Here is a 62114-nt window from a genome sequence, read left to right on the forward strand (position 1 = left end):
GTTCAAATGAGCTATTGGGCTAATCCCATACTTTTCTTATATAGGCTAATCCCATATTTTTCTTATATATATATATATATATATATATATATAAAATTTGTAACTATATCAAATTTTAGAGTGAGAAAGTGCATAAACATTTAGGAAAAGAAACTATTGCAAAAAAATTATAGAGAAATTTTCTCAAATTTCAGCTTTTAGAAAGAGAAAATATCTTAAAATTTGAGAGAACAACTATATCATATTTTAGAGAGTGAAACTACTTAAAAATGTTTAGATAGAGAAACGTTCTCAAATTTATTGAACAAGGGAACTATCTCAAGTTTTAAGTTTTAGAGATAGAGTATTTTAAAATTTTGGAAAGAGAAATTATATTAAATTTGATAGAGAGTAAAGCACCTAAAAATTTAGAAAGAGAAATTATCTCAAAAGTTTTAGATAGACACTTTCAAATTTTAAATTTTGAATAGAAAGCATATTAAATTTTAGAGAGAGAAACCATATCAAATTTTAGAGCTAAAAAGTATCTCAAAATTTTGAGTTTTAGAGATAGAAAGCATATAAAAATTTTACAAAGAGAAATTGTATCAAGTTTTGTTACCAAACAATGAACATGGAAGTGATTGCAAGGAATCCATGAATTTTGTATAGTTTATCCAAACAAGAGATTTGAGGAATCCATAACAAAATCCTTGATATTGAAAATCCATAGATTTCCTTAGGATTTCAAATATCTAAGATTCTTAATTTCCTCCTATCGAAACGAGCCCTTAGGTTTGGTGTTGGAGTCCTTGATCTTCCTCATAAAATTTCTTGGAATGGGTTGAGGTTGTATCGTAACACTACTTGAGTCTCAGTTTACCGGTCTAGGTTTTCATTCTCACTTACAATTCGAAAGCCTACTAAATATTTTTAAAACGAGCATGGGCATGTATTCCTCAATGAATAAAAACCTATATTTCTATTTCTAAGTAGAAGCCTAGATTTAATTAGAAAAAAAAAAAACCAAAACTATTCTTTCTATGCAACTTACCCCAATCCAATTTTTTCTCTCACTTTTTTCTCCAAAATATACTTTCTACGCAAAAATTCATCAACCAAATTTAAAAAAATACCTAAACTACCCTCCTTTACTTTTACCTTACCCACGCCTCTCTCTCCTCTATCCCGCTGAAATAGAGGGCTACGACACCATGTACGTGCAAGGTCCGGCAATAGTGCTATGGCACTATGTAAAGTTCGGTCTGGCTATAAGGCTCTCACACTTTGTAAAATGCGGTCTGGCAGTAATGCTCCGACAGTGTGTAAAGAGTGGTCTAGCAATTGAAAAGGATTGTCCGGCAATTGCAAATGGTAGTCCGGCCGTTGCAAAGGGTGGCCTGACAGTTGTAAAGGGCGGTCCGGCACTTGCGAGCTCCGGTAATGTGATGGTGCGCTCTTGCAATATGCTACTGGGTCCAAAAGCCATCGTCAAATCTATCCAAAATGATTTTTGTGTACGAGAAGGGCATTTCCGTTTAAAAAAGATGAACTTTTTCCTTTAAGGGGTATTTGCATAAAAAGTTTGTTTTTAAGAAAAAAGTAAAAGAAAAAGTTAGATTAGGCTAAGTTCCATAAAAAGTGTAGTCTTGAGGGTTTTTCTGTAATTTTCCCATTTAATTACTCGAATAGATCCAAGAACATTAACATTGAGAAGAAAAAGAATGTTAAAACTTTTTTATGTGGAAGAACAACCACAAACATGCGAGGAAAAGATAGTCCGAATATTGAGTAGCTTCCATGCTGAGTTCGATTGGTAAAGGTCCGTTTAAGAGTAAGAGAGAGTTCATGGGCATGGGAGAGAGAGTCAGTTTTCATATGCATGCTCACAAGTGCTGATAAATGAAACAGCAAAGCAAAAACGATTGCCTCACAATTTCCTAAAATTTATAATAGAAATTACTTGAAGATAAAAAAATAGCTATAATTTCACAGACATGAATTTGAACCAAGTAAAAAATCTTGTATAAAGATACAATCGTTGAAGGAGTTCAAGCATTCGCCGACCCTGAATAGTTAGAAAAAAGCTATAATGAGTAAGAAATCTTATATAAAGACACAATCGTCTAAAGAGCTCAAGCAAAAGAATCAGTCGCCGACCCTGAATAGTAAGAAAAAAGCTCTAATAACATGGGTGTACTCAATGTGTGGAATTCCCTCATCTTTAATAATATTTGGATACTTCGGGAGGAGTCCAATTATTAATAGCTAGGAGTAATTGTAATCTCTTGTAATCAGGGTTTTAAAAATCTTCGAGTCGACATAGAAATCAGTCACCACGTGTCGATTCTTTTGTAAAATCGGGTGACTCGCCCTAGTCGACACCGAAATCGGTCACCACGGTCGATTCTTTTGTAAAATCGGGAATCGGCCGATCCAACATTAATGCTATTGTACAATATTTATAGGGCTTAAACTTTCTTCGATTCTTCGATGTGAGATTTGCGTTGAGTGATATAATGTTGAATAGTTATTCAATATAAATAATTATTGTAGAAAAATATTGAATATTGTGTGATGGGTTGTGGTGGTTATCAACTAGGTTTCTTCTGGGGATGTCCTAAGCTCGAATCTGAGCTTTGGGGATGCTATTGTGCAATTTTAATAATATCATGAAAAAAAGGTAAATAAAAAGAAGATATGTTTTTACTTTTGTCTTCAAAAAAAAATAAAAAAATATCATAAAAAAAAGAAGATAAATAAAACATAGGTTTTTACTTTTGTCTTCAAATAAAAAATAAAAAGAAGAAAATAATATCATAAAAAAAAAGTAATACAACAAGCATTTCTTGCTAAAAAAACAAAAAAGACAATACATCTTCTTTCTTTCTTGTAAAAAAAAAAGTACTAAAACAAGTATTTCTTGTCAAAAGAACAAAATAAAAGGTTTAAAAAATAGGAAAAATTACAAAAAAAAACCCAAAATATACTATTCACTCAACTTACCCTCACCCAAACTTTTCCTCACACTTTTTTCTCCTCAACAAGCTTTCCTCGCAAAAACCCCTCCAAAGTAAAAAGTTGTAATTTTTTTTACAGAAATACCCTTAATGTAAAATAAAAATTCAATTGGCGGTTCGAAGTTGCCTATTGCCAGAGCGAAGGACAACAATGCCGAACCGCTTTGAAATGGCTGTCGGATCACAATGGCCACTGCTGGAGCAAGATCAAACAATGCCGGAGCACGCTGCCACACCACTGGAGCGATGTGCTCCAAAAGAGTATTACCAGAGGGCATGTAGATATCATCGGAGCGACGTACTAAACCGTCGGATCAAAGTGGCTTACTGCCGGAGGAGCTGATCTTGGAGCCAGAGCGCTCTGGCTCCAAAAACTTGTCTACCGGAGCATGTTTCTAGAGTGCCGCAGCGCGTGGGAAAAGCTTCAGGTGCGTAGAGAAGGGGTATGAAGGCAAAAGGTATTTTGGATACTTTTTCTTTTTTTTTTGGTTGGAGGGGTTTTTGCGAAGATAATTTGTTGAAGGGAAAAAGATGAGAAAGAAAAGTCATAAAGGGGTACGTTGAGTGAATAGTATACTCTTGGAGGGGTAAGTCATAATGGCAGCATAAGGGGGTAAGTCATAATGGCAGAAGGGCGTAAGTCATAATGGCAGCATAAGGGGGTAAGTCATAATGGCAGCATCATTTTTTTTTTTTTTTGTAAAAGAATGAAAAAAGTAATACAACAAGCAAAAAAAAGAAGTAATATAACATCTTCTTTTTTTCTTGTAAAAAAAAAAAAAAAAAGACAATACAACAAGTATTATATTACAAAAAGATAATACAACAAGTATTTCTTGTCAATAAAAGATATTTCTTAATACAACAGATATTTTTTAATACAAACTAAAAATAACCGATTTAATTATAATTTTTATTTTTATAATATGGAAATCTTTAACATAAATTTAAGAATATTAATTTTAAGATAGGATTCATACAATGTTGAAATATCTCTCCGTCTCTAACAATCTCTTCCACTATTTATTTATTTATTTGCATTATAAATCTTGTAATGTACTATTTTTTTTACAGTTGTCAATAATACATCTTAAATTAAATGATATTATAAGATATTTTGAATTTGTTATTATTTATATAATAAAATGTAAACCAACAAATTTCATTTTAATATATAATACTGTAGTTAGTTAGTTTGTAATAATTTTGGATTATAGTTACTTAGGTTGTAATAATTTAGTTTTTTTTTTAGCGAATTAGGGTTTTCAGCCAATTCGAGATTTTAGTGGCTATTTTTTCATCAATTTAATCTATTATTTAATGTAATCTATATATGATTATATACTTTATCCATGATAAGTCTATGTTTTTTGTCTTATGTTATGCAAATTTAATAGTTAATATAAGTTCATACAGGGAAAGAACATCTCAATATTCGCAAATTGATAAAAAAAATGAAAGTTAATTATGTAATCCTCATATTTTTTATTGGATTATTAAAAAACAACATTTAAAATGAATTTTAATAATTCTTTAAGATATTTTTTAAAGTTTAATTTGACTGATTTGATCGATTCCCGATCCAGACCGCTAATTCACCAATCCGGATGGATTTTGGGGTGCCCGATCTGAGGCACCGATCCGTTTTTGAAACCATTGCTTGTAACAAAGATAATTGGTCTCATGCGTAAAATCCCAAGAAAGGGAAAAAAAAGAAGAAGCAAACCCTCAATCACTGGTGAAGCCAATATCTCCTCTATATTCTCTCTTAAAATCGAAGGTCCCCACCACATGAAACCATTTTCCTAATTTTATTTGTCTCTTATTTTTCAATTCTGAAAAAAGAGCAACAGTCGGAGGTTGATCTCTATATAATTTTTGTAAAAAATGCATATAATAATAAATGCATTGAAACCCAGTCCATATTTAACATCAGTTGAAATTTATGAAATTTAAAGCTCTAAAGAAGGTGCAAATCGAGTATATTTACCAACAATTGAAATTTTTCAAAATAAGTAACCCATATAATGTGTCACCAGATACATTATTTTTTGAACTCAAAATCCTTATTTTTTTCATCTCCATCTTTCACGAGATTGAGATGATTTTGAAATGTTGAGACAACATTTTTTTGATGGATTTTCAAGGAACACTTTACTTCTTTAATATTAGGTTCACACCTTATTGTAAAATTTTCACACTATCTATATAACCCATTTAATTTACTAATATTCAAGGTTTGATGTGTCGGGGTATAAAACCAAGTGGAGAATATTATTGACATTTATGATAATGGTTATTTTAAAATTAAGCATATGTACTATGCTATTTTGGGAACATGATTTACTTTTTCAGTTTACTTGAAAGGATTTTTTTTAATCTGGAACTTTGGGAACCATCTAAGAATCACTAGATGATTATTTTCAAAAGATAAAAATTTAGAATTTGATTTTTGTAATCGATAAATTGGATGGTCTCTACTCAATCTTGAGACTTCTTTTTTTTTTTAGTGCATAAAAGGCACAAATAGGATTTTTATTTATTTATTTAGGTTAATATATGTGTTGAAGAGGTCACATCCCAAGATTAGAGATCCTAAAATTAATTTTAAGTGGGGTTCTACCTTATGGAGTAAATGGATATTATACTCAAACAAAAGGATAATATCTTTGGCTTAAATGATTGGACGTATAAGACTTTTAACATAAATAATTATGCAAATTTTATTGGCAAACTATAAAAAATATATGTTAATAGACTATTGAAAATAAACCCCAAACTTTTTGAAACGTAATCCATACCTATTTTTTTCGCTTTTTGTTTTTTTTAAAACTAAAATGGCCTCAACGGTAGTATTAGGACCACGAAAACATCACGGTAGACTCAGTACTGAAATGGCCTGGGGCAGTTTAATGATTTGAGGCATCACGACACCTAAAAAGTCGAGATGGTCGTTAACTGCCATCATGACACCATTTTTCCGAAATCGAAAACAAACTTATTTCGCGAAATATCGATCCAATACGTGGTTTTCGTCACCCCGAAAAGCTGAGAAACATTGGCCTCCAATAAATTTCTTGAAATATCGATCCTGCTGAAATTCATCGAACCCAGAGATTGCGGCACCGAACCTTAAAGCCCGTTATGTGAGAGATCGAGGGTAGGGGCCTTGCCGCGGAACTGACCGAAAGTAGACGGAATCTCGCCGGAAAATCGGTTGAAAGAGAGATCGAGAAATGCCAAGCGGTTCAGCTCGCTTAGCCATGGGGGTATTTGGCCTGAAAACCTGTTCCAGTCAAGGCGGAAATAGGTCAGGTTTCTGAGGAGACGAATTTTGGGCGAAATTTCGCCGTACAGGTCGAGTTTTCTCAGGGTGAGCGAAGTTAAAGCGGTGAGTTCTCGGATGGAATCGGGGATTTCTCCGGTCACAGTTGTGGAGGTGATATCGAGTTTGGAGACACGGCCCGACTCGGTGTCGCATGTGATACAATACCAGCCACAACAGTCCGTGTTTGAACCCCACGAGGCGAGGGCGTAGGGGTTGTTTAGGGATTTCTTGAACTCGAGTAGGACAGTTTTGTCTTTCTGGCAGCACGTAACGGCGTGAGTGACGGAGAGGAGGGCGAATAATGGAAGAGTAGCGGAGGTGAATGAGAGAGAAGCCATTTTTTAAGAGAGAGGGATCGAGTGTAAGAGAGAGAGAGGAAGGGGAATCTTGTATGGGTGGGAGAGGAGACGAACAAATAGTTAAGACGTAGTTTGCCCTAGAGAAACATAGTAATGCCTGTTGGGTACCTGGTAGCCGCATTTTTGTGGACTCCACACTGTTGGTCAAAGCGCGTGAAGCGATAAGCAATGGCAAAAATAAAAAAAGGTCACAATTACAACCATCCCAGGTGAAGAAAACAAAACCATGCTTCTAAAAACTATACTCTTTGAGGATGAGGGTTAAAAACATGAAATGTATAACCTTTTTTGCACTATTGGGCGAATTTAAAACTGTCTTCTTTTATATGATAATTGGTGTTGCAATCGTAGATTGTCCTCATTCAAATCTATATTATCGTCCTAATTCAAATCTATGAAAATGAGGTTGAGGTTGTGGTAGCACCACTTGGACCATAGCAACCGGTATAGATTTTTGTCCCCATTGACAGAAAACTATTGACTATTTCTAAAACTGTTAGAGGCTTGTATTCATCACTTATCTATCTAAAAAAACTATTTTTTTTTATGAGATTATTTACAAAGATACCATTTATCTTTTGTATATGAATGTTACAATCATTATTATCCTTTAAATTACAAAATGAGTGGTTATAAGAGTTGCATTGAATAGACACAAAGTTTCAAGACTTCATAACTCACTCTCAACCATCCACTTTGATATCTAATGAGTGGGAATGATTATGACTTCTATGTACACAAGAAAATGGTCTTTTTGTGGACAATCCCGTAATTTATTTGAGAAAAAATTACACACAAACAAGATATCAACACGTTTGTTATGGTATGGGTCACACTTGTTTAAAAAATTATGCGGAGACCAAACCCGGCCCGCTGCCCTTTCTTTGTAGAATTGCCCTTCTGTCTAGTATTTCGAGCACCTAATAAGTGGAAAATCTCACAAGCTTTCGGCCATCTCTATTTCTAAGAGCATGTTTGGTTCTAGCAAAACCAAACAAACACACTATTTGATGTTTCTCACACCCGATGATTCAATTTATTAAGTTGTCGATCATTAGAAAAACCACACCTATTATAAGTAATTATTATTATATAGGAAAGATTTCGTATAAATGCCTAATTCATCATATTATTTCATGATAGACTCTCTTTCTTTCTTTTTTTCATGCTACATAAGGAAGTCTTTTAGGATTTCACCCTACCCCTCATATCTTATCTTTCTCTTTTATTGATTTTTTACCATAAAAATTAATCCCAACAAATCTTTTTATACCATTTCATCATAAATACTTTTTTAACCCTTTTTTTTTCTTTCCACCTATTAAAAAGGTTTTTGGGTTAAAATGGTATAAAAATATTTGTTAGCGTTAAATTTTATGATCGAAAGTCAATAAATGAAAGAGATAAGAGATGAGAGGTATGGTGAAATCTTTAGGACTTTTTTTATGCCGCTCGAAAGAAAAACCGAATGAAAGTCTATCATAAAATAATAAAAGGAATTAGGGTTATATATGAAAATTTTCCTATTATCTAATTAGTATAAAAATACTTATATAATGTAATTAAATTTTTTTGTTCCTTATTTTTCAACAAAAAAAAAAAAAAGCAAGGACAGGTGGTCTTTAGATAATTTTCGTAAAAATGTGACCCACATTGTAATAAACGCGTGGAAATCCTACCCGTACGTAATTTTTTCCCTTAATTAAATCGACTAGTTCAGTTTTCAAAACACTGCTCTACCTCGGGCAAAGTGAGACATCGCTCCCACTAATGCCATCAAAGTCATTGGATGGGACCCATGAGCGAGATCTAATCGGTTCAAATTGATATTTGGATTGATTTGACTCAATTATCGATGGAGGTCGATTACCCAAATTATAGTAGAAACGGGCCCGGCCAGACACCCTGTAAGACCGGAATACGTTCAGCCCGGCCCGGAAAGTGACCATAAAAGGCCCGGAGTTAAGACTGTATTGGTTTGCGCTCAAGCCGGCCCATTAAGAAACCTCTTTTTTTTTATTTTTATTTTAATCTCACTCTTCAAAACTTTTCATGGTAATAATAATAAAAAAATGTATGCCAAAGTATTTTTTAGAGAGAGAAAGAGAGATTGAGTTTCTAGATGGAGAATTTGTTATTTAAAAGAGAAAAATAGATTGGGTTTTTAGAGAGAGAAAATACGTTTTAGAGATAGTCAGAGAGATTGGATTTTTAGAAAGACAGGTAGAGTTTTTATATAGAGAGATTGAGTTTTAGAGAGAGAGTTTTAGAGAGAATAATATTTAGAAAGAGATTGGTTTTTAGAGAGAGAATAGGCTTTTAGAGAGAGAGAGAGATTGGGTTTCTAGAGAGAGAATGGATTTTTAGAGATAGAAAGAGAGATTGAGTTTCTAGATAGAAAGAGATATTGGGTTTCTAAAAAGTGATTGAATTTTTAAAGAGAGAAGATACTGGTCTAGAGAGAGAATGAGTTTTAGAAAAAAAGAGAGATTGAGTTTCTAGAGAAAATCAATTTTTAGATATAGAAAAAAAGATTGTATATTAGAGAGAAAGAGATATTGGGTTTTTAGATGGAGAAAGAGATATTAGGTTTTGAGAGAGAGAGAGAATGAGTTTTAGAGAGAGAGAGAGAGATTGGGTTTTCAGAGAGGGAGAATGGGTTTTTAAAGAGATAAAGAGATATTGGGTTCTAGGGATAATGAGTTTTTTAGAGAGAAAATTATAGAGTGGGTTTCTAAACCAAGAGAAATGAGTTACAAATTTTCTAAAAAATAATTTAGCATGTATTTTTAATATAAAGGGATTGTATACAATGAGACCATTTACTTTTGATACAAGTTGGTCACAATCAATTACAACCATCTCGTAAAATTTGATAGTTTGGGTGCATCACAAATTTCAAGTTTTTTTGTTTTTTTGAAGTTTGAACTTGGTCAATAGAATAAATGCAACTACCCAATTTAACTTGGATTAATTGTGACTAGCTTGTATGAAAGGTAAATCGTCTCATTCTATACTTTCCCAACATAAATAACTATGCAATTTTTGTTTAGAGATGTATTAAGAAAGGGTGTGGTTTGTACAAGGTCGAGGCTCTAAACAATCCAAGTAAAGTGCCTCTTCAAATAATGTTGAAAAATGCTATTTCAATACTAGAAATCTTTGTGATGGTTTGAAAATTTATTTTCATATTTAATTATAAAATGTAAATATTCAAAAGTAGTATAGATTTAGCAGATATATGGAAGCTTGAAAATCTTGAAAATTGACAATCCGAAAATGTAACCAGATGCACTATTTTTAAGACTTTAAATCCATTTTTTCTTATGTCCATACATCTTGAGGTCGAGATGATAAATAGTAGAATTTTTTAACTTAAAAAATAACCTCTTTTAATGAATTTTTGAGGCGTGCCCTAGATTGATTGTTTAGAGCCTCGCCCTTATATAAACTTTTACCATTAAGTGATGCCCAATTTTTCATAAAAATGGATATATCAACATTTGCATCATCCACCTTTTTAAATCTTCAATAGAATGACATGTCAATGTGACCGCAACATGCAAAGACGAATATAGAACTTGAAATTTACGGATAGTTCAAGTTTTCAACCTTATAGGTTTCAATATTTTTCACCATGCTTTATTTTAGAAATTCTTTGAACTATGGTGAAATTAATGTTACTACTCAGGTTAATGAAAAGACTATTTATAAGTGATAAATGTATTGGTCTTCATCACTGTTTTATCGGATCTGTGGGTCGAACCTGTCACTCACTAGATCCAAGCTAGATCAGCCTACTCTTCAAACTGGCTCGGTCAACTCATTGAACCTGCTCGATCTATTTGCCATTTTTTGTTACCATTGTAAAATTTTAAATATTGGTTGTTTTAAAATTTCAAACAAGTTTTAGGATTGTCAAATCAATCTAAGAACAAAATTGTTGTAATATTTTACTCATGAAAACATGATTTTTATGGTGAATCAGTCTGGTCCCAATCCTATAGAGGATTCGAAGAGGTCCTCCAATAATTTTGAGCTTGCTAAATGATTCTTAAACATGATCTTGATTAACGAGAGAGAAAAAGAGATGAATTGGTACCACTCTTGATTATTGACCAGTCCGAGAGAATTTGAGAGAGAGACAGTACTCCAAAAGCATTTGAGAGAGAAAGAAAGGGAAAGAGGGAGAAGACCATTCATTATTGATTTTTTATGGGTGTGGCTTGTATAAGGCTGAGGGCCTAAACAATCAAAATAAGGTGCACCTTTAAATATTGTTAAAATACGTTTCAGTAGTGCAATTCTTGGTGATCTCCTCAAAATTCATTTTTATCTCTATTCATAAAATTTTAAACTTCAAAATTAGTGTAGATTGAGTAAATCTACTAACATTTGAAAATCTTAAAATTTTGACAATTCGGAAAATACATTATAGGATGCACTATTTTCAAGATTTAAAATCTATTTTTTCTCATGTCCATGCATTCTTGAGTTCGGGATGACCGATTTGAGGATTGTTTAGCATTTAAACAACCTTTTCTAGTGAATTTTTAAAGTATGCTTTAATTTGATTGTTTAGATCCTCACCCTTGCATAAACTTTTTCGTTCTTGTCTAGAGTGGGGGCCACCAAATCCCATATCCTACGGCACTAATTTGTTGGTGGACAACGCCAAATTGCTTTAGTATTCGGTTGCAAAACGAGATTGAAACCTGTTTCTCTCTCCATCCAATACTTCAATTCCCTTACTCTAGTCATTTATTTATTACATGGACCCGGCTTCTATGCGGCCAAGCGTAGAAATGCAGGCATCTCAATAAATCTATTTTTAAGATGGATTTTAAGATTTAATTATTAAAGACATATAATATCCAACATGTAGATCATGAATATGAAAAAGCAAATAAATTTTAAAATTAGAAATGATAATTTTAGTAAGAAAACATTTGGATTGTTAGTTTCCATTATTTTTAGATGGAACACCTACTTGCATCCATCTTTAAGATGAATGCTTTACATTTTTTGGACTGCATATGTAGAAATGCGGTCTAGCCCGGCATGAAACAATTTTCCTTATTACATTAGCAATATCCATAGGGTGCGGTTTGTACAGAGCCGAAGCTCTAAACAATCAAAGTAAAATGCACCTTCAAATAATGTCGAGAAATATGGTTTCAATACTAAAAATCTTTGGGATAGCTTTAAAATATATTTTCATATTTAATTGTGAAATTTAAAGCTTAAAAAATGGTATGGATGGAGCACATCTATAAAAACTTGAAAGTCTTGAAATTGATAATAAAAAAAATTGCGTTACAAGATGCAGTTTTTTCAAAACTTGAAATCCATTATTTTTCTCATGTTCATGCATCTTGATGTCGAGATGATCAATTTGAAGATATTTCGGCATCAAAACAACCTCTTCTAATAAATTTTTGAGGTGGGTTGTAATTTGATTGTGTAGAGCCTCGGCTCTATATGAACTTTTTCCATATCTATAGCACATATTACATCGAACTAATCTCTTTCAATAAAATATATGTATCTCTCTCTATTATCATCATCACCATCATACACATATTGCATAGAACCAATATATGTGTATCTCTCTCTACCATCATCATCACCATCATACACATTATATAGAACCAACATATTTTAATAAAACATATGTATCTCTCTCATCGGAGTCTTTTTCCAACTAATTGAAGTGGACTACATGAATCGTAATCACCTCCATCAAGAGAAGTAAACACTTCAAATAAAACAAAAGATGGGTATCTCTCTCTATAAACACCGCATTATACTCTAAAAAACTTCATTTCTCCTTTGATGCCATGAACTTATCAATTCCTATAACAAAACACCAACAGGCTCAAACCGCTCAACCTTTTACGAGCCCTCCTCCCCCACCTTTTTCTAAAATCAAACCCAGAACCAAAAACAAAAAGAAAAAGAAAAAGCTAAACCACAAAAAGTAAAAAAAGAAAAAAGAAACATAAAATCTTTCCCTAAAATCAAGAAAAAACTAGAAAAACAAAGAGAAGAAAAAGAATTCCCTCAAGTACAAGCAGGCAGAGGAGATCCACAAAGGCACTTGTTATGAATATAAGAAGAAGCATCAAACCTCTTCATTTCCCCACCTTGTGGAATAGCACCACATAGCCTGTTATAACTCGCATTGAACGACTGAAACATTCCCAAACCCACTATGGACTTTGGTATCTCCCCATATATCGCATTATGGTTCATGTCCAAAACCCCTAGTCCCGTGGGCACCTCCACTTTCCCGAAATCGAAAACAAACTTGTTTCGCGAAATATCGATCGAAAACGTGCTTTTTGTGGCTCCGAAAAGGTGAGAAACGTCGCCCTCCAATAAATTTCGTGAAATATCGATCACGTCGAAATCAATCGAACCAAGAGATTTTGGCACCAGACCCGAAAGCCTGTTATGCGAGAGATAGAGGGAAGGGGTCTTTCCGCGGAACCCACCGAAACTCGCCGGAATCTCGCCTGAGAGTTGATTCCTGTCGAGGTGAAGTGCCACAAGGTTAGGAAGTTGCGATAAAGTGGCAGGAATATTTCCTGAAAATTGATTAAAAGCGAGATCGAGAAATGTCAAGCGGTTTAGCTCGCTCAGCCATTCCGGTACTTGGCCTGAAAATCGGTTCCAGTCGAGGCGGAGAGAGGTCAGGTTTCTAAGGAGCCCGATTTTCGGCGAAATTTCGCCATAGAGGTCGAGTTTTCTCAGGGTGAGCTCGGTTAAAGCGGTGAGTTCTCCGATCGAATCGGGGATTGTTCCGGTCACATTTCCGGCGAAGATAGCGAGCTCGGAGACACGGCCCGTGTCGACGTCGCATGTGACACAATACCAGTCACAACAGTCCGTGTTCGGATCCCACGAGGCGAGGTGGTAGGGGTTGTTTAGGGATTTCTTGAACTCGAGTAGGGCAGTTTTGTCTTTTTGGTAGCACGTAACGGCGTGCGCGACGGAGAGGAGGCAGGAGAGGAGGACAAGTAATGGAGGAGTAACGGAGGTGAATGAGAGAGAAGCCATTTTAAAGAGAGAGTGGGATCGAGTGCGTAACAATGAGAGAGATGAAGGGGGATTTTTTAGGGGCAGGAGAAGAACAAACAGTTAGTTAAGACGTAATTTGCCCTAGAGAAATATTGTAATGACTGTTGGGTACGTGGTCCCACGTAAGAGCGGCATATTGTTGACTGCTCACTGTTCCCAAGCGGCTGTCAAACGCGTGAAGGGATACGCATTTAAAAAAATAAAATAAAATAATAAATAAATAAAACTTCAAATCCCTCGCTCTAAAAAACAGACACCTCTTTAGCAGTTTTGGACAAACTAAAAGCTGCTTTCTTGTACAGGATAAGGGTTTGGTGCTGGAAACCTCGATCGTCCTCGTCCAAATTTATATTTTTGGGAATGGGGTGACGAGGTGGTAGCAGTATTTGAGCCATAGCTCTTGGTCTACATTTTCATTTTCACTAACACATTCGAAAACCACTAATTATTTAAAAAACGGGCAGCTGTTTTTATTCTTTACTTATCTACATCAAAAACTATATTTTCACATAAATCATATTTTCACATAAATCATTTATCTTTTGAACGTGAAAGTTACAATCATTATTGTCACTTATATTTTAAAATTGGTTGTTGTAAGAATGTCATTAGATATACACAAAGTTCCAACAATAAAGAATTATTGGATTTCGTGATTCATCCCAGCCATCCAATTTAACATCTAATAGTAGGGAATGATTGTGACCTCTATTTACAAATGATAAATGATTACTTTCGTAATTTTCTAATGATTGGAAATGATTGTGACATCTATTTACAAATGATAAATGATTACTTTCGTAATTTTCTAATGATTGGAAATGATTGTGACATCTATTTACAAATGATAAATGGTCACTTTCGTAATTTATTCGAGCAAAAATTACATACAGACATGGTTATCGACACGTTTATTATGGTGTGGGTCACAATTTTTTCAAAAATCATGCGGAGACCGACTCCAACCCGCTACCCTCTTTCTAGAATTGCCCTCTTGTCTAGCAATTCCAACGTCAGATAGGTGAAAAATCCCACATGTTTTTTGCGATCTCTATTTTATAAAGGCATGTTTGCTTTCAGCAAAACTAAACAAATACACTTCGATGTTTCTCATACCCGATTGATGTTTCTCATACCAGATGGCTCAACTTCTTAAGCTTTTTCACTTCTAAAAAAAGTTAGCAGGTGGGAGCGGTCTTAGGTAATTTTTGTAAAAATATGACCCACGCTGTAATAAATGCGTGGAAATCCTACCCGTATGTAATTGGTTCCTTTATTCAATGGACAAGTTCAGTTTCAAAGCACCGTAGAAGTGAGCCATCGCTACCACGCATGCGATAAAAAATCATTGGATGGGACCCATGAGCAAGATCTACTAAACCGCACTTTCCATTCCATCGGTTCAAATTGACCATACGATTGATTTGACCTAAATATTGATTGGAAGTCGGGCAACCATGTTGGTAGGGTCTGGGCTGGACCTCGGGCTTCCGGGATAGGCTTGTTTCCAGGCCTTTAACAGGCCCCAGGCTAGGCCAGTATGGATAAATATATTTATTGGGCTGTGCCGGGCTTTAACCGGACCAGACCAGAAAAAAACTCGGCATTTTTCCCAACCGGCCAGGATGGCCCGGTAAGTAGAAAACTGTCTCAGCCCGGCCCAAATGAAACCCAAAACATTTAACATGCCTTTTTTTAATATATGTTTAGAAAAAAAAATTTCACTCTCAACATTTTCTTATTTGTAGTAGGATAAAAAATAATACAAATAATAAATGCCAAATATTTTTTAAAACATTTAAAACTCATTATCTCTCTTGATAAATCAAATCCTTCTTTTTCTCTCTAAAAACTCTAAAAACTCGTTCTTTTTGGAAACCCAACGTATCTTTCTCGAAACCGAATTTCTCTTTAGAACCCATTCCATCTTTATAGAAACTCAATATCACTTTCTCTCTTTAAAAATCACTCTCTCTCTAAAAACCCAATTTATCTTTTTCTTTCAAAAAAACCAGTTCTCTCTTTAGAAACCCAATCTCTCGCTCTCTAAAACCCATTCCATCTCTGTAAAAACTCAATATCTTTTTCTCTCTCTAAAAACCCACTCTTTCTAAAAGCCCAATATCTCTTTCTATCTCTAAAGCCCAATCTCTCTTTCTATCATTCTCTCATTGTATCTCTAAAAACCTATTCTCTCTCTAGAAACCCAACTTTTATTGCTCTCTAAAATCCATTTTCTCTTTCTAGTTCCCATATTTTTCACTAAAACTCTATTCTCTATTGAAATCCAATATCTCTTCTCTCTAAAAACCCAATGTCTCTCTATCTAAAAACCCAATCTCTCTCTAAAACCTATTATCTCTCTACAAACCCAATCTCTCTTTATCCCTTTAGAAAGTCATTCTCTCTTTAGAAACTCAATATTTCGCTTAAAATCCAATCTCTTACTATCTTTAAAACTCATTCTCTCTCTAAAAACCCAATCTCTCTTTTTAAAAACTCATGCTCTACCTAGAAACCCAATATCTCATTCTCTAAAAAAAATCCTTATCTCTGTTTCTGTTTCTCTTTCTAAGAGCTTATTCTCTCTCTAGAGACCCAATCCATCTTCATCTCTCTAGAAACTTAATATCTCTCTCTAAAAATTGAATATCTCTCTAAGAACCAAATCAGTCTATCTCTCAAACAAGAAATTTTAGCATTTGTTGTTTTTGGTTTACTACAAAAAAAAGTTTGAAGAGTGAGATAATAATAATAATCTTTTTTTTTTTCAAAAAATATTTCTTAATGGGCCGGCCTGGGCCCAAACTACTAGTCTTAATAGGCCGCTAATGGGTTTCAGGCCACATGGGCCTTCAATGGTCAATTTCCAAGCCCGGCCAGGACAATTTCGGGTGTTACCGAGCCTCGGGCCCAGCCCGCTGGCAGCCCTATACATGGATGTTGTTTGTATACGCATCAACCTCAAACGTTCAAAGCAATGTGCATAATTATATCCTAGAAGAGGGATGTATTCCAATGCACGAAACTCCGGGATGGCCTTAAAATCTAGTTTTACCTTTCTTCAGGACATTTAAAGATCATGTGTAAATCGAGTATATGTAACAACACTTGAAATTTGTGAAAATTAAGGGTTGTTACAAGATGTTTTATTTTTAGAACATAAAATCTTTTTTTTTCATATCTATATATCACGAGATTGAGATGTTAAATTAGATGGTCTTGAAATGTCGGAACAACCTTTTTCGATCAGGGTGCACCTTATTTCTATAATAGAAGGTTGACACCTTATTGTAAACTTTTTCCACTATCTATATAACCCTTTAGTTTACTGAATTTCAATGTTCGATGTGTTGGGGTTTAAAACCAAGTGGAGAATATTGTTTCAATTTACTATAGGTGTTATTTGGAAATTAAGCACATATACTATGCTTTGGAGATGACTCCCTTGGTCAGAAGGCCTACTTTGGGAGGATTTTGCCGATTTGAAATTTTAGGAACCGCTTAAAAATTATTAGATGATTATTATCAAAATAAAAAAAATTGGAATTTAAGTTTTGTAATTTGAGACATTATTTTCTTTCTAATGCATAGATGGTACACTTAAGAATTATTTTTTTATTGAGGTTAATCTATGGGTTAAAGAAATTACATCCCAAGATTAGAGGTCCTAAAATTAATTTTAGGTGGGGTTTTGCTTGAGAGAGTAAATGGAAATTATACTCAAACATAAATATTATATCTTTTAGCTTGAAAATTATTGGACACGATGGACTTTTAACATAAATAACTACGTAATTTCTATTTAGAGATGTATTAAAAAATACCCAATTTTTCTTAAAAATGGATATAACAAAATTTATATCATCCACCTTTTAAATCTTCTATAGAATGACGTGTCAATGTGACCGCAATATGTAAACACGAATATTGAACTTGGAATTTACCAATATTTCCAGTTTTCAACTTTATACATTGTCCTCTTTCGTGTATATATTGGAGCAGGCAAGGTTGGCCACCTTTTCCAATATTTTTCACCATGCTTTGTTTTAGATTTTTATTTTTGGTAAAATTAATGTTCCTAAACAGGTTAACGAAAGGGCGCGGTTTGTATAGAGTCGAGGCTCTAAACAATCAAAGCAAAAATGTACCTTCAAATAGTATCGAGAGATGTGGTTTCAATATTAGAATTTTTTATGATAGTTTTAAAATATAAAAAAAATATCTCTATATCTTTTATTTTTAAGTTTCATTTTTTATAAACCCAATATTTCAAAACATATATCTTAACACTTTAAAGCTATTTTTTAACCTAAACAGATGTGAAAAATACGTGGTCTTTTTAAACCCCATCTTTTCTCTCTTCGTTTATAGACCCCAAACCTCTCTCGTCACTCATATAAAATGGCTGCCTGCTATCGTTTCACCCCCCCCACCCCTTCTCCTTCAATGGAGTTAAGCCATTACGTCCCTTGATTTATCGCTTCACACTGGATTTGCAACCACTCATTTACATTTTGCAGCATTTTAAACAGAACATGAATCACTAATTCACCATTAAACCTGGGATTTTTGGGAATTATAAGCAATCCAATCCCTGATGAGGTTGATTTCAAGATTTGGGTGTCAATTCTCATATAGGTTTTGCAGGAATGCTGATAAATTCACTCCCATGACTTCGAAGTGGGTAAGGTCTGATCAGGTCATGTATTATAGCAGTGCTCCATTAAAGGAAGAGGAACATGAAGACGAGGTGATAGTAGACCAGAGAGCTCCCAGCTGGTTATGATCTAGAAAATTTTGACCCCACTGAACATAGAGGCCCACCCACTGATAGGGTTTTTAGGCTCGTTGATGAAATATCTGGTCTCACATGCTTGAGGTTTCAGGGCTCTCTAAAATCATGATGAAAACGCTTGCAAAGAAAGAGATTTTAGGCTCGTTGGTTTCAGAGCTCTTTGAAATCATGATGAAAAAGCTTGAAATGAAAGACATGCCAATTATCGGCATGGTAAAAGCTGGAATGAGAATACAAGCTCTGATGGTGAGATTGCGATCTCTGATGGAATGATAATGCAAGCTCTGAAATCATGATGAAAGCTTGTGTTTTTTGTTTTCTGTTCTGGTCTCAGTTGGTGATGATGTCTATGTGAAGAGGAAAGAGAATGCAAGCTCTGCGGATCCATAGAGAGAGCAGTAGGAGAGAGAATGAGGGGAGAGAGATGGGAAAGATGGACAGAGAGAGAAAGAGAGAAGTTTGGAAGGATGTTTTTAAAAAAGATATGTTTTTTTAGATTTATTTGACTTAAAAAAATAAGTTTAAATTAGTTCAAGGGTTAGAAGAAATAAAATCTACAATTCTTATGCTTTAAGATATTTTTTGAAACATTGGATCTATTGTGAAATGAAAGTTAAAAATAAAGGGTATGGTGATATTTTCCCTAAAATATATTTTGATATTTAATTATAAAATGTAATAGTTCAACAATAGTGTAGATCGAGCAAATTTGTGAAAATTTGAAAATCTTGAAAATTGACATTCCAAAATTACGTTACAAGGTGCAATATTTCCAAAACTTGAAATCTATTTTTGTTTTTTCGTGTTCATGTATCTTGATGTCGAGATGATTAATTTGAACATCAAAACAACCTCTTCTAGTGAAATATTTAAAGTGGGCTCTAATTTGATTGTTTAGAGCCTTGGTTCTATATAAACTTTTCCCTTAATGAAAAGACTATAAGTGAGAGAGGTATTGCCCTTCATCATCGTTTTATGGGATCAGTCGGTCGAACGTGTCACTCACCAGGTCCAAGCTAGATCAGCCTACTCTCCAAACTGGCTGGGCTGACTCATTCAACCTATATGTCATTTTTTGTTTAACATTGTAAAATTTAAAATATTGGTTCTCTTGAAATTTCAAACAGTTTTAGAGTTCTCAAATCGATTTAAAACAAAATTTCTATAGTATTTTACTCATGGAAACATGATTTTTATGGTGAACCGGTCCGGTCACAATCCTGTGCGGGACTAGAAGACATCCCCCAATAATTTTGAGCTTGCTAAATGATTTTTAAACATGATGTTGATTATCGAGAGAGAGATGAATTGGTACTACGCTTGATTATTAACCGCTCCAAGAGCATTTTAGAGAGAGTGAAAGAGGGTCCAAAAAAAGAGAGAACTCTGAGAGGATTTGAGAGGGAGAGGGAGAGACAGAGAAAGAAGGGAATACTCCATGAACATTTGAAAGAGAGAGAGGAAGGGAGAGAGGGAAAAGACTAGGGAAAATTACAAAACCTCTCACGCAACTTAACCCCCAACTAATGTTTTTTTTCACTTTTTTCCTTACAACCACAATTTCTTGCAAAATCCCCAAGGTAAAAGGTTGTTATTTTTTGGACGAAAAAGAGTTAATTGACGGTCTCAAATAGCGTATTGACAGAGCGACCAATTCAACCGTTAGAACGATGTGGCTCTAGAAGGTGTACTACCAGAGCGTGTCTGTGTACTGTCGGAGCACTTGTCTTCATTGCCGGAGCGACCTATTCAACCGCCGGAGCGCTGTGGCTCCAAAGAGTGTACTGCCGGAGCGAGTCCTTGCATTGCTGGAGCGCGTGTCCTCATTGCTGGAACGACCTATCCAACAGCCGAAACACTTTGGCTCCAGAAAGTGTACTGCCGAAGAGAGTCCGTGCAAAGGGTTGTGGGTAAAGGCCAAGAGAGAGGGGGGTAGTTTAGCTTTTTTTTTTGGATAGAAGGTTTTTACGATGAAAGGTGGTTGTGATAAAAAATATAAGATAAAAATTAGATAGTTTACTTACAGTTTTTTGTAAATTTCCCATAAACCTATTCATCTTGATTCTTCGACATTCTACTCAGCTTCCTAAAGTCGTAGGGTCGTGAGCTGGGGACCACCACATCCCATATCCTATTGCACTAATTTATTAGCGGACAAGGCGAGATTGCTTTATTGTTCTATTGCAATTGTGCAAGATTGAAATCCGTAACACATATTGCATTCAACCAATCTCTTTCAAGGGTGAGGTTTGTATAGAGCCTACCTTCAAATAGTATCAACAAATATGGTTTCAATACTAGAAATTTTTGTTATAGCGTTAAAATATATTTTTATCTTTATTACGAAGTTTAAAGGTTAAAAAATAGTGTAGATCGACATATTTATGAAAACTTGAAAATTTTGAAAATTGACGGTCCAAAAATGCGTCACAAAATATACTATTTTCAAAACTTGAAATCCATTTTTTTCTCATGGCCATGCATCTTGATGTTAAGATGATCAATTTGAGAATACTAGGGTATCAATATAACCTCTTCTAGTGAAATTTTGAGATGGGCTCTAATTTGATGGTTTAGAGCCTCTGCTTTATATAAACTTTTCTCTTCAAGAATACATGTTTATCTCTCTATCATCATCATCATCTTTAATGAACCAATCTCTTTTGATAAGGGAAAAAGTTTATATAAGGTTGCAACCTTAAAATGTAGAAATACAGATGCAACTCAAAAATCCATCGGAAAAGATTGTTTTAATGTTGAAAAATCCTGTGATTGATCATCTCAACATTGAGATGTATGACTATGAAAAATAAAATATTTTGAATCTCAAAAATAATGCATCTTGCAACATATTATCTACACCGTCTATTTTCAAGATTTTCATATGTTTATAGATCAACTTAATTTTAACCTTTTTTAGAATTTAAAATTTTATAATTAGATATAAAAATAGATTTTGAGATAATCCTAAGAACATTTTACATCAAAATTATATAATATGATAAAATTTGAAGGTGCACCTTAGTTGGATTGTTTAAGGTTACAACCTTATGGAAACCATACCCACATGAGTATCTCTCTATTATTATCATCATCATCCAACCTTTTATCAACTAATTGGGATCGACTATACGAATCGTGGTTAGCTCCATCAAGAGAGGTAAAATACTTTATTTTGGAGATTGTGTCCAATCAATGACATCTCTCCACCCCTCAAATTTCACATCTAATGGTCAATAATATGTTAACAAATTTGACATTATAGAATCTCATTATATTTTCGCAAGTTCTTCAAAATGAAAATTATCCTTAGGACTTGGGATCATGAAAACAAATAGAAATATTCCTACTATATTTGCTTTTTGATAAGGGAAAGATTTCTATACTTGCCCTACATAAAAAAAAATTTCCCTCCCATCCAGCCATCAAATTTAGATAAAGTGAGCCACACACTGCTCGATCTAAATCCGACGCCACAAAATATTTTATTTCAGTTTTTTTTCCACTAATTGTATGAATATGAAATTTGGTACGTATTATCTTCTCAATGGCGAACACCTATGAAAAATATTTAAAAAAATATTTCGATAAAATAGAAGGACCAAAATATCGCTTGAAATTGTCAGGGCATTTTAGTTAATTTATTTTATTGGTAATATTTTTTTATACTTTTTACAAGTGGGAGTTTAAGAGATGAGTGGACGCCCAAAATTTGGACTCAAATAATTTTTAGAAAAATATAATAATAAAATAGTGTAGAGACGTGACATTGTGATTCAGGTCATCTCGTCCGGCTATTCAGAATGGACGGTTGGATAAGGAGAAGCATATACGTTTTATGTTGTAGGAGAAGCATAAAAAGCTTGCCCTTTTGATAATTTTACTATCTTCCATGGACTATGAGAGAAGTAATAAAAGTCAAACTGCATGCTATGGAGCTTAAAAAGAGTAAAATTTTCAAATATAAGGAAATCAGGGATGAACACTCTTTCTCCATCTTAATCGTTTCAATGAATGGTGAACGTGTCAATTGATTCTTAAACCATGAAATCAATTGGAATATAATATACTCTGCCAGAAGCAAAGGCTGACATTCAGCAGCAGTCAGCAGTTTTTCTTTTCATCCAGAAAGGGAGTACCCCCAGTCTCTAAGAACACACCAAAAAGGGTTTTCTTTACAAAATTATCTGGACACTAACACCCTACATTGACTTTTAAAGAAATTGGCAATAGTTATTTCAGGCTAAATACTTTTGAAACAGGTAAGTGTAGGTTCTTTGTTTTATTCATGTAATTTAAAATTCAAAGAAATTCATATGGAAAACTGAAAGTTTTTCCTTCGCTTCCAATACCTGCATTTCTTTGGTGAAGTTGGTGCATATCTCAGATCTGATCTTTTGACAAATGCATTTCAATCTCACCAGGTATTGATTTTAGCACACGCCCATCTCCTCTAACTTGGGAAGGGCAGATTCCTTTCTAATTTGATTAGGTGAGATTTGATTGCCTCCAGGTCCTTGAGCTGATCCTCTCATTTAAAATATTTTGGCTCAAGTTAATTTTAGTGCAAATTAGTCTTAAAAGTGTGCAAACTGCAAGGGGGGTATGCGAGTTTAGAATAGCCTTAAAAGTGTGGAAACTGCAAGAGGAGTATGCAAGTTTAGAATATAGTTGAGTTTTAAAAGGATATATCTGCATCAAAAATATCTGCTTCCCATTCAAACTAAATTTCTTTACGTTAGAAAGAATTGAAGTAACCTCAAGAATAGAAAAATAAAAGGTATATTGAAGGTTGCCCTCTCTCATCAGGAGATGCAATGTGTTATCCTGAACAATAAGCTTCTTTCTAATATCTTCCACTGTGTAAGAAAGTAGGGAATAGAATAATGAACATAATAACATATCTGAATTTAGCAAAGGAAACATCATTGGCGTTCAGGGTGCATACTTCCGAGTGAAACTTCATTTACTGTTTTGTTCACTTGCATGACATTTCTCTGAAGAGAATCTAAAACCATTTGCAGCTTGTTCAATGCAGGCGTCAAATGGCCCCAATCTTGGGTTCCAGATTTTCGCTGAATAGAAATGCCCATTCCAGTTTTAGTTTGCATATTCTCAGTGAAAGTCTCATCCATATTGAGAAAGTATACTATGGTTCTAATGGACTCTGGAAAACCATAGTACAAGACTAAATCATCATCTCTTCTGTTAACAGATGATTGGAGATTAACTCCGTGGGTCTGTAGGAATGTTGATCCGGACATACTTATCTCCATCCATCCATCTGGGGGAAAGGATGGTGGAATGTAGCCTCTGAATTATGATTTCTCATAGTCCATTGGACTATTCACCCAAAAGAAATAGTCTATTGGACTATAGCATACTTTCCAGTCCATTTTAGGCCAAATTTTAGAGTTTCTAGATGCCAGTTATAGCTTTAAATAAAGTCCTGTACTGATGATTGCTCATTGATGTAATTCTTAAAGACTAAATATTACGAAATGCGAAAAACCTGCCTAACTATCCAACCTTACACAACTGCGTGAGAATGTGTGCGCAGATTCAAAGGTCAACATTTAATCAGTACTTATCAGACTAACAAACATTCTTGCATGCCGGTAAATATTTAAACAATCAATAACAATATGTTTCTACAGCTATAATTTAGGTGGACAGGATACAATCAGCAAGTTCTAAGACATTGTAATGCTAAATCAGGTACTTCATCAGAAAAGTGAAATATTCAAACTAAACACCTCAATATATTATGAGATGAGAACAATCAGAAGAAAGCATAAACTGGATGGCTAAGTGATATGGAAAACTGTTAATGTTCGGAAATCGGAAATGAGAAATATTATTTCCTTTTTAATTAGAAAAAGTGTTGTCTTGAAATGAAAGTTAGTCATTACAAAAGTTCCCAAATAATGGGTGAATCAAAAAATACGACAGAAAAAGTGAGCGAGCTAAAGGAGAAAATGTAGATATCTTGCAAAGAAAGAGCAATTGGAACTATGAAAGGGAAGTTTAAAGCACTATTTGTCTGTGATCAGGTAAAGATGATGAGTTCCATCTGTGCAACATATTGCTAGATGACGATCTTGTTAATTTAAGGTGGGCTTTACTTTGATTGTTTAGAGCCTCGACTCTATACAAACCGCACCCTATAGCAACCTTCCATAGCCATTAATCATGAAAGCAATGGCTGGCATTTGCAGTTCCTCAGCTCAAACTCGATCAAATCAGTGCCCTCATTCTACACATTTCCTTAAATATATTTCCTCTTTACTAGGTAATTCATAAGAATTATGATCACTGGAAAAATTAGTCAGAAATAGATTGTGTTTCCTTCAAAAAACAAGGTAACAAAATCTTTTTTTTTTATGAGATAATTTTGTAGAACGTGGTCATTGAAAAAGTTGGATGGTCAGAAATAGATTTCAGTTCCCTCAAAAAGAAAAGGAAAGAAAAGTATACGTATTTGTGTAATCTATGAATAGAAAGTGATGCATCTCCTTATACTGTATTAGTCTTGTATGAATCTACCTAGTTCAGCATTGCTATTTGATAATCAGAGGGATTCCACAATCCAAATTTGTTTATTGGACTGTCCAAAGATGAAGTGATAAGGTATTAGAGCTTAGTTTTCTTTTTCTTTTCTTTTTTTTATTACAAAAATAGATTTCAAAATATGAAATTAGTCCTCCTTGTGGATTATTTCAAAAGATTCACTTGTGGGACTTTTGTTATACATAATCCAAGTGACTGGTTATTGGGCACTATGTGTGCTGTTAATATGATGGTGTAGGAACTTTCCCACTAATAATGGTGAGCATAAAGTTTCTAAAATCTGTGATTTCATTTTTAACATTCCTCAGTAGATTTTAACAAGCCTTTAAATTTTACTTGTTTGAATCATTTACTGCTTTCTTTAAGAAAATTGTTGAAAGATGCCCCATATGTTTACACGCTTAGTTCTGGACTAGACTGGCGCAAGATTTATGAAAATTATTATCTTTACAGCTTTCTTCAAGAATGTTGTTCAAAGATACTCCACTGTGTTTACACCCTTAGTTCGAACTAGACTGGCAGAAGATTTATGAGAATTCTTGCCTTACATGTTTCAGATTCTAGCACAGTTGACAGGTGTCATTCTCATAAATATTTTATACCAATTGACATAATTCTCAACACAAATTCTTGGATAAAGTGGGGCAATCTTTGTGCTCTTGCATTATTGTTGAAAGCATTGGAAAGCTTGTTGTTCGGCAGGACCAAGGTGGGGTGCAAGCCAATGTACAGAATATGGTTTGTAAGCCAACCATTACTTGATTGCATTTTCTGAGAAGAGATGAGTACCTTGTGAGGTATATAAAGGATGAAAAAGATGACTTTTCGAGCTTCCTTGGAGGAATTAGTCGCATGGCGATGCGGGGTATTCTGTCATCATTGTCGAGCACATGGATTGGGAGAATCCATATACATGATGCATAATCCATGACCTGCACATGTAAGGTACATGGATATCTTGTATATTAGCTCCATGGCAGGCATATAAAGGTACAATGATGAATCACGATGTAAAGGTGCTTCTTTGTTTACCCTGAAGACATTTTCATGTCCTTTTTCTTTCTTTCCCATTTTATGTTTTCCATATATGTTAGCTCCATTGCTGGCACATAAAGGTACAATGATGCATCACAACGTAAAGGTGCTTCTTTGTTTACCCCTTAAGACGTTTTCATGTTCTTTTTCTTTCTTTCCCTGTTTATGTTTTGCATATATGTGTTCATAAATATCAGCTCTGGTCAGCTTGACTTGTGCCAGACTGGACCCGACCATAAAAGGTCCAGGATGGACCCGAACCTAGAACTAACCCAGGTCTGGTCGAGATCATTTGGACTAGAACCTGAGACACCAGATCCGATATCTGAGCCTGGACTCAAATTCGTGTTGGGTCGATCAGAACTGTTTGCCATTCCCCTAATTCTGTGTTGGCAGTTCACAACAGAAGGTTACACTTTGAGATCCATTTAAACTTGCACCCACTACTATTTTCATTTTCACGCTTTGCTGACCACTACCATATTCATTTTTATGGTGTCTTTGGATTTAGGTGACCTTTTAAATTGTCTTAATCATACTGCTTCTTGGGCAGCTTGTTAGAAAGTTTGTTAAGGAGAATAAGAAGTGAGAACAAGGCCATTTGTACATGATTTCTTCATAGTGCTTCTTTGTGTGTTCGTAAGGAAGTCCCTTAGGGAGAATAAGAGAGAGGCACAACAGTCCAAAGTGAGAGCAACGTTAATTCTACACGATGGCAAAATTGCTGGAATTTGGCTGTGTAAGACATTAAGTCCCCTACTTCAAACTTATTTTGCAATGGCTGCTCCCAATTTTTCTCGTTCAAGCGGCACTAAATTTTCCCTAAAACTATCATCATACCTTTTCATCCCCTCTCTCCCCTCTTTTTTAAATGAAATTTTCCCTAAAACTATCAATGTACGTTGTCATCCCCTGTCTCCCCTGTTTTTTACATGTAATTCATTCAATAAGGATCCCGTTCAACATTAGCTCAAAAGCAACGAGTACCTCTGTTTCCCTCTGGCTCCATAATTAGCGAGAAGAGGAACAGGGCAAACATGTAGCTTCTCGGTGTTTCATCTTTAGGATTTCTATTGCAGCTGGCATGGAAAAGCAAATTCCAATTAAAAAAGGCAGTTCAAGAATATTATTTCTAAAATGGCTAAAGTGGATTCAAAAAATCTTGGCTAGCCTTGTTCTGCTCAAGGCTATGGTGTATGTCAGGAAAGGAACAAAGACTATAGGAAAGACTGGAGGTCCATTTATGGGAAGTATTGGAAGTCCACATTTTTGAGAGAGTGGGCTCAATCCAAAGATAGTCATTTCTTTTCATTTAGCACTAATCCATGAATATGAATCTAATATAGAAACATAGATCCATGGATCCATTCATCTCAATCAGAAAACAATCCATTAAAAATGAAAGAATAGGTAAACCTAGAGATCCCAATCACATTTACACATGTGCCATAAGATTCGAGACGAGAAATAAGATTCGAGACGAGAACTATGTTGGAGGACTCGGCTTGTTGGATTGATAAGGCTTAACACTGCTGATGGCTGCATAAGGCTCAACACTGATGGCTGCTCATTTGCTACAGAAATTTGCAGTCCTTGTGGTTGTGTTACAATATCATGTGAAATCAACAAAGGCTATCAACTTTTTTATTTTTAACCAGCGTACTTTTTTATTTTTAACCAGCCTACAGCCTGTGTGACACCCTGGTGCAACGAGTAATTTTAAAATATAAAATTGTTATTTCAAACTAATACTGATTGCTTTTCAAATAATAAAAAATGTTAATCAAATATAAGAAGTAAATTTTCATATAAGAAAATGACTAAATCGATGTTTGTACTTTCTTGAAATGGTATATCCAGATAGCAAATATTTCAAGCATTTATATACTTCTAATATCAAACATTAGTCCTAATTTCCTTAAACCTTGTCTCTTAAAAAATTTAGTAACCCTTATTCTTCTTAATAAGAAGGTCCTTTTTATTTTAACAAAGCATGTGCTACCATTAATTGTGGCTTAATTTCTATGCAGAACATAATAAATAGTATAAATAAAGACAAGCCATCTAACAAGAGAAAAAGCACTGTATTCTAAGTAAGTTCACCACAAATTATGTGATTAAGGCATAACAATGGGTTATCTATCATCCCTTGATGAATTGGGAAGATGACAGAGGATCATCCATCATCCCTTGATGAAGATAATGGTGGATGCTGCACCAGCAGCATACGAAGCCACACCATAGAAATATCAAAGAAGTTTAAGTTAGGTGTAACCTTAAAAATGTTTGAAGTTAGCTGTAACAAGAGTTGAAAACCCTCTAATTGAAGCTTGCTGTAAAATCTTTGAACATATATGTATTAATTGTACTCCCAAGAGTAGAGAGTGGGGTTATAGGCTATGAAACTTCCACATTTCTCAACATCAATATAATCAGAAGATGAGATTAATTCCCCGCTTCTGAAATCATATCTCCAAAACCCGCTACCACCCCACATTATCAGTATTTTCCCAAATCCAAACAAACAGCAAGGCTGCATATGTCGAAAATGGTTACCTGCATGAGCCACTTCGCTGAACTTCTTTTTCGCTGAGAACCGACACCTTCGGTCTGAGCTCTTCAGTTGATTCTATCAAGGCTAGACGATTGTCCCATTCTAAAATTCCAAACTTAGCACCTTGAAGCCATGGCTGAACCAAAATGATCTCTCCTTCCTCTCTTTGCATATCAAAAGCCACAAGATTGCGATTGTCTTTGTACATGTAGTAGCAAGTGTTTCGTACAGAGACCATGGTCGCTGAGGCCCAGGAGCGGTCGGGTACCGAGTTTCCAGGCCTCCTCCATTGCCCCGACAACGAATCAAACATTGCATACATTATGTCATTTACCTCGGTCGATTGATACATCAATCAACCTGAGCCAAAATCTTGAAATTATGGTACACCTGGTCAAAATAAAACCGGAAGTGGTGCACACAAGAGCCAGGAAAATCAGTAATGGAGGTTCGTCGACCAGTGGCCAGGTTCACAATGTAAAAGAAATCCCACATTTGCATGGCAACAGTCAACCTACTCAAGCAACACAGAACACCACGGCTCGCAACCATGGAACCCCACCTTGGTGCATGGATCATTGAAGTGCCATGGAAGAGCATCTCCTTGAAATGGTAAAGAAACATGACTTTGTTTTTCGTACAATCCAGATAGAGCACACAAGGCTGAGAATCCAATTCCGGCATAACAGAGAGGGAATGTAATTTAATTAAGTCGGGAGAGGTGAGCAATTCGTTCCATGATTCGATACGCTTTTGAGACGCAAGAGATGCTTCAATGGGAAGCACAAAAGGATCTTCTCGACGAGTTCGTCGGGGAGGATGCTCGACAAAGACCCCATTGCGCAAAAAGGAGATGCAGGAAAAGAATGCCTGTGTTTTGCCTTCTACCTTGAATGCCTGTGTTGCCTCTGATAAGGCACTGGAAACCTGAAAAGAAACAGAAGAAGAGGAGAGAAACCTGAAAGGAAACAGAAGAAAATGAAGATAGCTGAACAGAGGAAGTCTATAGTAATGGCAGAACTGGTTAAGATTCTATCCTATAAAACCTCCCTCTCTTGTTTTATGTAACAATGGAAGGCTAGGCTCCATATAAACTTTTCCCAAACTTTATTAGGAAATAAAAATCTTTGAAAGATATATGATAACTTCTACTTAATCTGGATAGGCTAAAGGGATTGGATTTTAAAGGGAAGGAAAGTTTTAATTTGGCTTAGGTGGATTAGAATTTTAAAACCGAAATTTCAATATGACTACTAAAAAAGCACGATTTACTCAAAAAAAAAAAATCCATGTGCAACATGAAAGCACTAAGAAAAATGCTAAATTTTAATAAAAAATAAAATAAAAAAGAAATATCACAATATATTGACTGTTGTTCTCCATGATATCTTAAGTAAATTAAATTACAGAGAAATTTATCTTAATAATGAGGTGCTGGAGACCAATATAATTTATCTACTTATGAAGTGAAATCATTTGAAAAATTACGATACTAAACCATAATACATATGCTAATAAACATAAGATTAAAAAATAGAAGCAAAGTTGGTGTCTTACATCTTTTGAAAAAGAGGATCTAATTTATTGAAAGTTGGCTTTTTTTTTTTTTTTTTTCCATAAAACGACAATTTTTTATGTTAATACTATTAAGCTCCAGGGGAACCATTCCGGGCGCTAAACTACCCCCCAAGAAAAAAGGAAGCAATGAAGCTAAAATTATTCTCTTGTAGAAACCCTAAGCGAGCGAGTTGCTCATATTATCAAATATAAAAACCACCTAAATAAAGACATTAATGAGTGGGTTTATCTAATGTTGTCAAATTGGCTTCAGAGCCTTTTTTTTTTTTTGGTTTGGTGAAAAAAATAAAGCAATTTGATCCTTTGGCCGTTTCAGAAGAAGACTTTGGACTTTTATTTACATTAGACGTAGTTTCATACAATATTTGTATGGTAATATATTCAAACAATCTTCAAAAACTATATTAGGGCCATTTATTTGGCGGCAACTTTTAAATACACGCTCTTTGCATTCCAATGAATAATTCCAGAAAAGTAAAATTTAAAAATACATCCTAAAAAGTATTTTTTAAACCCAATTAATATAGGCCGTCTATTTGGATAAAATGCTTAGATCTAGACCTTAGAAAGATTTTTTTTTTTTTTTCAAAATTTTTTGATCGCGTTATTATTATTAGATGAACAATGAGAAAAAAGAAAAAAACAATAAGGAAAAAGAAAAAACGATTTTGAGTTTGCAAAAGCTTATATAATGAAATTATCAAATAGATGGTCTAGATTCATTGTTGGAGGAGGACCCATTTTAACTATATTTAAAACGAAAATTGAAATTCTATTTTTTAAAATTGATTATTAGGATTAATACAGGGAGTATGCAATTTTTGAAGTCATACAAATATCACAAACATGGCTTTTTAGAATATGGTTCTATTATATCGCAATGATACTGACTTGTTTATTTACAGCTAATAACCCTTTAAAATCCAAAAGTTAAAAGTAAGAATGGATAGTTATCGTTATATACATCAAAAAATTATTTGTTTAAAAAATTATTTTAACGGATAATTTAATCATTAAGTTAATTTTTTACAAAAAATATAATGATATTTTAGAAGTTAGTATCCTAAAACTTTATACGGAACATATTTCTATCATTTTAAAAAAATTTCAACTTTACACTTCAAAAAAATGATAAAAGTACTTCTAAGTGCTCAATATTGGGCCAGTGTTGACCTCTAAATTTCAACTTTAACCTTCTACACACCAATCCCCAATAAAATCGCTAGGTTCAAGTCTATAGGAATCATATAGGTTCCTAATTCTGATTAGGGACACGGTTGGTTCCCATCGATTCTTGGTGTACATTTGCAATTCATGATCTACACCAATGAAGTTTTAAACATTGTTTGAATATTTTAGTTATTAAAAAATTACCAATTATTTTATGCCCTTAATGTCTCACGCTTTTGGGTATACGCTAATCATAACAATTATTTCCCATTGGATGTGAAATCCGATGGATTAAAGAGCATCGCAACATCCAAAATATTTTATTTAAGATTTTATGCTCCGTCAATAACACATCCTCAAATACCTAAGTTTACATCAGTTATGATTATTATCTCCCTATACTAAAAATAAATGATCTCATCGTTTACATTTCGCCCAAACAGATGCGCACAGATGATACACATCAGTGCACTCCTATGCAGCAATTGGCCACATCCAAACCCTAGTTCACGTGGCATTTTAATGTTGCAGAGCAAGATTTTTAGAGGGTTTTGCTTTATTTGACATATTACGGCTTAAGAGTGTTATTTATATGAAGCCAAATTACATTTATGCCACTTTAGCACGTATGATTGTTATCTTTTTGACCTTTTACCTCAATTGTTTTGTGTCATTGGATTGAATACTAATGCAACGGTTATGATTTGTTCTTCGTTTAGAGATTTTAGCGATTGAAAAGCCTTTTTTTTAGAGAGAGAGTGAGTGAACAGTGTATGTTTTCTTATGGGGTTGTTATGTCCCTTATTCTAGAGGGAGAATTTGTGAAAGATGAACTGAGCACTGTTGACTGTGTTTTAAAAATGGAACCTTACAGCCCTTTTAAAACTTTTGGGCCTTGTTTCTCGTTGTTGAATTAATAAGTTGTTGTTGAAGGCTTTTGGGTAAGGGTGGCAATGGGTCAGGTATGGGTTGGGTTCGGCTGGACTTGGACTCGGATCTAGATTCGAATGTATTTTGGTACAGGTTTTGAACTTGGACCCGACTAATCTGATCCAAAAGTTGGACCCGTACCCGTTAGGTCTTAGGTCTATCCCGTCAGGTCTCAGTTTTGGTCAGGTCCATAGTCACCCTCACTATGAGCTTCCTTTTTTTGTAAACAACATAGAACTAATTTTTGAGGGGTGGGCTATTAGAGAAAGAGATATAGAAACATCCGATATAGAAAGAGACCTATGTCTCCAAGAAACCGAGAGAGGGAAAATTGCAGAGAGGAAGGATGGCGATGAGGTTTGGCCGTTTGAAGAACTAGAGGAAGGTGAAAAATATTGAAACAATTTTAGAGTTGGGGCTTTGGCCTTTGGGTAAACTAAAAATTCGGATCCGGGTACCCCGTCAGGTCGGGTATAGCTAGACCCGTACCCGGACTCGAGACTATCAAAGTATCTTTTATTGGACTCGGACCCGGACCCTACCTGTGAGTCCAAAACTTGGACCTTTACCCGGACCCATATCGGGTATACCCAGCGGGTATTGGTCGGGTTCGAGTCCATTGCCAACCCTATTTTTGGGCCTTGTTTCTCATTGCTGAACCTAGTTAAATAATATTTTTTATGATGGTTGGATACTTTTGCTTGCTTTTTTTACTGTTGGTTTTGATTCCGTGTATTTTTTATTGCTTATACATTGTTCTTTTACCCCAATTAGCTGGTGCACAACTAATTGCTTAAGGGACAATGACTTATTTAAGAAAGAGTTTTGTTAGGTTACGCTATTCGGTGGTGTGGACCTTTAAAGTGCTTAATATTTTTTGACATTAAAATACCCTTGGATTGTAATACAAAATTTTTCAAGTAGGGGTATTTTTGGTCATTTAAAAAGGTAGAATGGATATTTCTATAAAAAAAATAGTGACATTTTATTAGTAGTTAAAAAAAAATTAATGTATCTTGTGAGTGACATCATACATCATATCGGTGATGTCATTGTCCATTATTTTTAATAAATATTTTTGTTTTTATTAAGAATTTTTAGTTTACACTTGATTAATTTTTTAAAATACCCCTAAACAAAAAGTTACTATACTATATGATAAGGGTATCTAAATGCCTAAAAATATTGAGAACTTTAAGGGTCTACACCACAAGTGCCCTTTAAGAAAAACATTTACATAAGGTTGCAACCTTAAAATGTAGAATTAAGGTGTACATCTAAAATCCATCATAAAAGGTTGTTTTAATGTCGGAAAACCATCTAATTGACCATTTCAACATCAAGATGTATGAATATGAAAAGAAAAAAAGATTTCGAGTCTTAAAAATAATGTATCTTGCAACACATTATCCGGACCATCAATTTTCAGGTTTTCAATTGATTTGGGCCACTTTTAGAGTTTAATATTTTATAATTAGAGATGAAAACATATTCTCAGGCCATCCTAAGAATTTTTTACACCAAAATTATATTTATGATGAAATTTGGAGTTACGTCTTAATTTGTTTGTTTTACGTTGCAACCTTATATAAACCACACCCCTCATTTAATTAAAAGAAGCATTAGATTGCTATTCAAAATACAACATCGGCAATTATTAGAAAGTAAAAGATAGAAATTGACAGATCGATAATCATATAGTTTCAGGCACATAGAGTCCCCATACGAGGTTCCAGTGCTGAAGTACAAACTTCCTCTTTCCTGTGTGGTTCATATTTTGATTTCGGTGTATAAAGAAATAGCCATATCCAAATCACTCCCCATAAGAAATCAGACATATAAAGAATAAGAAGTTGGGAAAGAAACTGCATATATTAAATTCAATAAATGAATAGGAAATGTATACAACGAGGCCATTTATATTTAGTATATGGAGGTCAATTAAGCTTGACCATTAGATATGGAATTACGTGGCCGCATTTATTCTTTTGATAACGGCTCAAAATAAAGAAAATTTTCTAAACTTTGTATATATGCAGTCTTATGCTTGCCAATAAAAGAAGCTGAGCTTGTAAGCTGTGAAGCTATGGCACACTCCAACTTCATCAGAAGAGTATAAATCACCACTCTTAATGTTGTATTTTCACAATTTACGACTATCATTCAGTATCAATACCTCTCCAATCCATAGAACAGGAACATAGTGTGTTAAACCCTCATTAACCGAAGTACACATTATAAACAATAATGTCTGCTTCCTCCCTCTCCATGTCGAAAGCCACCAAATTATAGCCTTCAGATATGTAGAAGCAACTGTGATCAATAGATATTATATCCCTTGAGGCAGCATAAGGGACAGAGTGTCGAGGCCTCCTCCATAATCCGGTCAATGAGATGAAAAGCAGGAATTCTCCCTCTTTCAATTCACAATGATTTCCAACAACCTGAATTTGAGCTAAAACCTTGAAATTGCATCGTTTAGGATCGAAATAAAAACCAAATCGAGAGACATGAAATTCGAGGCAATTGGTAAAGGCAATGTGTTGACGACTTAAAAGGGTTGTGAACAAGGAAGACATCCCTTTTGCACTTCCCGCGCATTTCCCTTGTAGACACACACAGAATGCCATGGCTGCTAGTTGTCTTCAATCGTGGAATGTCATATGTTTTTCTCGGTGCATGGAGGTTCGAAGCCTGATATGTTAACTTAAATCCGAGATCACGAATCGACATCACTTTATTGTTTGAGTACTGTACAAAAGTTACATAAAGTTGGGACAAAGGGGAAGGGGAGAGAGGGGGATGTGGTTCAAAGGAAGGAAGAAGTTGGGATGAAGGAAAAGAAGAGAGAGGGAAGGAAGAAAGAAGCATGATTTTGCTTAGGTCTGATTCTTGGGGCTGTTGAAAATATCTCTCACTAAACTGCTGCATTACTTACAAATTTTAATTTTAAGCATGTAAGAACTAAGAAAGACATATATAAGTATTAATGGTATTTTTTTTATAAAGTCGTTAGTACTTTGCTGAATTAAATATTCTTTAATGTTCCTTACTGAGATAATAGCTTCAATCCAAGACAATATCTTCCCTCAAAGATAATATCTTATTTAAATTTCAAATCCAAAGAATATCTTCCCTCAAAGATAATATCTTATTTAAATTTCAAATCAAAAGAATATCTTCCCTCAAATATAATATCTTCTCTAAAACTCAAATTAAAAGATTTCTTTTATTCATAAAATTTTGACGTTTTAATTATGGTAAAAAATCTTTAACTTTCCTGAGAGAAGCATGTGAGAATATCCGTCCAAGTTAGAATAGTCCTGAAATTTTGGGAAATATATTAGACACTATTCTTTGTAATTTCAAGAATTTGTTTTTTCAATGGAAAAATACTAATATGCCCTTCCAAGTTTGAGACGTCAATATCCCTCTAGATTTTACTTGTCCAAATTGCGTTAATGCCCTACTCTGTACATTTTATTTTTTCTTTCCACCCCTTGGGTCCCTCCCTCTCTCCTTGAGCAGCACCGCCAAGAGAGAGATTCAATTCAAGAAAAACTTCAATTCAAGAAACACAGTATGGTTTCTCAATTTTATTTTTAAATTACTCCTCTTGAGCACGTTTGGTTCGTGTGTAAATAGTAACATAAAAAATGTAAACACTTTGCATGAAAATATTTTAGACCTTTTTTTTTGCCATGTTTTGTAAGTTTTAACATGCTTTAAAAAGCACTGTGTTGTGAATTACATAGGTTTGGTATTTAAATAATTTATAAATATATTAAATATAAATATATTTATAAGCACATCAATATATATTTTATAATATATATATATATATATATATATATATATATATATATATATATATATATATATATATATATATAGAATGTAATATAATACTATATATAATATATAATATATATTATACATTATACATTACTTTATAAATAATAAAAATATATATTTTAATACAAATTTAAATATATAATATAAGGGTGTGGTTTCTATAAGGTTGCAACCTTAAACAATTCAATTACAGTGCACCTACAAAATTTATCATAACATGTAATTTTGGTATAAAAAATTATTAGGAATATATCAAAATCTATTTTCATATCTAACTATAAATTTTAAATTCCAAAAACGGTTAAAATCAAGTAAATCTATAAATATATGAAAATATTGAAAATGGACGGTCTAGATAATGTGTTGCAAGATGCACTATTTATGAGACCCAAATTTTTCTTTTTCAAATTCGTACATCTTGATGTCGAGATGATCAATTAGAGTTTTCAACATTAAAATAACCTTTTTTTGATGGATTTTTTAGGTGAATCTGTAATTTTACATTTTAAGGTTGCAACCTTATATAAACTTTTCCCATAATATAATGTATTTTATATTTATTTTATTAATGTATATTTATATTATACATAATAATATTATAATTTTTACTATAATATTAATATAATATATACTATAATATTAATATATTATATTATATTATATTTATATATTATATATTATGAGAAATGATCCTATAAGACAGTCCCCCTCTCATGTGTGTAGGACCCCAAAGGATCACCATTAAATTTGGCACGCATTTATAAAAAACTCAAGTCACACATCCATGTGATAACTTTTCTAGAGATCCGTATCAACTTTAATGGTTATCCTTTGGGGTCCTATACATGGGTGGGGGAGGTTCTTATAGGATCATTACTTATATATTATATATTAAATAAGAGTAATGATCCTATAAGACCCACCCACACCTATATATATAGGACCCCAAAGGATCACCATTAAATTTGACACAGATCTCTAGAAAAGTCAAATCCAACACCCATGTGATAACGTTTTTAGATATTTGTGCCAAATTTAATAGTGATCAATTGGGGTCCTACACACGTGGGTATGGGAGGGTCTTATAGGATCAGTACTCATTAAATAAATGGTTACGTTAACTGTTCAGTAATTTTTTATTGTACTCAACAAACTTTGGACACTTCTATACCCTTGTTTTGTATAATGACTATTTTTTAAATAAGGGTATTTTTCTGTCATTAGGATGGATGTGACGTCATCCGCATGTGGTGTAAAATCACCCATATGGATCACACTATTGGCATTTAATGGTCCATATGAATGATGTCACATCCACGTAGATGAAGTCACACCCTTCCTAATGACAAAAAATACCCTTACAAAAAAACGTTCCATGTACAAAACGAGGGTATATAAGTTTTCAAATTTTGTTGAGTACAATATTAAATTGCTCTATAGTGTGAGCACCCTTACATAACCCATAAATAAATGTACTATATATAATATATATAAATGTAGGGTGCAATTTGTATAGAGTCGAGGCTCTAAACACTCAAAGTAAAGCACACCTTCAAATAGTGTCAAAAAATGTGATTTCAATCCTGCAAATCTTTTCGATTGACTTAAAATATATTTTCATCTTTAATTATAAAATTTAAAGCTTCAAAAATAGTGTAGATCAAGCATATCTATGAAAACTTAAAAATCTTGAAACTTGACCATCCAAAAATATGTTACATGATGAACTATTTTCAAAACTTGAAATCTAGTTTTTTCTCATGTCCATGCATCATGATGTCGAGATGATCAATTTGAGGATATTTGGGCATCAAAACAGCATCTTCTAGTGAAATTTTTTAGATGGTCTCTTAGTTGATTGTTTAGAGCCTCAGCTCTATATAAACTTTTTTTTATAAATGTAATATAATATAATACAAATATAAATATATATGATATATATTGTTAATATATATTATGTTATGTTATATATATGTTATATATCACACATTTATGTATTTATGTATTATGTATAATATATTTATGTATTAAATCATAATATTATATATTATCTAATGTTATATAACATAGTATAATATAAAATAATATATTATTTATATTAATATTAAAAAAAAATTACATATTATATGTTAAATATTATTAAAACACAATTTGTATATTAAATATATAATTTATATATGTACAAAATACTATAAATAGTAATGTATTGTGAATAGTGCGGTTTTGTTTTATCATGAATTAGTCATGGTAAAAGTTTTTACCATAGGATTTTATTTGCATATGCATCATGCACAAGCCAAACGTATAAATGCGATTTACATATGTCAATATATACTCATGAACCACACGTAGCCTTAAGATGAAGTATAAGATGAGACGAATTATTTTTTGACGCACTGTGGTCGTACTGATGCCTAACCATCAAATATAAAATCAAATGTCTAAAGGCGTGTCATTGATTATGCACAATGTTCAAAAAAAATTCTCGAACACTGTATGTTTTTCTTAATGTCTAAATTTTAAATCTAACAGCTAGAGATGATTCGGACCTTTATTGTACTAAAAGTAGATGGTTTCGTAGTACACATTCACTCTTCTTAAATTGAAGGTTTCCAATTTTCTTTTTAAATCAAAGAATCCAAATTTTCCCGTGCAATGATTTCATGCAACCGTTGTATAGTAATATGATGCAACAACTTTAAAAAATCATCTTATGGCCATTTGTTTGATCCAAATTTTGAAATATACACTCTTTTCATTCTAATGAAAAATCACAAAAAAAAGAAAAAATTGAAAGCACAACCTAGAAAGTATTTTTTTAGCCCAATTAACATAGGCCGTTCATTTTGATGAGATGATTAGATCTATGCCTTATAAGGATTTTTTTCATTTCCAATTTTTTGGATGGCTTTATTATCATTAGATGAACAATGTTAAAAAAGAAAAAAATGATTTTGAGTTTATAAGAGCTAAGATCTTGAAATTCACAAAATGAATGATCTAGATTCGTTTTTGGAGGGGCCTCATTTTGACCATATCTAAATTGAACTTTTTTTTTATGGAGGGGGAGGGGAGAGGGGGGGGATTCATTATTGAGGTGAAGAGAGTGTGTGTGCAAATTTTGATGTCGTACAAATAACGTGGTTTTTTAGAAGTATCATTGCATTATACTATGATCCAACCATGGTATTGGATCATTACTCAATTTTACCATGTCCATGGAACCTCCCCTAAAAAAAGTCCCAAAGAAATTTTTAATAAAACACCGCACCGCCATCAAGGCTAACAATGGTCGGGCGGCCTAGACGGGTCGGATCGGCCCTAAAAAGTAAGACCTAGTACACAAACTTTGGCCTGAGGACGGGGCTTGGACTAGGACTTCCCCGGTTTGACTCTCTTTTTTCTTATTATTTTTTTTTCTCATTTATTTTTAGCCGTTGAACCAGCCTTGGGCCGGCCCTATGGCAACAAGTACCTGGCCAGGTCAGGGTGAAAGATGGCCCGGCCCATTGGCACCTTTAACCACCATCAAACGTGCAAAAAGAATGAAATAGAAAAGAAAAAGTGAAAAACATAGTCCCTAGTGCATCCTCTCTACAATCTAACAAGAAAATGATGGATTCAAAAGAAAAAGAAGAGTAATAAAGTTAATATCCAGTGCCTGGGACTCGTCATATTCCACTCGAACTTGGCCATGTTAATTGGACTCGCCGCATGTCCAAGTAGGCCCAAGTGGTAAGTACAACTTGGGACCTATAAAATTTTTTCGAAAAGAGTTAAAAAATTATAGAAGTGTTGTATAAAATTTTTTACATGATTTTGAAGTTCTTGGGAAGGATTGGTGAGTGTTATGTACTATGATTCCTATTTTTGTTTTTCTATTTTTTAAGTGTCCCAAACTCTAATTTTTTATTTTTGAAATCATTTTTTCTCTTCTTTTTAATGCTTAAACTATCTTTTTAGAGTTCTTTTTATTCCATTGTACTTCCTCTACTTTTTATTTTCCAAAAATTTTCTATTTTTTAGGTCCTTTTCGCCCTGTGCACAACTCGGCGAATCCACTCGGACTCACCTCAGTCCCCATAACTTGGCTCTGTCAAAGGCAAGCCGAGTTTCAGAACCTTGGGTTTATTTGTGTTAAAATTATTTTAGATCGTAGGTATGGATTTGGTGTAGTTTCTTGTCTCCAAGATAGATTTGGTGTAGGTTGTGAACATGGGTTGTGAACATGGCTTGAAATAATACCTGAATGGGTTGTTGAAGGCATACGGAATTGTGAATGTTAAGCATCCTACTGTCAAATTTTTCCATCAAAACAATATTAAGGGTTCAATTGATAATGTCCCATTATTTTCTATCAATATTACCTGAGCAATGTCCATCAAAGCTTTTATTCAAAATGACCAATCGTCCATATTTATCGTATTTGTGAAATTTCAATTGGGGCAACCTTTTACCTTCCTTGAAGGAACATTCCACGTTCGACATGAAATGCAAAAAATATTCTTTTCTTTTAATAATGAACTTTTTTTTTTGTTGATGGAAAAAGTTGGCGAGGCCCTAAACAATCAAATTAAAGCATACTTTAAAATTTTCACTAGAAGAGGTTGTGTCGATACCCAAAAGTCCTCAAATTGATCATCTCAAAGATGCATGAACATGAGAAAAATGGATTTCAAGTCTTGGAAATCGTGCATCTTGTAATGCATTTTCAAACCCGTCAATTTTCAAGTGTTCATAGTTCTGCTCAATCTACACTATTTTTTAAACTTTGAATTTTATAATTAGAGATGAAAAAAATTTAAGGCCATCACAAAGACTTTTAATATTAAAACAACATCTTTTGACACTATTTGAAGGTGGGCCTTAATTTGATTGTTTAGGGCCTCGGTCTATACAAATCACACCCTTTATTGATTGAATGAAGAAATGCAACAAACTATTCATCCTAAAATATGATAGATATTCCTTTAGTTTAACATTCCATTAGTTTTTAAAAGTTGATGAGAAAAGTTTAAAAAGTGGGTTTTAGATTTTCTATTTTTGAAGAATTAGGTTTAGAAATGGTAATCAAATAGGCTTTGAAAAGTCAGACAGGAAAGAGAGGAAAAAAAGTACCAAAACATGCATTTCAGAAACTGAAAAATAATTCAAGAGTACAAATTACAAAATGTAAAACTTGTGGGAAGAACTTTAACAGAACACCAGCTGCTATGTCGATTACAGACCTGTTGCATATAGAAGTAGCACAAAGCCAACAACTCTTAAAAATCCAACATAGAACTAGAGCACAACCAGCAATTAAGATATGCTAGTTCTCAAGAAGAACTCTGAAAATATTAACAGACCTGATTAGGCCTAATGGAGGCATCTTTGTCAATCAAAGGCTTTTCGAATTCTAATATGGTCTCTGTCATTATCATGTGCATGTCCAATTACATTCCGTGGGGAAAATTATAAAAAATCCCCAATATATACTATCTATGCAACTTATCCCCATCCAACTTTTTTCTCTCACTTGTTTCCCATAACAACCTTTTTTCGCAAAAAAAACCCGAACCCAAAAGGAATAAGAAAAAAGACTAAACTACCATTTTTTTCACACGCCCTTCTCTCTCTTGTTTCTCATTTTTTAATTTACCCAATGCACTCCAACAATACAGTTTTTGGAGACGACGCGCTCTGGCAGTCCCAAAGAACGCTCCGGCAATATGAGCTCTGGAGCCACAGAGCTCTGGCGGTGTAATAGGGTGATCCGGCAGTGTGCTTAGTGCTTTGACAGCATATGAACGTGCTTCGGCGGTACACTTGCAGCAGCATATGAACGTTCGGCAGTACACCTTCGGCAGTATATGAACATTCGGCGGCCTTCGGCAGTATATAAACGTGCGGCGGTACACCTTCGGCAGTATATGAAGGTGCTTCGGCGGCACACCTTCTAAAGATATTTCGCTCTAGTAGTCTATAAAGACAAGGTGCTTCGGCGTGGTCCGGCCGTGTATTCAACACTCTGACAGTATATGAACACGTTTTGGCAGTGCGTACGGCGATCCGACAATCCTTACAAAGAACTCAGGCGCTCGATTCATATGCGCTCCGGCAATATGTTGTAGACAATTCGTTCCGGCAGTTGTATATTGCGCTCTAACAATACGCTACTTAGGACCCATAGTAAGCGCCAATTGATTTTTTTTATACAGAAAGGGTATTTCTGTCCAAAAAATACCAACTTTTTACCTTGGGGAGTTTTTGCGAAGAAATGTTGTTATGGAGAAGAAAGTGAGAGAAAAGATTTGGATGGGGGTAAGTTACATAGATAGTGTATATTTGGGGTTTTTTTATAATTTTCCCTACAATGTTCAATTACATGCTAGAGGGTGGGGGAAGAGGGAGGTGGAGGGGTAAGGGAATTCAAAGGATAACATTTTAATTACGGATGCCGTTTACATAAGGAGGCATCAATCTTAAACAAAGGTACCTCAAACAAAGTAAGGCATACCTCTAAGACCTGCCAAAAGATGCAGTTTGCTTGTGCCAAAAAGTCTGACAATGAAATTTGAACCTCGAAAAATAAGTCCTACAATGAAATTTGAACCTCGAAAAATAGTTCATTTACAAGATCTATAAATACTTAAAAATCTTGAAATGCCTTTTTTTCACATTTATACATCTCAAGATCCAAATTATTAACTAAAGGGGGATAAAACACATTTGAATTACTGAAACCCAAGATGATAAGGCAGTTAAAACTACTAGCTAAAACGCATTCAATCGCAAGCCATACAAAATACCATGTCCCTAAGGATCAAAGTAATCAAATTACTGTAACCTTTGAAAATAATTGTTTGGGTAACAGATGACTAACAGAAAACAAATAGAAGGGTCCCTGATTCCAAAAGAGCAAAAGAACACTACAAAGGGGTCTAGACATTTCACAATCTAACATGATTAGACTTGAAAAGAATAACCAAGAAAAAAAAATGCGAAATAACCCGTCATACAAGGAACACAAACAATTGAACAAAGATCCAAACACATTTATAAAGCCTATTTTACAACTTTTTGTTTTTTTTGGACAATCAGCCTATTTTACAACCTGAAATTAACAATTGAACAAAGATCCAAAACTCATTAATGAAGCACCTACTCATACTGCAATGTAACCAGAAAAATCCCAAGCACAAAAGAGAGTCTAGGCAATTAACAAACTTGACACCCACTGTCATGAAATCATCTCAATTTGTTGGGAAATCTCCCTAAATCATTCACTTATTTCAATCAATATGGATAAAATTCCTGAACAAAAATAAAATGTCTTTTGTTTGCAAATCTTCCTAAATCACCAAATCTTGAAGCACTTCTGCATTAACTGTAATTCCAAGAATAGAGAGTGGGATTGTAGGCTATGAAGTATCCACAGTTCCCAACCTGAATATCAACGGAAGATGAGATTAATTGCCCGCTCATGATATTGTATCCCTCAAACCTACCATCACCATAGATTATCAGTGTTTTCCCAAACAAACAGCAATGCTGTATATTTCGTAAAACATAACTACACAATTTATGCATGTCTACATGAATCACTTGGCTGAACTTCTTATCAATCAGAACCCACACCTTCACATCGAGCACGTTAGTTGATTGAAGCAAAGCCAGGCGACCGTCCCATTCTAAAATTCTAAAATCAGAACCTCGAAGCAATTCTTGAACAAAAATGATCTCCCCTTCCTCTCTATCCATATTGAAAGCCACCAGATTTTGATTGTCTTTGTACATGTAGTAGCAAGTGTTTTCTATGGAGACCATGGGTGCTGAGGTGCACGAGCGGTCGGGTATTGAGTTTTGAGGGCGCCTCCATTGTCCAGTCGATGAATCAAACATCACATACATTATGTCATTTACCTCGGTCGATTGATGCATCACCTCAACTTGAGCTAAAATCTTGAAATTATGGAGTATGGGGTCAAAATAGAACCCGAAGTGGTGCGCAAAAGCGCCGGGAAAATCAGTAATGGAGTTTTGTCGACCAGTGGTCGGGTTCACAACATAAAAGTAATCCCATCTTCGCTTATCAATAATTAACCTACTCAAGCAACACAGAATACCATGGCTAGCGACCATCAAGCCCCATCTCGTGGAATCGCCAAAATGAAGTGACCTTGGTGCACGGAGCTTTGATATACCATGGAAGAGCCAGTCCTTGACACCATAAAGAAACATGACCTTGTTCTTCCAATAATCCAGGTAGAGCACACGAGGTTGAGAATCCGGCAGAAAGGAGAGGGAACGGAGTTTCATGAAGTCGGGAGAGGTGAGCAATTGATCCCAAGATTTCGATACACTCTTGAGGCGTAAGAGACGCTTCAATGGGTATGACAAGAGGATCTTCTCAACAAGATCGCCGGGCAGAATGTCCGACAAAGACCCCATTGTGGGAAGAGGACATGCAGAAAGAGATGCAGGGGACAAAAGCCTTTTTTTTACCGTCTTCCTTTTCATAGAAAGCCTCTGTTTTACTTTCTTACTTTTCATATTCTTCTCTTGCCACTGTTTTACCCACTTCATTTTCATAGAAAGCCTCTTACTTTCCATATTCTTCTCTTTCACAGAAAGCTTACTTTTCATGTTCTTTTCTTTTCACAAAAAGCCCTTGAAAGAAAAGAAGAAGAAGAAGAAGAAGAAGAAAACTTACGAATTGAAGAGAAACACAGATGCCAAAACATAAGAGAACAAAAAGCCCTTGAAAGAAAACTTACGAATTGAAGAAGAAAACTTAAGAATTGAAGAGAAACACGGAGAAAGGACCTAATGCCAAAACATAAGCAATGAAGAGAACCAGAGAGAATAACGTTTTCGTTTCCACTTTGGAAGCCAACATTTGTAATTCTCCTACAATATCTCCCTTCTCGTGATTTGATTAATTTATAAACTTGATTAATTTAAAATTCAAAACAAAAGGATTGTTCCTATCTTTAAAAAATACAAGATTTCCTTATCTTTTAGACTTCAAAATCTTTAATTTCTTTCATAATAGATAAGCTTGCTAAATATATCAGATTTGCTTAGCTCAAACCACCAACGTGGGAGGATCATAGGTTGCTTTTTTTAGGTTAACTTGTATATGATAAATTACCCAATAAAATTATTAAAAAAAATAACCAAAAAAAAACTTGTATATGATAAGTATTGTCTATCTTTTTGCATTGGTTTTAAATGAGGTGATAAGTAGAAACTCCAGCCTTCAAAATATGAGAGAGATATTGATGTCAAAAGTTATGTTGCTCATGTAGGTGCACACTATCCATTTGATCCCTTGGGAAAATCTCAAAGTATCTTTAAGACCCCAAATTTTGGGGAATGTAGCTCTTGGCATAGAGTCCCTCAAAAATGAAAATTTTCAAAATGTGCAATCTGTGTTCGTGAATTAAAAAATAATGTATAAGGAACATCCAATTTTCGGTGGGCCAGATCTAAGTGTTGAAAAACTCAAACCATTTTTTCTTGTTTGAAAGATAATCATCTAGTTGTTATTACTTATATCTTGGAATTCGAACGAAAGAAAATCCTCCAAAATCTCTCTTTTGCCTGAGGGAGTTACTGCCCTTTATGCTCCCGCGGGAGCATGATATACAGACCCTACTAACCAAATCAAAATTCTCATCCCAAAAGCAATTTGGTCAACGAAAATCTCCCTCCAAAATCAATTTCAATCCTGACAATGAAACTCATCTCAAAAACAATTTGGTCAACGAAAATCTCTCTCCTTTTAGGGTAGGAGTCTGTGTATTAACTATTCTCCAACTATCGTTTTAAATCTCTTTTTTTTTTTATATATATATATTTTACTAAAATTTAGGAATTTTTTTATTTCGAGTTTTTTGAGAAAATAAGTTATATTCCACATCTTCCCTATTGTCGGTTAATCCTCCATATATTATTTGGTAATGTCCCTGGTGAAATTATGTAAGATAAACTTTGCACTTTTACATGATATCTCAGATAAAATTATGGGCAATTTTATTTATAATTTTATATATTTGAAAAGCTATTTTTATTTTATTCTAAGTGTTACTAAAAATCGTCTGTTTTTAGTAGAAAATTACTTAAAACAGTGAAAAATACACAAATTTAAATAATTAAATAATAATATATGTTTCCCTATGTGGATTTTATTTTAACTAATTGAAACATTTCTCTCAAGAGGTGTTTCTCTTTTCCAAGTTAAATAAGTAAGATTAGGATTCCTCTTCATGCTCCTCATATTAAGTTCCTTCGAACCTAGGCCTTTGCGTTACCACCTTATCTGAAAAACTTTTTTATATATTTCTCTCTTAAATTTTTTAAGTGAAAGTATATAATGAGACCAATTGCCTTTGGTAAAAAATAATCACAATTAATCTTGACCATTGGATGTGAAATTGGATGACTTCCTTTATTTCATTGACCAAACTCAAAGTTCAAAAGAAATTTTCTCAAATTTTGTGACACATTCAAGCTATTTCTAATTTAATAACAACATAAAACATAACTTACATTTAATCATAAATATTACATTTTGGGTGTAGTTTCTTTACATTTAATCATAAACATTACATTTTGGGTGTGGTTTCTATAAGATTGCAACATTAAACAATCCAATTAAGGTGCACCTCCAAATTTTTTCACAAGGATTCGAGCAAAGTTCCAAGAAGAGAGATACTTATTCGAGATACTTTTGTTGAAGTGAAGAGAACCTTTATGGGCAGTAGGTAGAGGATCATCTCAATACATCGTCGAGGAGAAGGTAGAGAGAGAGAGCCCATCATGCAAAAAGGGCAGTCTCCCAGATCATTTCCTCTCAAAAAGTGCTAGATAACCAAAGATGAGAATGTGGCAGTAAAAGGAACACCAGGCAAAATAAATGAGAGAAGCCACCACCTTTCTAGATCGTTAATGAGAATAACAAACTTAAACCCCAACCCATGAGGAAACAAAACCCCTCAAGGAGCAAACAACCCAATCCAACCCATGCCGCATTGTTAGTTCATGGATTGCTTACAAGGTGAAAAGCCAACTTGGAAGTTAATAGTAGCGAGAGAGAAGCTATCTAGGATTTCCTTAAGGCTCCTTGAGGGGAGAGTTGAAGCCAAATAATTTTAATAGTGGACCACACCAGGCCCCTAGCTTGGCCCTAGTCCCCATAGGGCCTGCTCAAGCCCAAGTCCAGCCTGGGCCCAGATCTGTTCAAACTTGAGTTCAACCTCAAAAGCTGTAGTAGGTACAGATTCTTATTCGTATGATACTCTGATGCAAGCTATATTTCCTGAACCTCAAAAGCTTTAGAAGGTTCTCATGATACTTTGATGGAGGCTATATTTTCGCATATGAACTTTGTCTCTCTCTCTCTCTCTCTCTCCCTCTCCCCCCCCCCCCCTCTCTCTCTCTCTCTCCCCCCCCCCCCCTCTCTCTCTCTCTCTCTCTCCCCCCCCCCCCCCTCTCTCTCTCTCTCTCTCTCTCCCCCCCCCCCCCTCTCTGTCTCTCTCTGTGACCAAGTTTGTGTCTGGTGTGCGTATGGACGAGAGAGAGGATGGGACTACAATAACTCACAAAATGGCCTTACAATCGACGAATCACAGAGGAAAACACAAAAATTATGAAAAGCCCATAACAAAATCATGCCTTAAGATTGACTACTTTGGAACCAAAATGCAGACAAGGTATCCTGAAGGTATACCAATTTCACACGATCACGGCCGATTTTCGAGTTCTTCTGTGAACCCAACTCTACAATAGCCCTCTAACAGTAAACATGCATTGCACCCAACCACCTCAGCTTGCAACATAGCAAGCACATGTATACGCATGCTACTATAACAACTGGCAAGGGCCCTCCATTGGTGCAAAAGCATACCTTCCCTCTACAGAACTTGATAGGACCACAAAATCAAGCGAGAGAATGCAAATCCAAAAAACCCAACAGCAACTGGAGTGTTGTCTTGTGCAATGTCCAGCTTTAAACTGCAATTGAATCCAGAGATGTAATTTAGAATATGCAGGTAGCACAAGAAACTAATGTGCCGTGTGCCTTCTATATAACATAACAATTCAAATTTCTGATAACAAGTGCTAATGCAGGGAATAATCAATCACATAATATCATCAATCGTGAAGAAGTAAAACTGTAAGGGAATTATTTTAGTAACAAATAAGCTGATTCATGAGGTGAACTAAACCCACCCAGTGTGTAATGTTTACTAAGTCATCAGGGTACTTTATTTTTTATCATCATAATCATTACCGGAGCCTTATCCCAACTATTTGGGATCGGCTAAACAAATCTTGTTCCGCCATTTTACTCTATCAGTGCCTTCAATCAAACCATAAGTCACCATATCTCTTCTCACTACTTCCATCCATGTCATTTTGAGCCTTCCCCTTCCCTTTGAGCCTTCCACTTGAACCAAATCGTATCTTCTAACTGGTGTTGTATAAAGCCTACACTGCATATAACTAGCCCACCTAAGCCTATTTTCCTTCATCTTATCGCCTATTGGAGTCACCCTTAAGTTCCCTTGTATATATTCATTCTAGATTCTATCCTTTCATGTCTGGCTACTCATCCATCGCAACATCCTCATCTCAGCTACACAACCTATGGATATGTTGCTTCTTGACCGCCCAACATTCAGTTCCATAAAGCATGACTGATCTTATAATCATCTTATAAAACTTCCCCTTCAGTTTCATTGGTATGCGGCGATCACATAAAACTCTCGATGCACATCTCCACTTCGCCCACGCAGCTCTAATTTCATGCGTGGCATCTTCCTCAATCTCTCCATTCTATTGGATTATCAACTCAAAATATTGAAAATAATATCTTTTAGGTATTTCAAAGCACTTTATTCTTGATCAACTATGCAAATATAATTTCGCCCACCCAGCACTAATTTTATGCGTGACATCTTTCTCATTCTCTCCATTCTCCTGGATTAACAACTCAAAATATTGAAAATAATCTCTTTAGGTATTTCAGGGTACTTTATTCTTGATCAACTATGCAAAAATAATTAACTCTAATTTTATGCGTGACATCTTCCTCAATCTCTCCATTCTCTTGGATTATCAACTCAAACTATTGAAAACAATCTCTTTTAGGTATTTCAGAGCACTTTATTCTTGTTCAGCTATGCAAATATAATTAACTATATATTGCAAAGAACATAAAAATCATCGTCAATATTTACTTGAAATACATGACCAAGTTAAAAGGAGCTTTTCCTAAACTCTAAACCCCGTGGCTATGATTCAACCCATGTTCATCAATTTAAAATTGAATTCACAAAGTCCAAAGAGCAAGAAGTGAATTGCACCCATGCAGAAAAAAATAGCGCAAATTATTTGTGCTTCTCATGCAACAAGTATAGTTACATGAGAATACAAAAAGGGGAAAAATAGGGAAACTTATGAATATGAGAATATATGAAATTGGGAAAAAAATAGGGAAACTTATGAATACCCACTGGACCATACTTTTTAGGCATGCGCATCCCCAATGCTTTCTAAACCTCACTACCAACCCCAATATTATTTGTTTTTACATCCACCCCTCAAAGTAAGAAAGTAGTTTTTCAAGACGAAAATGCCCCCATGTTTGAACCCACATTCTTACTTATGCAAATTGCATCCGAGATATTCAAGATTTAAAGTGGTTAAAATATTTTTATTTATTTTTTAAATTTAATTTGCAGGGATGTGGATAGTTCTTATTTACCTTTTATTGGGGTTAACTTTCACATGAAGAGGTCAAAAGGTGATTTATCAATTGTGCTGGGTAGTTAGAAAGTTTCTAATTATTTTTAGGATAAACATGGCTCTTTAAGTCATTAGGATTTTATTTGTTAGATTAGCTTTGGAGTTGAATGAAAGAGAAAATTGATGAGGGCGTGAGTTAAAAGGGTAACTCCTACATTCATGGGAGTCATGAGATTTGGAAGAAATTATGGGTGACCTGAGTTAAAGAGAGGCATTACATTAATGTGGGGGAAGTGAGAGAGAGATTAATGTGGGGGAAGTGAGAGAGAGATATATATGTGGAAAAGAGAGTTATTTTATTTTATTTTTTTACGGTTATATTTGTATTTAAGAGGGGGAGGCTTATTTTATTAGAGTTGGATATTTTTGTAAAGAGTTTTTATAAATTAAGAAAAGAGAGCTGCTTTTTTTTTTTAAATTAAGAAAAGAGAACTTCTTCCCATGGCTTGCTTTACAGCCACCTTATTTTCTCTATAATTGTTGAATTTTGATCGTTTTAAGATCGAAAGAAGGCTAGATTTAATTTCCGGACTCCTTTCACGTCAATTGGTATCGAAGCATGGTTCGAAAATGGCTAGCGACTATGATGGCTGGTCGTGGAGGTCGCAACTATAGGAATGCCAAGTAACACCAAATATACTAGAAAATCGACAACGTAACGGAGATGGTTGAAAATGTGTCACAAAAAAAATTGCAACAGCACACATTGAACAAGATGAGATCTACGGTGTTAGATCCATATTGTGTGAGTTCTTGCAGAGATCGGCATTAATCATAGCGCAAGTCTGAGTGGGAATGGCATGATGTTACGTTTAATGGCATTTACAGATTCGATGCGCGGCGTCATCAACAAGAGCATGAATGCAGAGAAATATTAGGTAACTGACAACCCTAAAGTTGATGTGATTGGCATAAGGGAGTAGGTTGAAATCAATGTAGAGACAAGCAGAGAAATAATTTTTCCACATTCAAATCCACCCCTGGAATAGGATCATCCCAGGCTAGGAGACTGATATCTTCAACTCGAGGAGTTGCCATCCCTACAACAAAACTGCAACCTGGGTATCACATAATTAAACAGAGAGATATGTGATATCTTGATCAAAGAGAATCCTAAATTTGTCACAAGAGAGGTTGATGCGTTGAAAGACACGAAATGTCCTAAATCTAATGAAAAAAAAGTTGTATTTATAGATCAACCTGCTGAAAAATAAAAGACAATTAGGGATATGCCGAACATTGTTATTGAAGAAGGATGGAGAATTCTAAATCTAATCATGAAGAAACTCAGCATTGTATCAATCAGAAGGAAATGTTAACTTTTAACATTATTTTTGTTGAAGATAATGTTGAATTTGTAAGTGACTCACTCCTAATGAGCAAGGACGAGCAGCCCATAACTGTAATGGGATTGGATGAGAAAATAGAGATGGTCGTTTCTAATCAAAGAACAGTGTTGATGGTTAGACATGAACCATCTTTGCTGTCATTGAGTAAGGAGATTCCGCCCAAGCCTTCCAAAGAGTAGGGTATGGCTCTACTCTCTATGCAACAAGCTATAATGAAAGTGATGTTGAAGACAGTGCTAGTAAGGATATTGTTTCTCTCAATATCTTTTCTACGTCAGGAAGGCCATGGGAGATGCACACCAAGGAACTAACGGTGCTTTCAGCTTGGTCTATTGACAATATCTTCGACATACCTAATGTCCACCTTGAAGTTGATAGTGATGTCCTCAATGGTGAAAGAAAGGCTAACTCATTGCTTTGTTATGAATGGAAGATTCCGATCTCAAGTCATGTATTGCGTGCCGAAGGAAACTATGGGTTGACTTAACTTAGTTCATTTCAAAATTCATAAGTCCTAATTCATTTCAAAATTCATGGCCAAATTTTCTCGCATTGGGTTACAATGTTTGAAGGAGATAGAGGCCCATGGTTTTCGTTTTTCATATTCTACTCTTATTGGTGTTTACATATTTGATTGTCGCAACAGATACATGGAGAGTATCACTATGGACAGTATAAGAGCCATTATGCAACTCCATACTAAAGTTTTGAAATGTGGATTCCTTAGTGGCCCTTGCATTGGCAATGTACTTTATCACCCCATGGCAAAGTTGGTAAGCTCCTTGCTACAAACTTGATGCTTGATTTCATGAATTATAGTGGAAAATATTTTTGTGAGGATGTTTTGAGTGGAATTCTCAAAGGAGGTATGTTTGGAAGTCATGTAACGATCTTTCATCTTATGATATGTCATGGTTTTAGATCAAGTAGTTTTGCTTTTCCTAATGTTATCAGCATGTGCGCATGCTTGAACTCAAGAAATTCAGTGTTGGGTGCTCATGTTTATGGGCTGAATATTAAGTTGGGTTCAAACACATATATTTTATTGGGGCATACATGGTCTTCTTTGGAAATTTCACTCAACAAAAGTGGCAACAATTGGATTAATCTAATAGAAGGGGTCTCACAACAATGGCTTGACCTTCGACCACAGTAGCTTGACTTCTCACTATTGGCTTATGCCTTTGATGGCAGAAAAGGAGTTGCCTTAAGTTTCGTCCAAGAGCTTATACCTTCAAGCATGAGACTGTACGAGCTTCTTGTTCCATGTTTGAATCTTGTTGTGCCTTTTACTAAGCTCATTGCAGCTTATAGTTATGTGAGAGCCAAAGATGCTGGTACTTGTGAAATGGCTTATACAGCTAGGGTCTTTTTCATTGGAATTTACCATTGGAAGTTGCTAATGTTTTGTGTGATGTCTGAACCACTTCCTTTCTTACTCACATCCACAGTAAGCAATTCAATAAGCCTCCATAATGATTTCAAAGCATCCACTGAGTTCTTGAGCCTAGGTATAAAAGTAATGATGGCATTGCCCCCAAATTCAAGGCTTTTCAGCCATGCATGTCATTCAATAAGCTCGTCAATATTTGCATTAGTGCATAAGCAATCATGGCATCCATTGAAACTGTCAGTGTCTCAAAAAGCAGACCACCCAGCGCCTGAGTGGCCACCTAGGCAGATCTAGGGGACCTGGACACATTGCCGAGGCCTAGGCACCCAAAAAAAGCGGAGGTTCCTAGGCGGCCGCCCAGGTCCAGCACCCCGCCTAAAGGTGGAAAAAGCTTTCGGTGGGGGCTATTTTTGTCCATTTGTTTTATACTATGGGGCCAAAAATTGGGGGTTTAGGTTCATTTGAAACCTAAAACTCATTAGAGCCTATTTTAGAGAGAGAAAACCCACAAAACACTAGTTTTTGGTGATTTATTTAGGATCGAAAGGTTTCTCAAAGTTATGAGAAATTGATCAAAACATCACCCATTGATATTAGATTTAATTTTTTATATTTTATAAATCTATTGGGGGTTTTTTTAGAAGATTTTGATTCCTTAGAAGCATCTATAAGGTGGAAGTTTGGAGATTGAGCAATCAAAGAAAGTGATTTTTTTTATTGCTTGTGTAAGTTGTTTCTTCTTCACGATCTAATAGGAGTGGTGAGCCTTCAAGTATTACTTTCATTTTTGTTTTCTTCCTCTTGGTTGTGTATTGTGGTCTTGTGGATATTGGATTTGTAGTTCCACTGGTTTGGTATTTTGTAACTTTGGTTTGGTAATTTGGTTGGTAAATTTTAAGTTTTAATTGGATATGGACCGACTTATGGTTATACTTATGGAGTGTGTGCTAATGTGTAGTATACTTTGAATTCTAATATGCCCTAAATACCTAATTCTTATATTTTATAAAATATATAACTGTAGAATCTTTTTTGGATTCAACTGGGCCACCCAAGCTTTGGGTGCCCGCCTAGGCGCTTGGCGGCCTGGACCCCCCAAGCCGCCTAGGACCTGCCTAGCGCTTTTTTAAACTATGGAAACTGTCATATTCAAATACTTCCATCGCATAGATGGGACCTATTGGGGAGCAGTGACCGACACATTATATGCTAAAGTCATGGAGTCAGTAACTACTTGTTTATTTCTGAGGCAAATCTTTCAAGACACATGGGAGATAGCTTCTTCAATATTAATCAAGCTTCGTTGGTGGGAAACAACGCTTCTTCTTCTACAAGGAGGGTCGATTTTGATCCCTCAATTAGCAATTTGTTTTGCACCATACATGCCGAATGGGTGACCATCAGAGGTGCATCCTGGATGTTCAGCCCCATTCCTTGCAAAGAACAATTGCATGGAGATGTAGGGCTTCACCATCAGCTAAGGAGGGTGAAGATGCAACAGCAAAAACTCTAGACAAGTTTTTTGTACAACCTGGGGGGATACTGCAAATTGCATCTGAGATATTCAAGAATTAAGGTGGTTAAAATATTTTTGTTTCTTTTTGAAATTTAATTTCCAGGGATGTGGGGGGCTAACTTTTAGGAATTACACATGGCAGGGTCAAAAGGAGCTTTATTAATTGTGTTGGGTCTAATTATTTTTACCATAAACATGGCTCTTTAGTTGGTTGGGATTTTATTTGTTAGACTAGCTTTGGAGTTGTATGAGAGAGAAAATAGATGAGGGCGTAAGTTAGAAGGGTAACTCTTACATTCATGGGAATTATGAAATTTGGACGAAATTATCAATGATGTGAGTTAGAGAGAGACATTCCATTAATGTGGGGGGAGTGAGAGAGATTAATGTGGGGAGAGAGAGAGAGAGAGAGAGAGAGAGACGTAGAGAAAAATAGAGCTATTTCTTTTCTTTCTTTTTTTTTTGGGGGGGGGGGGCTTATGTTATTAGCATTGGATAATTTTTAAGAGAGTTTTTATAAATGAAAAAAAAATAGCTTCACTTCCCATGGCTTGATTTATAGCCACCTTATGTTCTGATTTGTTATTCTTTTAAAATCACAAGAAGGCTAGATTTAATTTCTGGGCTCCTTTCGCATCACTTTCTCATCCCTTCATTCTCAGGGCTTTCAAATTCTTAGAGCGTCTCTCTAAAAACTTAAAATTTAAGATAACTTGAATTTCAGATAGTTTCTCCCTTTAAAAATTTTGAGATAGTTTCTCTCTCTAGAACTTGAAATTTGAGATAGTTTCTCTCTAAAAATTTAAAATTTGGGATAATTTCTCAATCTAAAATTTTAAATTTCAAGTGAAAGGCTCTAAAAAAGCGAGGGAAAGGCCAAAAGGGACATGGATAAAAGCAGTAAAAAATGATATGGCGACTTTTGGTCTTGCTAAGGGTATGGCCCTTGATAGAGAAAAATGGAGGAACAGTATTCATGTATCCAGCCCCAAATAATTAAGATAAGGCTTGGATGGTGATGATGTTAATGATAGAGAGAACTGTTTTAAATGCCCAAGGGATTCTTTCATTCTAAAAAGACTACTTTCTTAATTTTTTCTTCCTCTTTTTTTTTATTTTATTTTGAAGCGGGGAGGGGAGATGAAAAAAATAGTATTGGGGTTAGTAATGTCGCTTAAAAAGCATTGGGGGCAAGCATGCCTAGAAAGTATGGTCCAAGGGGACAGCTATAATTTTACCAAAAAAAAACACAACACGTGTTCATTAGTAAGCAGCCTTTCAAGCCTTGGAATATCTTAACAGTGTTTTAAAATGCGGCCACATCACCTTATATGCGGTCGCATCAGGTGCTATGTGTTGGGCAGTGCATCGAAAATTCCTGCATATGACGTTTGGAGGGATGCACCCACATATGCGCCGCATCAGAGCCGCTTCCCGCATCTCACCGCATGAGGCCGCATAATCTTCCGCCATGTTTTTTCTAAACTATACCCATTGGATAGGGGTAATAAGGTCATTTTCACCTTGGAAAATGGGGGAAAAGGATTGGGGGTGTATTAAACCCCCCAAACAACATTTTTCAGCCACATCTGTGGCTTTTATTGGGTCGATTGAATCAAAAGACAAAATTAGGCGGAAATGATTGTATTGCAACTTCTTGAGCTTGATTTTAAAACTCTTTAATCTTCATGAACTTTTAGTTTGTAGTAGTTTGTAACTTTAAAGTTTGTGGTTGCAGATTTATGCTTATGGTTGTTGATTGTTGAATGTTTTATGAAGCCAGTTTCTAGTTCTATCAAGGGATAATGGATACAGAATCTCTAATAAATAATACTTTTGGAGTTAATGAATAAACTAAATACCTACTATCACATATATCACCTCCATTTTTTTCTATGCATTAACCTATGTTTTTAGTTTTTTTAGATTTTTTTTACATTTATTGACTGCATCGCCGCGATGCACCCACATCCAGACCCCATCGAGCCACATCAGGACCCCGACCGCTTTCGGCCGCATCCCGCATTTTAAAACACTGTATCTTAATCATCCAACAATCACCATTCAACAGCACGCATTGGACAGATTACTAGTAGCTAACGGACCAATTGGTGAAGACCTATAAGGAACCAAGCTTATCTATGGAGAAGAGAGATTAACGAAGTGACTATTTGTCTATTCTGTAACTATATTTCAGAAAATCTATAAGATACATATATTAAAAAGCGAAGTACAACTCTTTCTTCTCTCAGTTTCTATTTCTGGTTTCACCTATTCCAATGAATAAATCCCATAATTTGGTAAAAAATGTCCAAATGGGTTCCTAAAATATCTTTTCTTTAATTGCAGGAGTGTTATCAATAACCAAGTATCATGATCAGAAGCAAATGGGTATAGGAGAGAATCATGCTACAAATAAAATACAACTCTATAAGATACATATGAGACCAATGCATCAATTCAGGCAAAGATAATGACGATCAAAGGGAGCATTAACAAAAAGGCAAAAAAAACAAAAAAGAAAAAAAAAGAGGGACTCACTTACTCAGACTATGGCGCATTTGTATGTATCACATAACTCTTTTAGTGCAACCTGATTTGATTGATCCAAAGACCTCTGTATAATTGCAGGATATTTCCCAGGGTAAAGAGATGAAAGCCTTGCAAGTGAAGTCACTAAATATTCTTTCACGTCCTTTATATCTTTCACAGGGTCCTCCTCTTTCTTCCCAGCATTGTACAATTGAGCAAATGTCGATGTATAACCCACCGTCTCTTCAATATTGGGCACTTCGACATCGTCGGTCACCCTATCTTGCTCGGGCCGAGCAAGAAGCGTCACAATGCTATCAAGCATCTTCCCCCATGTCTCGGCAGCCGAGTCATGCAACAGGACTGGGGACTCACAAAGAAGCCTTGTCGATGCAACCGATGTCAACTTCATTTCAAGTGTTCCAGTGATCAATTTCAAATTGGGTATCCCAAACTGCTCTAGAATTACCCCAAAGAGGTTGGGTTGCACCAAATTTATCGAACTCACCAGTGCCTCATGCCCATGCTTCACCAAGAACAGAGACATGAAGATAACCAGCGATTTCAGGAACTTCACAGTCTTATGTTTCTGCAGCCTTGTAAACAGTGCAGTCCAAATGGGAACCAAGTAAGGAGATATAACTTCATAACTGAGATTTTCGACCACAGTGTTGAGAACGTAGAAACCAAGCTCATCTGTGCTCGATGCTGAGACCAACCTTTCGAAAATCCCAAGCACCTGTGTAAGCCTTCCCTCTCGGTTAAGCTCTTGCGGGGCCTTCTGCAAATATGCTTGCAACAACCTCACAAGTGCAGGAACATTGCCCGACCTTCTCCAAGACTCGGGAGAGAGAATTATCTCAAAAATTGGCATATAATTACCAGAAAGCGGGGGCCTATTCAATTCTATAAGCTGAGCCAAAATCTGAAACACATAAGGTAAGAATTCCATGACATCTTCCACCATTATAGCCTGCAAGATTGGGAAGAGTCCAGCTTCAAAGACTGGGATCATATTTGGGTCCCTTTCACAACCTTTCCGGACCAAGGCCGCAACCGATTCAAACAAGTAATGGTTGAAGGTTGGGTTCTTTGGGTTCTTACAAACCTCAGAGAGAACCGATGCCAATCCATTTATACAAGCAGCAGCAATCTCCTGGGTAATATCAGCCACACCAAAAACCCTCATCACACACTTCATCACATAAGAATTCTCTTGTGAATCAAGAAGCTTGAGAGCATTAAACAGGTTGGTCATCAGCATAGGCACAAAAGGGTTAATATCCACGGATAAATATCGAGCGTGACCTTCATCCTTAACAAGCAAAAGCTTCTCAATGCAAATAGCTGCATAAGAATGCACAACATTTGACTCTGATCCAAGTAATTGGATCAAGTTGGGCATCAGAGTTAGCGCAACTGGCTTTGTTATCTGAGGAATAAATGTGGTAAAGAACTTTAAAGCATCAGCCTTCAAAATGGGCTGATCATTCAAATCTTGGCTCTGCAGCTCAGGAACAATAAAAGAACTGAAGAAACTAGGAACATCGACCAAATCACTGCTTACCCATTTCCCCAGACCCTGCTTAACCGAAAGGGAAGTCACCAAATATATAGCACAATCCTTGTCTTTCCAATTCTGCTTTGGATTAACAGCATAATTTGCCATCAAGTTCTGTATAATAATTGACATCATGGACATAACTTGCTCTCTGTAATTTGTTCCAAGCCCTTTAACTAACTCACAAGCAATCCTCCTCCTCGTATCAAAATCACTCCCCTCAATATCTCTCCTAATGTACTCAACGTAATTCATCTCAAAAAGCTCCTCATCGTCGTCTCTTATTCGAACGTTAGGGATCACAATACTCTGACAAATTTGCTGCAAAGTTTCAGTGCTTGAGAAAAGAACATGGTGCACGCTCTTGGTAACTGTGGTTAAGAACTTAATAGCAGTTACAGCAAGCCTATCCCTCGAGGATGAGGGCGAAACAGTCATTAGCAAGCTCCAAACAGCGGAAGCAAAATCCTTCAAATAACCCTGAAACTCCTCTTCATTCTTTTCCATGTAAAGGCTTATATTCTCACAAATTGCAGCCCTTAAAGCATCAACAAGCCCTTCTTTGTTCTTCTCAGTTTCTTCAAGAGCTGGATAAGAAGTTGTCAAATAATTCCTGAAGTCCCCCATCCACTCCACCATGTGATCTTCAAAGAATTCAGGCAGTTCCTGGAAATTTAACGAGTAGAAAATACGACAACACAGTCTTTGGCACTCGAACAAGGGGCAAAGGACATCGGCAGAATTAGGGTTTCCTGCTATGAGCTGCCCAGTCTTAAGGAAAATCTCCAGAAGGGGAGCAGCAAAACCATCCAAGCAATACTTTAAATCCAGGAGCAAATCGTTGGTTTTGTACTGAAACCTAAACTTCTTAAAAATCGAATTCGACGTTCGGAGAATTCCATTGATAACAGAATAATCAGTAGCCTGGCGTAGAGTAGAGACAAGCTCAGGGAGTAGGGTTTGCCATGATTTGGGGAAATCATGCTCACTGATAATGGCTAGGGCTTCAGATAACTGGCTCTGGATCAAGGGTGGTGAATTGAGCATGAGAGAGACAATCAGAGTTTTGATCTGGTTTCTCTCCAGTTCAGTGATAGGAGAAGCTAGTGTTTCAGGTTCACGAGAAGCCCATCGGAGGCGAACATGATTCTTGAAGTTCACAGAAGCAGCGTGTTTGACTTCAGGTGGAACAGTAGGCTCAGCAATGAGTCTAAGAACTGCAATACCATACCCAGGCTGCTCTGAAGCTTGTTGGAGAAAAGATTCAGCCTGGCGTCGAGGTTGACGTTGTGGAGACAGGGTCTGGATAAAGCATTGGGATAGGGTTTCTAAGGTTTCCGGTGTGTAATCCATAGAAGAAGAACGATACAGCACCTATATGCAAAAATACTAACTTCCGTGATGAATGTATGTGATTTTGTAAAACCTCTGATGGAGTTTCTAGGGTTTATTGACTGCAAATGGTGTGAAATCGTGTAAAATATCTAAAAGTAAAAATCTCACAAGGTAGAAGGAGAACCTGGTCTTCAATCGCAAAAACAACGTGATTTTCTGAAACGGAGATGATACTCCTGCTTCTTCGTAAGGCGCTAGAGAGAGAGAGAGAGAAGGGCAACGCCGGTACCTGGAGAGAGAGAGTAGAGGCGAAGGCCTTGAAATGGCTTTACAGCAGTGAAAGACGAGCGGGAGTCTTTATTTTTTCATTGAAAAACCCTAATTGCTTTTTCAGTTTCGATTGTCTTCAAAATGACAACGGACCCCCGGATTTCAAAAGCGAGCATAACAAACGACTAAAAACCCCCTCTTAATCATCAAAAATACTTTTATTAAAAAAGAAAGTGACGTATAACACGTAGTACATAAATGTTTAAAATTATTTAATACAATGATAAATTATTTTATAATATAAGCATAACATAATCATTTATCAAACGGTCTGTAAGAGATAAAAATTTTAATACTTTACCTGTGTATTTTGATTTTATTTTATATACATATGAAAAGACTCATGGCCTTGAAGTGTAAAAAGTGAAAGAATTTTATGCAATGATACCATTTAACTTGATATATGAAGCTCTTATAATCTTCAAATATGAAATTTGAAAGCTTGGGTGTGCCATAAGTTCAAGAATGTTTTTTGAAGTGTGAGCTTGGTCAATGGAATAAATACAGCAATCCAATTTCATATCCAATGATCAAGATTAATTGTGACCAACGTATATTAAGGGTAAATAATTTTTTTATGTACATCCCAAAAGTTAAATACTTCGTCTCTACGGCGCTTCGATAGATTTTCATCTATCAAAAAATGGTTACTTTGGAGAACCATTTTATTTAGGGGAAAAGTTTATATAGAGCCTAGGCTCTAAACAATCAAAGTAGAGCCTACTTCAAAACATTCACTACAAGAGGTTATTTTGATGCCCGAATATCATCAAATTGATCATCTCGACATCAAGATGCATGGACATGAGAAAAAAATGAATTTCAAGTTTTGAAAATAGTGGATCTTGTGACGTAATTTTTCGATCGTTAATTTTTTAGATTTTCAATTTTTCGTAGATCTGATCGATCTACACTATTTTTGAAGCTTTAAATTTTATAACTAAAGATAAAAATATAATTTAAGACAATCACAAAACTTTCCTACATTGAAACCATATTTCTCAACATTTTTTAGAGGTGGGCTCAAATTTGATTTTTTAGAGCCTCGGCTCCATACAAACTGCACCCTTTATTTAGTTACATCCCTAGTTGTTTCCTTGTGGTATGATTTACATATACCATGAAAAGTCCCATCTTTAAAATGGATGCAAGGGACCTAGCCAAAATATTAAATATATTGTGTCAAAAAGATCGTAAAAGATATTTTATATTCATAACCATCATGATCTAGATAATGGATCCCCATCCAAATTCCATCTTTGAGATGGATTAGAGGGAGGAAACACAAGAATAGATGAGTCTAAATCATAAAGCCGACACTTAAATGTTTTACTAGGTTTGGAACTCTCAATAAATTAGGGCGTTGCTGCTCAAGCTAAATAAATACCTTATTCTCATTACAAACACATATACATATTTTTTCATTAAAAAATTTTGTTTCAGGTTCCTCATGAATATTATTTACGTTTAGAATCCAGAATAGAGTGAGAGAGTGGGAGAGAGAGATGGATGTAACACTCATTATTAGTGAGAGAGTGGGAGAGAGAGATGGATGTAACACTCATTATTTTGAGACGGTCCAGTGAATTAAGTATTATATATAATGAGATCATTCACATTTCGTATAAAGAGGTCACAATTACTTATAACCATCCCATGTAAAAGTTCAAAAAAATTATTTGGATATTTGAGCTTTATCAACGAAATAAATGCAGTTACCCAATTTCACATCCAAAGGTCTAAATTAATTTACAACCATCCGATGTAAAATCTAATAGCTTGGATGTATCACAAGGAAAATTTCTTTGGAAATTTGAACTTTATTAGCAGAATAAATGCAACCACTCAATTTCGTATCAAATAGTCAAAGATTAATAATGACCACCTTGTAGCCAATTTTAAATGAAGTTGATTGTATAAATTTTATGATTATATAATGAAATTTAGATGGTGATGAACCATGAGCAAAATACTTGTTGGACTTCACTCATGAGCGATTGTAAGTGTTTTCCTTAATAATAATAATCATACTTTATAATTGT

The 62114-nt window shown here is 35.0% G+C and overlaps 4 protein-coding genes and 1 long non-coding RNA gene across 6 annotated transcripts in view; all 5 read right to left on the reverse strand.

Moving 5' to 3' along the window:
- LOC18439871 (uncharacterized) overlaps window positions 1–13973 on the reverse strand; it is an 18146-nt gene extending 4173 nt beyond the window's left edge. The window contains exon 1 of the mRNA XM_006850026.4: window positions 12751–13973. Within this exon, the coding sequence (XP_006850089.2) occupies window positions 12751–13748 (998 nt within the window). The 5' untranslated portion in view covers window positions 13749–13973. The remainder of the gene's footprint in view (window positions 1–12750) is intronic.
- On the reverse strand, window positions 5449–6791 carry LOC110007762 (polygalacturonase inhibitor 2). The gene is given in 1 exon segment (XM_020670855.2): window positions 5449–6791. A coding segment is annotated over 1 exon segment (702 nt). The 5' UTR covers window positions 6666–6791; the 3' UTR covers window positions 5449–5963.
- Window positions 13974–25767: 11794 nt separating the features above from the next.
- On the reverse strand, window positions 25768–29789 carry LOC148782696 (uncharacterized). The gene is made up of 2 exons (XR_016052777.1): window positions 28729–29789; window positions 25768–26069 (listed from the first exon to the last, which is right to left on the reverse strand). It is a non-coding gene; the product is annotated as an uncharacterized LOC148782696 (long non-coding RNA).
- Window positions 29790–43624: 13835 nt separating this feature from the next.
- Window positions 43625–44692, reverse strand: LOC18439878 (putative F-box protein At5g42430). Its single transcript, XM_006850033.2, has one exon. It carries the CDS (start codon window positions 44690–44692, stop codon window positions 43625–43627), a length of 1068 nt encoding a protein of 355 aa, XP_006850096.2.
- Window positions 44693–47906: 3214 nt separating this feature from the next.
- LOC18439879 (cellular apoptosis susceptibility protein, putative / importin-alpha re-exporter) lies at window positions 47907–60169 on the reverse strand. 2 transcript variants are annotated; one of them, XM_088862944.1, is made up of 3 exons: window positions 59927–60169; window positions 56860–59781; window positions 47907–48259 (listed from the first exon to the last, which is right to left on the reverse strand). In XM_088862944.1, the coding sequence occupies exon 2, from the start codon at window positions 59758–59760 to the stop codon at window positions 56860–56862; it is 2901 nt and encodes a 966-aa protein (XP_088719070.1). In that variant the 5' UTR covers window positions 59761–59781; window positions 59927–60169; the 3' UTR covers window positions 47907–48259. The 2 variants fall into 2 exon arrangements, with proteins under 2 accessions (XP_088719070.1, XP_088719071.1); XM_088862945.1 differs by having other exon boundaries at window positions 56856–59781.
- Between the last annotated feature and the right edge of the window lie 1945 nt (window positions 60170–62114).

The sequence above is a fragment of the Amborella trichopoda genome, chromosome 3, assembly GCF_054954075.1.
Source record: "Amborella trichopoda isolate Santa Cruz 75 chromosome 3, AtrichopodaSantaCruz75HAP2 v2.0, whole genome shotgun sequence".
Lineage (NCBI taxonomy): Eukaryota > Viridiplantae > Streptophyta > Magnoliopsida > Amborellales > Amborellaceae > Amborella > Amborella trichopoda.

What these genes read in the sequence shown, in the direction of transcription:
- LOC18439878 (XM_006850033.2), bottom strand. Translation starts at nt 44,692, where the DNA reads ATGGGGTCTTTGTCGGACATTCTGCCCGGCGATCTTGTTGAGAAGATC.
- LOC18439879 (XM_088862944.1), bottom strand. Translation starts at nt 59,760, where the DNA reads ATGGATTACACACCGGAAACCTTAGAAACCCTATCCCAATGCTTTATC.